Here is a 53,566-nt window from a genome sequence, read left to right on the forward strand (position 1 = left end):
AATTGGCAGCACCGACTAAAAGGCACAGCCGAATTAAAACGATTCAGAGACGTTCGAGACCCGTAACGAAAACATCAAGGCCTTAAAATTTCATAACCGGTTCTAAAGGATACTTCGGCAAACTGATCTAAGAAATTATAAGTATGTTGGGGAAAAACTTCGAGTCACACCAAACCCCCACGATGCATTAAACAAAATAATGTTAAATGCAAGGCTTGTTCGAACCTCCGAACATAACCTAACCATTTAGTGCTAAGGCATTTTAATCTTTGCAAACATAAACAATAAAGCAAAGGAAAAAATTCAGAAATTTCTGAAAAAAGCCTAAGTGGCCTAGTTTTCGCCAGGGGCCGCCTCGTCACCTTCGGGGTCTCCTCCGCCCTTGGACCTACTCAACCCCTTGGAGTCATTATCATCCTCGGGATAAGACAACTTTTGGCCTCGGCTTCGAGCTCCTTGGCACTTCCAATCTCGGCCGATAAGTCGAAACCCCGAGAACGAACATGGTCTCAGAGAACAAAGGGGACTCGGAGATGTCTATCACACCGAGTACATCCTTCGGGGCACTGTCCACTGCCCAGGAAGCCCCGACCAAGGCTCCCTCGTCGGCCTCCCTAACTTGAGGCAAAATATTTAAATGTAGTGCAACCCAAAAGCACTAATGTTGACTAACATATATATGCCGGTTAAATAGTTTTACCATGGTGATTGGACTTGATTTGGTCCGAGACCTCACTCCGAATCAAAACAGTGTGAGGATAGTAGTAGAATACCCCTGAGGGTAACAGTACGGCACAAGGCCCCAAACATGGCATTCAGCCCAAGTTAATAGAATCATTTCGAAAACACATAAGGATCATATAGAGTTTTTGATTAATTTGTATTAATCCGTTATATACATATAATATAAGTGAATATTATATAATCAATATAATTGTGATTACACATATGTTTTTATAGTTGAATAAAAAAATAGCCTTGGTACTAACTACATATTCACAATAACCTCGGGTTAATATACACATTATATTAATATAAGTATATAATGGTTAAGTTTTATCGGGTTGCAAGAATCTGGATACAAATTATCCAATACAGGTGAGGTCGGAGTGTTAATGATGAAACTGTCCCCTCTGTTGATCCCGGCCCGGCCGGTTGTTTTTGGAATTTACGCTCCGATCCCCTATTAACTGCTTTTCCCAAGTTTATTTCTGCTATTTCGATTTGTTGGGATGTTCGGTTTTGAGTTTCGGAGAGTTTGGGGACACTTAGTCCCTAAATGAGAGCTTAAGTGTTGGAAAGTTGACCGTAGTCGGAATAGTATAAAGACGGCCTCGGAATGGATATCTGATGGTTCCGTTAGCTCCGTTAGGTGATTTTGGGTTTAGGGGCATGGTCGGATTGTGTTTTGGAGGTCCGTAGCTAATTTAGGCTTGAAATGCCGAAAGGTCGAATTTTGAAGTTTCCGGTTCGATAGTGAGATTTTGATCCGAGGGTTGGAATGGAATTCCGAGAGTTGCAGTAGTTCCGTTATGTCATTTGGGACGTGTGTGCAAAATTTCAGGTCATTCGGACTAGGTTTAATAGTTTTTTTGATTGAAAGCGTATTTTGAGAAATTTGGAGTTCTTAGGCTTGAATCCATGGTTAATTTGAGCTTTCTGTTTTAGGTGTTTTAAGGATTGGTACAAGTTTGGAGAGTGGTATTAGACTTGTTGGTGCCTTTGGTTGAGGTCCCGAGGGCCTCGGGATGAATTCAAATGGTTGACGGGGAGTTTTGAGGTATATTGCAGCTGCTGAACCTTGCTGCTTCTGGTATTTCCGCACCTGTGGTTTGGGAACTGCAGGTGCGATGCCGCAGATGTGGGGAAAAGGAGCACAAAAGCGAAAGGGGCCTGGGAAGGCTAGAAACCGCAGAAGCGGCTTAGGGGCCGCATCTGCGATGCCGCAGATGCGGTAAAAGGGATCGCAGAAGCGGAAAAATTGGGACTTAAGTGAAAAAATCGCAGATGCATTCAAGGACCGCAAATGCGGTACCGCAGAAGCGAAGATTGGGCCGTAGATGCGAAAATGCCTGGGCCAGAACATATAAATAGTTGCCTTTACGAATTTGAGCTATTCTTTCACCATTTTCATCCGGGTTTGAAGCTTTTGAGAGAGATTTTTGCGGAAAACAAAGGGGAATCACTTGGAGGTAACGTCCTTGACTTCATAACTCGTTTTTATGTGATTAAAGACCTAATTAGTGATGAGAAATTTGAGAAAAATGGGTAATTAGGGCTTGAGTTTAAAGGGCCTTTAAATAAGAATTTGAGGGGTCGTTTGGACTCCGATTGCAGTGTTCTTGTTATGTATAGACTCGTGAGAGTACGAGGTTTCTGAAAACGTAAATTTTACCCGGTTCCGAGACGTGGCCTGAGGGGCATTTTGGTCATTTTACCTAATTTCGCGTATTAGTTTAGAATTTAATTATAGAATCAATTGCTTGAGGTGTTATTTACATTATGAAATTTTAATTGAATAGATTTGGGCCATTTGAGTCAGATACTCGTGGCAAAGGCGTGGTTTCGGGTAGACTTGCACTTGTTCGAGGTAAGTGGCTTGTCTATCCTTGTGTGGGGACCTCCCCCTTAGGATTATTATCGTGGTAATTGAAATGCCTCATATGTGAGGTGACGAGCGCATACTTGAGCTAATTGTCGAAAATCCAGTTTTTCATTAAGTATTTCAATTGAGTTCCCTCCCCTGTTTCATTTATTTGTGTATTTAGCCTGTTGTTGGTTAGAAAAGTATGTTTAGTATACTTAATTGCCTATTTGCTCAATTTGCCTTAATTGCAATACGTGAAGCATGTTAGGCTAGACTTATCCATTTACTTGGTACGAAATCTAGCTTTGCTGAATATTCTTGTGTTGTTGTACTGTGTTTTACTTTAGGACTACGGGACGGCATCCCGGGAGCTTCCCTGCATGTTTACTTTGGGACTACGAGACGGTATCCCGGGAGCTCTCCTGTATGTTTACTTTGGAATTACGGAATTGCATTCCGGGAGATCCCCCTGAACATTTATTAGTTAGACTACGGGACCGCACCCGAGAGATTCCACTGGATATGATATTTATATTTGGGGGCTACAAGACGGTATCCAGGGAGATCCCCGGTTATTATTTTGGAGCTGCGCTGTATTCTCTTACTGTGTTTTTACTTGCCCTTATAGTAGTTGTTGCTGCCTTCATATTTGTATTACTCATTACATTGTTTAATTCATTCTGTTAAACTGTATCTTATTTAATCTCAGTAGGGCCCTGACCTTCCTCGTCACTACCCAACCGAGGTTAGGCTTGGCACTTACTGAGTCCCTCCCGTTCCTGCTTTCTAGTATTTAGCCCTTCTGTATTTTCTGTTCTTATTAGACAAATTCTGGAGTTAGAGCTATGTAGTATTTCTCTTTCCTTAGCTTGTGATTCGCGGGTTTCAGGGTCTTGGATTTGGATTTTGGCTTTGAGTTATATATATGGTGTATGTCGAGCGGCACATTTGAACACTATTATTACTTTATTTCTGTTTTTAAATTATTTTATTTCCGTAAGTTGGTTATGTTTCCGCAAATTTAGGCTTACCTAGTCGTAGAGACTAGGTGCCGTCACGATAATTCACGGAGGGCGAACTGGGGTCGTGACAATTTAATAATCTACATCCAAACCTGATCTCTTAAAATCAAATTTTCCTAAGCAAATATAAGTTCCTAAGATGCAATGTCTATCATATCATTATATGAATTAGAATAAGCAATCATTTCTTACCATGATGATAGAAAAGAAACAAAAATACGATAGCTTGTGTATCTTTTTTTAGTTACTAGCTTAATGAAATTCTCTCTTAAGGATGGGAATTCTATACTACTACTCTAACTAAAACCTTAAATGTTCTGGTAAGTATAGGTTCATAATTATTTATAAATTACTGCAAGAATGCTATTTCTTTTAACTCAATAGTACACTAATTTATAGATTATTCATAACTGCTGCTCTAGCAAACCTCACACCCATGACATGGACCTTTAACACGGAAAAGAATAAGTCTTGGCAATAGATAGATTCTGCAATCAGAAAGATATCTCAGCGGTACTCTATATATTTATATTCTTTATCTAAGCACTTAACAACGTTCAATCTAATATATGAATAGCCGAGGGCCTGTTTTACACCATTTGAAGGTCATTCTTAAAGTAATAAAGGGCGTCCATGCTTATTAAAGGATCTGAAAATCTTTGTCCATGCTACATACATCGTTTCATACAGAACACGAATCCCATGTACAAGAACACTAACCTGGGCAACTATATGAGTTTCTTTCCCAAAAATTGGTTTATAACATAAGAGAAATTTAGATATAAGAGATAAGCGGCCGAAACAAACTTCCTAAATCAGGATTTTCTACATCCAAATAATAACATGACTTTTACCAGATTAATGTACATAGAATCTATTGTAAATCAATCGACAAGAATCAATCCAAAATCTACTGTAAATCGATTGCAAGCGACTGATTTAACCAGGAAAAAGAGAAGTTAACGGGGGAAGAAGATGGACGGGCACTACGACAGGATGTTGACGCAACAGCGAGTTGGGAACTGAGTTACTGTAAATCAATTGACCAACATCAATACAAAATCTACTATAAATCGATTGGAAGAAGATAAGTTAATTTACTATAAATCGATTCTACTGTAAATCGTTTGTAAATCGAAGAGAAGATAATTTACCTGGAAAAGATGGGCTGTCGTTGACGCACCCGTACTGCCTCGACACACTGCAAAATCACATTGCCGTTGACGCAACAGCGAGTTAGGTTTTTTCGGCAGTGAAGTCGATTCAAGATAGAAATTGATTCTACCATAAATCGATTCTACTGTAAATCGATTGTAAATCGAAGAGAAGAGAATTTACCTGGGAAAAAGATGGGCTGCCGTTGACGCACTCGCACTGCCGTTGACACACCGTTGACGCAGCAGCGAGTTAGGATTTTTCAGCAGCGATTTAGGATTCGATGTTCTATTGTTTTTCGTTCAACTGGGGAGTGAGCTAGGTTTTTCGTTCTATTATTTTCTAATTGGGGAGGGAAACGATAAAAGGTATCAATAAAATTGGAGGGAAAGATTTTCTCTTTTCATGGGGAGGAATTGTTAAAATAATAAAAGATTAATTTAAATTAGCAACTTTTAGTGGCTATTATTTTTTATTGCCGGTAAAAGGATATATTTTACTGGCTAATAGTCATATGCCGCTATTATTTAAGCTTAAAGAATTTATTAGCGACCATTGCCTTATTGCCACTAAATAATTGCCGCCAAAGGCCTTTTTTGTAGTAGTGGAAACAACACCTAGTAGGCATTTCAGCACATAGTTCACATTCTTCACACATCCTCAATTTACCAAGAATAGCATATTGAACACAATGAGACACACCTTTCACATATATATTTCCAACACCAATTCATTTGAAATAACAAGCAATACATCAATCAAATTATGGACTTACAACATTTGCATGGACACCAAAGGAGCTCAATGTCTAAGAAGATGGGGTTTTAGACTTTTAGCCATACATACCTCAATAGATCTTTCCTTAAATTCTTATAATAATTTCGGAACTCCTAGCAACTTCGATCTATTTTATGAGAATTACAAGTTGAACCAAAAATTAGAGGGATAATCAAGATTCTAGCTCATTTGGGCACATTATCAAGCACTAAGTGTGCATTGTGATTTTAGGACCTTTTTGTGAGAGATTCTATCATCCTACACCCCATTTGTTACATTTTTAGCTCACAATCTCCTCATACCCTTTTATCATACATGCATGCAAGATAATCAATCATTATACCCATGAATCCACTTGTTAATTACTCTTTTTTGTAGGAATTTCGAAATCAAAGGTTAGGGCACAAGTTCTTACCTCTTAGGATGGAGCTTAGTAACTTTACTTGATAATCTTCAAAGATTTGGGTAGTGACTTGGTGAGGATCACTTTCTCCCTCTAGAACTCTTTCTCTCACTCTAAATGTAGTAAAACCTATTTCTGTCCACCTGTTAAATTTGTGAACCTATTTCTTTTCACTTGCGTCAAATCTCAACCAGTAGGTGATGTAGTTAAATCCGCAATTGCCGATCATAATGACCGTTCTGGTTATATTGACACATCTGACTAAATTTAGTTGTGATACTCACTCATTAACTTTTAAACTAAGAAAGAGATATACACAAACTGGAACGTGGGTATATAAAGATCTCGATATTGGGTGTTATGGGTTTTGACATAGTACCATTAATCACGTACTAGACAATATTTGTTTAGTAATATCTTATGTGAGATCGATATTACTAATCAAATACAATCCTTTTTATATTATATAAAATAAACTTTTATATTCTATAACAATCTTCCTATAATTTTCAGTATACCCCGTCACTGTAACTTAATATCATATGAAGAGATTTATTTGAGATTGGTACATATGAGTGTTATGTAAAGGAATAAAAGGTCTATGATTTATTAAGTTCAGCTGTGATTCACCTAATTAATTTATCCTTGATTGGTTTAATAATTATTTGCTAAAATAATTTGGTGTCGTCTGTGGGGATCGAACCCACGACCACGTGTTTAATTATATCCGATTATATAATAGTACTGCTACTACTAGTATTTGCTAAAACAGTACTGCTACTACTAGTATCCAATTATATTTTTTTTAGCCGATGGTCTATCAGAAACAGTCTATTTATCTTCTCAAGGTATAAGTAAGATTTTCGTACATACTATCCTCCCCTAACCTCACTTGTAGAATTATATTAGGTATATTATTATTATTGTTATTATTGTATTCGGTATCCGGGTTGAGGTTTGACTAAATTCGAGTTCTCGCCGATTCCATGTTGGGGGTAACCTGGATTCGCGCCAAAAAGCCCCCACATTAGGGGTAAAGCAATTCCTAATAAAAAAGGTGATTCAATACTCAAGGCTTGATCTGAAATCTCTTATTAACGATAGATGGGCTACTTACTGTTCCGCTACAATCCTTATTGTAATAAGATATAATTGTTCTGAATTTACATTCTAATCGTTGTATGCAAAACATGGGGCAACCCGCCTACGGGTTAGAGTTTTAATACGGGAGCTACAATATAGTCCTACTGTAGCTAGGTAGTTTCCAACACTAATATATATTTAACCGAGTTGGAGTTTATTTAATGCAGATGCAGTAGTGGTATCAGATTACTATCACGTATAACCAAACTAGTGGGAATGGCCCGTGCTGAGCCCGGGCCCAAACTTGATTAAAGTAGCAACTTATATTTATTTATAAAGAAAATAAATTACTTTCTACAGAGAACAACTTGCATTTTGATCAGTTATGTATTGAGATATGTGAGTTGATTTGTTAAACATTATGGTCTTCGGGACGAAGCGCGTCGTAATCCCTTTGAATTATCCTTTGGATGGCAGTAAATTTCTTTCGATTCAGTCTTAGAAAGTTGGATACGTAGCAGAGTGAAGAAAACAAATTCAAGCCAAAAAGGAGGTCATATTTACTGCCAGTCTTTCAACGCACTATTTACATCAGCTACAACACCAATATGTTTTACCGGCTAACAAAAATATATATGTACATGCCAGTAAGTTACACAAAGTGAACTGTGTTGTCCATGTTTTCTATCCCTTTGAATTATCATTTGGATGGCAGTAAATTTCTTTCGATTCAGTCTTAGAAAGTTGGATACGTAGCAGAGTGAAGAAAACAAATTCAAGCCAAAAAGGAGGTCATACTTACTGCCAGTCTTTCAACCCACTATTTACATCAGCTACAACACCAATATGTTTTACCGGCTAACAAAAATATATATGTACATGCCAGTAAGTTATACAAAGTGAACTGTGTTGTCCATGTTTTCTGCGATATTGCAAACAAAACGACGTCAATAACGGCAAGTGGCAACATTTTCTGGTAGCTGAAAAAAGTAGGGGTTGTTCTTTGCATTACCTGTTAAGCAGAAGCTGGCGATCTTCAAACACGTATTTACATAGTAGGATAAGACGTATGTACAAGCATTTTACAGAGTTATAACACCCTGCGAACAAAATGCACTTGAGATTTCAAATTAATAGTTGCAGATCAATAAAAACGGGAGTTGCATCAACTTTAGAAGGTGTATTTAGTTTTCGAACTCACAAATTTGGTTATTTATAGCTAAGGTGATGGCACACAGAATACCTTTGTATATTAGCCTGCAATATAGTGACAATTATCACGTCTTTAGTGTTGTACACAATTTTTTTCTCTACTTTGTTCTGAAAGATCTTTTCTCAGATGCTGATACTGTCTACAATATTGTACTAAAAGACTTCAACTAACCTAAAAATCTACGCTAATCATGTTGGGCCTTTGCATCAGAAACTATTAATGAATCATGTCCATAAATATAAAATATGGGTAGCCAAATCTTCTTCTTCCAGTTCTAGTGAAAATACCAGGTGGCAGAAGGTCACAGCAGCTCTGCAATTTTCCCTTCATCTTCTGATCAACTATATGCTGCTCTTAATCTTATGGATATTCAATTTCTTGCTCCTTTCCTTTATGATATTTTAAAACAATACTATGTTAGAGTTTTTATCTGTATTGAACATTCACTCTTCCCTTCTATTTTAAGACAGAATTCTCTGCCTTTATAGTTGAATAAATCCTGCAGCACATTTGTTTAACTGGTTTTATCAGTAAACTACAAATTGAGAAATATGTTGCATAATCTTAGTCAGTTATAGCAATACAAGGGAAATAAAAGTGCAAGGTAGAAAGTATAAATCAATCCAAGCACAAAGGTCTTAGAGTACCTGTACAGATAAAGTAGTACTACTTTATAAGTATTTTTTTTATAAGGAATAAAAAGCGCAACAATACTGAATTGAACAAATAGGAACTTAGAGAATTCTTTCATAGGTAGGAGTACTGTAATATTACTAATATTTAATGAAAGATAATGCACTTGAAATTTAGCTAACAATGGATTGGCAACATTAGCAACACAGTAATGTTTACCAATCACAGGCAAATTAGGAGTTAGCATGAAACTACTTCTTTCTCTGTCTGTTCTTTTTGGATTGGTTGCTGGAGGGCATTCTTTGGAGAGGATGAATGTGAGCGAAATAGAGCTTATGTATGAATATAGAATGAAATGCAATATGCAATAGGCCTTTTTTTTTTGAAGTTTCTTTTGAGCTATTTGTGCTGCAATTATAATTTGCTACTCGAACAGCAGAAGTCGTAGAAGTTATACTTGAACATGAGTAACAAGCTCCTAAAAGTTTATCACAAGTATGGAACAAAGTAATGAAAAAGTCGAGATAAAGTTTATTAACCTTCATTTTTTCTTGGGGGGGGGGGTCTCCAGTTCAGTTTGTTGCCTCTTGCTAGAAGAGCCACCTTCTGTAGTTAACTCGTTCTTTACCTCTTCTATGGGTGTAACTTGTTCCACATTCGACTAATTGTTGTCTTCGTTTTCTATCTCTTTGTTCAGCTCAGCATTTTCCAATTTAGTGTTACTGCTCTCTCTAATTTCTTCAGAGGCTACCGGTACGGGAAATTGAAACAAATCTTGCTTGGCGGAGTAGGATACAATGAACAACCGTGGATCAGAAGTTCTAGAAAATATTTTTCGCAGTTGTATCTTGAAGAGTTTATGAGGAAGACGCTGTCGAACATGTTCAAGAGGTAATGGCCGTTCTGCAGGAGAGAAAAAGATGAATTTAAATTTTAACACATTAAAATATTACTCAAAAGTAATATACTTTGCATTAATTGGAAGTTTTAAGCCTATAAAGTACTTGGGATACAGAGGCTACAAGCTTCTATAGCTTTTAATTATCTTTTGATTAATGATGAATTTAAGAAGCCAATTGTAATATTTAAGCGACCTAAAGGAGATGTTTTAGTTTTCGACAGGCATGTGAAAATGGAGGTATAAGCAGACATAATTGGTACTTTACTAAGAAAATTGTTGACAACCTCTATGCATTGGCAGTAACTAACATTGCCTAGCAGTACAAGTCAGATGATGAACTAACAAAGCAACATTGAATATTCAGGTAACAACCTAGGGTTAATCAATTAACAAGTATACGTTGGTGGGGAAGAAAAAGTACGTAGTTGCGTAAGGTAACGTAAGTCAACATCATTTTGCTTAATACAAGCAAACAAAATCGCATTTTTTCCTTGTTTTGTTACTCTTCTTGTCTGTGATTCTTTATTTTTTCTCTCTTCTTAACTTTAAGTTCTAATTTTCAGTTATCACTGAGATTTAATCTAATAATTTTCAAGGGATTAATGTTAATGTCCTTTCAAGACACTTTGTTGAATTTTTAGAAGGAAGAATAAAGACATTTGAAAAGAATGGTTTGTTCTAATCACACTTGACTAAGTATTGGATGACTTGCAGTTCTTTTTTTTTGTGTGTTGGTGTCTGCTCCAATTAGCGTGCAGATGTGTGTGCACAGTTGCATGCCTCTTGGCGGTCCTTGTATGTTTTTATAGAGGCAGAGGCGGACTGAGGATTTTTATGCCAGTGCTCAACCAGTGCCCCTGAAGGATTTTAATGTTCAGGGTGCCAAGTACTTTAAAATTAACCATTTTCAAGGTACATACATATACATATACAGGATTTTTGCCGAAGCTTATGGGTCCGGTGACCCTCACTATAATACATAGGTCCGCCTCTATTTAGAGGACGTGGTTACTTGGTTTAGAAATATTGTAAGATTTACCTATATGATACATATTTTTCTTGTGATGCAGATCCAAAGCCAGGTCTCAAGAAACTAACCGTTCATAAAGAGTTTGAGCAGTACTTTTCCACGCTTATGCTGTAAAAGAAACCATTCAGTTTGACAGCTGGTCTTAGTGGTTAATAATTGGTTCTACTGGCTGGTTTATATGGTTAATATTGCTATGTTGTATGTAGCCCTTGTAGTAACAAAAACAAATAAGAGAATTTTGTATTCAACTAACTTGGTGTTTAGTTGAGCAGGTGGAGGAGATTATGATGCTGTTGGAGGGGTGCAATATCAAGGTGTCACACATCTTCAGAGAGGGGAATAAACTGGCAGACCACTTAGCAAACTATGCTCTAGATGTTGGCAATATAGAGTGTTTTGACTTCTGGAATCTAGACACAAAAGGCAGGAGGGTTGTGAATGAAGATAAGATGCAATGTCCATCCTTGAGGGTAAAGGTTGCCAAAAATTAAGGAGTAAGGAGTTAAGGAAGAACAGGGGACAGGAGAGTTCATTGGATCATCATATTTGAAGCCTTAGGGAGGAGGATATGTTGAGCTCATTTTTCACTAACTATGTTTTCTTTTTTGCAGGAAAAATTATTGTTCTCATGCCTTATCGTATTATACGATTTCTTTGGGTGGTATTAGCACCTAGTGTTCATTTCCTTAGAAGGAGTTAATATGGTAAGCACAAGCATGAAGTTGAAGACATCACACAGTTGGTTTATGGTCAGTAAAGGAAGCAATACTATCATGAAACAAAGGTCAGTAATCCAGACAGAAGGTACTGCTGCTAGAGAGAATCAAGGCAGAGTTCATCATGAGCTATACAACAGGAATGTACCAGGTTAGGAAAATAGGAATATGCTGCCCAGAAATATGCAGCGCTAGTCTTTGAATATGGGACCAAAGGGAGCATTATGGATCATCTTAATGCAGTCCATTTCATCAGCACTTGATACAGGGAGCCAGGTAAAACTACACAGGAGTTGTCAAAAATATAACATTGCAGAGGAAGTAGAATATGCTAGAGATCAAACATTCAATCACCATGATCAAACCTTTAGGGTGAAGAGCATGGTGATCAATTTTTTTCACTAACTTTGTGTTCTTTTTTGCAGGAGACATTACTGTAACTATGCCCTATCTTTTGAGGAATTTCCAGTTGTGTACTCATTCCAATGGAAAGGAATCAAAGCTACGCATAAGCATAGTGGCAAGGAGATTTTGGAGGACATTAGGTGCTATATTGGATGCCAAAACCTTAGGGTGAGGCTGTTTCTATTTGTCATTTGCACCTATGTTGTTGACCAGATATTGCAGCGTAGTAACCATCATTTGCAGCTACAAAAGAGAGACTCATATGAAGGCAATTACAAGCGAGGATTGCCCAGTTTTTTTAGCAGCAGCAGCAGGCTTAGCGAGCTTCCCAGCTAGCTTTGGACCTCACCTAGCCAGACCTGTAGCGCGGAAAAAACCAGGCGATGCAAGGGTTTTATCCAGGTCCATCATGCTATATACCTGGCGACGTGGGGATGCCAGCTCGATCTCGCCTGCAACCTGATGACGCCCTTGTAATGTTAAATTTAAGACTAAATGTTGTGTTGTTGTTTCTGTTGAGTTTTTTCTTTTGATATTATTTTTACCTCTATGTATGGTTCTGTTTGTCTTGAAAAACTTATCCAGTAGACCATTTAACGTGTACGTGAGACTGCTTTAGTTGTGATTCTGAAATTCAATTATAACTAAAATATCAAATCACTTTCTTTAAGATATTTTTTCCAACTTATTTAGTTAGTGGTTACATTTTATCTGCAAAGGCAAACATCAAGGAATACATAATTGGAAAAAGTAAGAGCAAACTTGTTTTCACGGTATCATAATTGTAAAAAAGTTTCTCCTGCTGCCATCAACAACGTACCTTAGCTGATATTTCACAGATATTTGTGGCGGTCATATCAAGAAATTTCTCTCCTAGTTCGCCTATTAATGTTGCAACAGTTGATCCACTGGCATCTGTCATTACAACCTCAAAGCGGGCCCTAATATGCAATTAATTTGCGTTATTTGATTTTCATAAAGCCAATGACTGAAGAAACTTTCTTTCTTTGAAGATGTAGAACAAATATATTTTATTAAGCTCAGACTCCAAGACGCAATACCTGGGTGTCAACATCGCACGTTGCTTGCAGCTCGCACGGTGAATAATTTTCGGCGAATGAGTTATGTACTGCTGCCCGCAATGGGAACACACTAATTCATAGAAATCTTGGTCGGCAGTCGAAAATGATAATTTACCTTCCACATAAAACAGGTGTATCTGTGAAAGAGGAGAATGCAAGTAGATTTATTTAGTTGTGGTAAAAATACTAAAGTTGTCTATATGTACACATATCAGCATGCGTGAAATGCACATACATGAGGTTGTGACTGGATAGCAGCAATTGGAACAATATCGTCTTGGTCTGCTGCAAGGACCAGAGACGAATCAACCCCCGTTTGCTGAGTGTATCTCATCAGTCTTGGTCGGTTGTCTTTGACCCTGTACGTGTATAGAGGCATTTCAATGGCAACAAAATGTGAGGTACATTTAAAATGACACAAAGAGGTTGTCACAGCTGACAAACTTAAAAAACATAGGAAATAACAGGAATTGGTTGCTCCAGTGACAAATTATTATGCAGATTACACCAACAATACTGAAAATTAACAGAAAGTATCGAAAAAATATTTCTTCTAGTTGACCACAGTTATAATGCATAGAACATAATTTTCAACTGGACAGAGCTCCAACATATAGTACAAATGTGGTGTGTGGACATATAGTGTAGACATGTTCTAAGAATACAAATAAGAAACTATTAGCCTCAGTGACTGCAGTAGTTCCTGTGAAGGTTGACAGATAGGTCATTTAAATGATGCATATTGTGTGTTTAAGCATACAAATGCAGCATGACCTACACAGTTTTTTCTAGTTTAGAACTAATGACTTCTGGAATATGTAATTGTCACTGTATTTTCTAAAGTCTACGCAGCGAATATATAGTAAAAATATACATTTTAGGGTTCGAAAAAGAGAACAGATAAATTACCTGATAGATTGCCGCGTATAAGGATTCAGAAGGGAACTTTTCTATCTGTATAGGAACTTAAGAACTTATCTAAATAGTTTTTCATATGTTAATATATTGCACTTTATCATTCGTTGTTAAGGTTTTTTTGTCAACCAAAAATATTTTTATAGAAAGTTGTAATTGATGTAGAAGCGTAAATAAGGGAGCATTTGGATGGATGCTTTCAGCCAATGTGACACATTGGAAAATCAGCTTATTGGCTTTTGAAAAATCATCAGCAGTTTATTTCCTAGTTGATCAAATTCATCAAGATCTGTTATGTTTAAGGGTCTCATTGTGTGTCTATTTGTTAAAATTGCATTTGTAATTAGTGGCTTATTGTCTTTATTTGTTTTCTATAAGTTTGCATACATCTAGTATGTGTCTTTCTTTATTATTCCTCTTGTATTTTCTTGGATTTTTGGGATTGTCTTAAACTCTACTTGAATCTTAAGGAGGTTNAAAACCAATGCGGTGCAGTGCTATTTCATAGCTAATCAAAGGGGAAATAGTACATATTGGAAGCTCATAGAAGAACTGGTTATTCTTACCAATGTTATATATACCATACCAAAGTACTCACTGAATATAAGAGCAAAGTAACACTTCCCCAAGAGTAGTTCAGTTTTGGTGAGAAAAATTGCATATAAGCTCTAAGATTTTAAACTCATAAAATTATATTGTAAAATGAGATGCAATGTAGTTCAAAATCATATCAATTAAGATACACAGATGCCAAGTTGCTATAAACTTGTAATTAACTGAAAGAAAAATATTGAATTTATAGCATGCTAAGTATGTCTCTTTTTTTTGGGAAGAAGCGAAACACGGTAGTGCGGCAGGAAATTCCATATGCTGGACCATCTAGTTTAACCCACACATGTTTAGTTTGCATGAATTAATTAACCAAATATATAATTCAAGTATATCAATATTTGTTCCATACCAGTTCAGAAGTCTTCCAACTTGAGGATATGGTGGATTTATCAGTATAACCGAGTTGTACCTTGTCGACAATGATAATCCTATATGACATATTATGTTAGTAAAGAACGCACAACAGACCTCTTGCAGTTTCCCAAAAAAAAAGCGTAATGTTTTCCATACCGCCATAGCTAGCTCGCATAATTCGTTTTGCTACAATTATTGGGTATTCAGCAATCTGTGCAGTGAGGATGCTCCCATCAGTGTCGGCGAAGTCTTCCCACATCGTAAGGATAGTAGGCCTCATACTGCAGTAAAATGAATGGGCAATAAGTGACACTACCTAATGAAAAAAATATAAGTCTAACAATGTCAGCAAGAGTAATAAATAAGAGGATGTAAATATAAAAATAGCAGACACAATTCGGTAGGACTGGAATTCAAACAATGCTGTAAGTAAGTAACATGTTCACGCAGGAGAGTGAAGGTTCACAGAAAGGTCATTTAAATGATGCATATTGTGTGTTTAAGCATACAAATGCAGCATGACCTACACAGTTTTTTCCAATTTAGAACTAATGACTTCTGGAATATGTAATTGTCATTGTATTTTCTAAAGTCTACGCAGCGAATATATAGTAAAATATACATTTTAGGGTTTGAAAAAGAGAACAGATAAATTACCTGATAGATTGCCGCGTATAAGGATTCGGAAGGGAACTTTTCTATCTGTATAGGAACTTAAGAACTTATCTAAATAGTTTTTCATATGTTAATATATTGCACTTTATCATTCGTTGTTAAGGTTTTTTTGTCAACCAAAAATATTTCTATAGAAAGTTGTAATTGATGTAGAAGAGTAATAAGGGAGCATTTGGATGGATGCTTTCAGCCAATGTGACACATTGGAAAATCAGGTTATTGGCTTTTGAAAAATCATCAGCGGTTTATTTCCTAGTTGATCAAATTCATCAAGATATGTTCTGTTTAAGGGTCTCAGTGTGTGTCTATTTGTTAAAATTGCATTTGTAATTAGTGGCTTATTGTCTTTATTTGTTTTCTATAAACTTGCATACATCTTGTATGTGCTTTCTTATTATTCATCTTATATTTCTTGGATTTTGGGATGTCTTAAATCTACTGAATCTTAAGGAGGTTCAGGGTTGGTTATCTAAAATAACGAAGGTTTCCGTGTTCTCCATAGTGTAGTACAAACTATTTAACCAATTCTGTGGTTATGATGTCCAGATATCGGGTTTAATGCACTCAGCATCTACTCAAAGCTGGCTTAATACACAAAGTAACTCATATTATATATGAATCATGTTTTAGCTACAAAAATGACGCGGGCTGTAGAAGATGAGAAATATTGATCTCCCGCTTACTAATGAAGTCTTCTTGACTAAGATGTGTCAGATGATAGCAGTCAATGTATACATTAAAAAAAGGCAGTAATGGACATATTAAAAAAACAGTGCTAAACACATTTCAGACTTCGTTGCACTTCTTTTCTCGTGAGTAGTATTGGATTTTACCAAGGCCAATATACAAAAAAAATTGTACTAAACCATGGTAATCGCTGAAATGTTGTAGCTCACAATGTCAGGACGAAGAGAAAGCTGTATTATGACTGAAAGCTTATACAATTTGTTTTTGGAGATCTTATGCCTTGTTCTATTCGCAGAAAGATTAAATTTGTTGAATAAAACGGTAAGGCAAGTGTCATAGATCAAACTGAAGATGCAATAAATGAGTCTGGAGAAATTTCTTCTTGCTAGCTTTAGTCGAAGAAGGTGACATTGATGAGGAGATGGTTGAGATTATAATCTCATGACACTATAACTTCTTAATTGAAGGTATCTGACCGAAGTAATCAAGTGAATAAGACGACATTGTAGCCAATTTTTTTTACAAGTAGTTGCGACAACAATAAAGTAAATAGAGTGCTAGCAGACTTACTTGGTATCCATTACGATGACTTCACGACATTTGCTACTGTTAGCGCCAACATACTTTATGGAGCCACAATTCACCACAACGGCAACTATATCTGTTTAGTGGACGTTGCAAATGAGTTATAATTTAGACCAATGTACACAGTGTCAGAGTGTAAGGATACAAATAAATTTTAATTGTTAGAGTATACTACGCGTTAAATAATGGTTACCAAATTCCGTATTTCGTTACTGCTCGTGCAAATATGCAAAGGGTGTATTCAACCTCGTCGGCGGCGGGAGCGGTGGGTCTTGTATGTTGTCATCTTTCACCTCTTCGACAACAGTGAATTTGTCAATAACCTATTCAAAACGGCTGATAGGCACTCCGTAGGGTAGAAACCCTCACTTTTGCAGTAGATATCAAGTAAGTGGAAAACGGGGTGAGCTTGTCTGTATACTTTTCTATGTCTTCCCCGTACAGAACAACGGCTACTTGCTCTTCCTGCAGTTTAATAGAATGATAAGTTACTCAATTACCTTTGCAGAAGTGTATCCATATAGACACATGGAGACATACAGATGCGAAATACTGAAATATTAAAATAGTAAACAAGTACAGTATGAGCAGCCGCAAACTCATGAAATACAATTGATAACTAATCTATATAGGAACTGGAATTTGTAGAGCGCTACCAAAAAAAAAGGGGGTGGGAGGAAAAATATTAGTCAGTCATAAAGCGTAACTAAAATTATTTTATATCATTGACATAAAGTCAGCATCTCTCTTTGAACTAAAGAATGTGTAGTTGAACTCCCCTTTCTCAGATGTACATCTCATGCAGCAAAAGTAAAGAGAATCCACTGTATTGCACCGCAAAATATGTAAAGTAATTATATACATCTAAAACGTTTAAATGAGAGAAGAAACTGAGTCGGGATACTTTTTGTGACCACCCCAGAAATTCTAAAAGTTTTAGATACTTCTGTTATGAGGCCAAGGTGAAGCTGCCACCACTTTTAGCTACCTTTCTTATGACGCCACCATCTCTTTGTTTTCTTTTTTCTTCTACTTGTCAATTGGAATTTAGGGGGCAAGGGATAACTAAATGCATAGGTTCTTGAGAACATGAAAATTTGGACAAAACGATGGAAGAATAATAGTATAACCAAAGTGGTTTGTGAAATCTTGATACTGCTCGAAACAACTTTGAATGCGATTGACGATATTTTGTTCTTAGTCTCACTAATAGTTCAGTAGTAATAGTAGAGAAAGCAAGTTAATAGTTCCCTATGGACGACATCAAATAGACATGTTACGAAGTGTCGTTCGTATTCCATGCGGGTAGAGAGTTAAAAAATCTCTTGGTAAACAGAAAAATTAAAATGATGTATACATTAGTTAACCGAGAATTGGTATTACATGGAAAATGCGCGGTGTAGCAGTCAAAAGGTTTGCAACAGGGTAGTAAATAAAATGAACTTCAAAGGATTGCAAATTAGCAGGTTGAATAATAACTTGGATACAATGTATGATTACCAAAGGACATTGACATATTAGTTACTCGTATTATTATTAGCCAATTACGTAAAACGTTTCAAGGACAATACCATGATTTCAATAATCTGTCAGTTGTAAAAGTCTAAGTTTACTACGTTAGAGAAAACGTCTACATTTAATCCTTCAGTTTACTAAGTAAAAGCATATCTGATCAGTTAACACAAGAAAAACAATATGGTTTTAATAATCTGTCAATCGTGGAAGGATAAGTACGAAATGACACTCCTTCAGTTCAAGGAAAGGTCTAAAGTGCTAACTTAACGAATGAAAATCAATCGAGAATGAGTCTTTCACGTAAGAGAGCACTTTAAATTAAAAGGAAGCGTATTCCTATGTCTATGCCCAGGTATGTGTGAAACCTAATATTTAATTGGCATTATGCAAGTAAGTTGTGAGCTGAGGTGCTTCAATGAGCTGTTTCTGGTATTATTAGCATTGTGGGTGTGTGTTCAACAAATACATGATCTATTAGACGTCTAGCAATTAAGAATGCTTTCATTTACTCTATTGTTTGAAATAGTATATGTAATCTGAGTTTAACGTGAGGTTATGTTGTTTATTGTAATGCATAATTTGGATTTTCAAAAGGCTTCCTAAGACACAAGTAGCATCTTCCTAGAATTTATGAAGATTTATATTACTTTTTGTAACGTAACAGATCTCATAATGATATCTCAGTAGATAAATTTGAAGCTAAAAATAATTAGAGGTACGTAATGACAAGCTTATCATCGTGACTAATTTATGGACATCTGTTTTATCAGAGTGTGGCCTTTGAGAAAAAACATTTAATGAATGAAATAATTACCATCAAATTGATCATGCCTTCTGAATTCTTGCCCTTTAATTTCTTAAGATGTAAGAAGTTTAAGCAAATTTCAAATGCGACGACTGCAAAGTGTATTGCAAATATATCCTTCTGGACAAATAAAGTACTCTAAAGGCACAAATATGTAATCCAAAGAAGAAATTCCAGAGTTTGATACCACAACTTTTATCTAAAAAACTAATATCAGACAAACATGAATGGTAAATGTGGAATATCTACTTTCATAGAGCACCGCAAACATTTAGTTCCTCACATAGCGAGTGTGACAGAAACGATTAAACTTGTGGATACCTAAGTAGATGGATCTGTTTGTTTTCTTTCAATTAAAGAGTACTGGCGTTGCAATTATATTTCAAGCAGTAAAGAAGTGACACGGTAGTTAGAAGATTACTCTTTCATCTTGGACAACAGCAATCTGGAATCGCGTCTTTCCATCTTTACTTTGCCTTGGCCGCGGTTTCTCAATGAGTTGTACCTTTGATGTCCACTCTTTTGTTTGTGGAGTAATCCTATCAATGGTTAATCTGTGCTCCATGTATTATGTAGACTCTACATTGGGGAAAAAAAAGACATCAGTCATGGCTAATTAGGTTGCCCCTGTATACCTAATGAATTTGTAGAATCTAACGAATTTTTTTTCTGGTACTACATTTTCATGCAAAAATACCTCTCTACGATCATCTAAGCGAATGCTACAGCCTCCTATTAATTCATCTTTGTTGGAGCAGTCATGTGCGCAAAGAGCATCAGCTGTAGTTTTCAACGCTTCAGTGAATATCGACCGAATTGCACATCATAAGTATCCTTCGTCTGCTATTTCATTTTTTTAGTTAGGATACTATCTGATCTTGGCGGAATATCCCTATAAAGTAGCTTTTTTGATGATTTCATTGTAAAGAAAGTTATCTGTGTAGTGATCGTCCGCGCTACCTGGTATAGTCGGTCGGATTAGCACTTTCACGCAGTTCGAACTCTTTGCTCTGGAAAAAGCCACATAAAGTTGACCGTGCGGAAATACAGGTTCTCGCAGATAAACTCCAACAAAATCTAATGTTTGACCTTGCGCTTTATTTATAGTCATTGCAAAGCAAAGTCTTACAAGAAAATGTATCCTTTTAAACGGAATAGGCATTTTTTCATCTTGGGATGATAATAGTGGTATTCTGGGGATAAACACATGTGTATTCTTAAAGTGACCAACTGAAATATTGGCGCTACTAACATGCGATTTAAAATCACAGCAAGTCAAACGTGTTCCATTGCATAAACCATCACACGGATTTAAGTTGCGTAATAATATAATTGGACAATTTCGTTTCAATGTCAATTAGTAAGGAGGCAGACCAGGTGGATTTAAACTGTGCAACAGATCCTCAAATTGTGATTGGTCATGATGTTCAGTAGTTTCATCAATACCAATAAAAGTTTTTGATTCTTCTGGAAAACGAGCAACAAGCATGTCGTTGATATCGTCGACGAAATCATTCTTAGTTGTTAAGATAACGTGGGAACTTGTGTAGCATGAGGAGGAAAAAAATATATGCACATTTGGATAAGTTATCGCGAATAATTTATCCAAAGATTCCTGTTCGGTTGTATAAGGAATGATCAAAGAAGTTGGAATTTCAATCTTGTTTGTTGAGTTTACTTTTTCTTCTCCGTTTCCTATTCGCAACAAATAATTACAGAATGAAGGATCATCTTTCGCTCTCATATTTTCGAATAGTCGCAGCCTTTCAAGTTCTTCCCAAAGATGAGAATACAGTAAACTTTCATTAATAAAATCTTCCTTTTTTTCGTTCCGAACTACCGGCAATGTCTGCCTGAAGTCACCTCCAAGAACTACAACTTTTCCACCAAATAGTATCGTTGAATCCATTAAGTCCTTCAAAATTAAATCAAGTCGTTCAATCATTCTTTTTTTCGCCATAGATACTTCATCCCATATAATTAATTTTGACAACTGAGCTTTGTTTGCTGATGTTGCAGCTCACATTGTCGTCAGTATTTATTGGTATTTTAAAACGTGAATGTGCAATTCGTCCACCAGGGAGTATAGATGCAGATACACCAGAAGTGGCAGTTGCCAATGCTATATACCCTTTAGATCGTACAGTTGCCAACAATGCACGATATAAAAAGGTTTTCCCTGTTCCTCTAGGTCCGTCAATGAAGAATGCCCCAGCTTTGTTTGAAAAAATTCTCTCCATAATTATATTGTATGCTTTAAGATGATCTTTATTCAACCTTTTGTGTAATAGTATATCCTCATTAGTAACCGTGATGGTCCTTTCAAAGTGCACCTCCTTTGCCTCTTTTGCCGCTACTGAAGACCTTATTGTTTCAGGAATGAGTTGGTATTCATTTATGTCACCACCCATAGAGTGTAATATGTCGTTAATATGGTTCAAAACTTGGTATCGAATATTTTTTTTGTTAATATTGGATACCAACGTATAATCCTAGGACATATGCTCTTCAAATTCTTCTCAGAGTTGTCTTGGATTCGTAGGATTACAGTAAATCAGTAATGTAGCAAATAAACGTCTCAAACTGTATGGCATCTGGTAACTTGCTGCTTCTGACATGCATTCAAGCAAACTATTGTCACTTTGTAGCAATCCCCGTTTTTCCACTGATTCTGTAAAGGTGCTACAACGTTCTCCATTAACAGCTAGTAAATCCTTATATGATTTGGTCCTCTAATATTCATCAATAGCATTCTAAGATAATATCGCTCACCTTCCGTTGGATGACATGTTACAACATGACCAATAGCATGTCGTTGTTTCCGAGGTGTCCACATCTTCTCTGTTGAAGACCAAACAAAATGTTCAGGGAATTCCTGGTATAATAGATTGAGTTCCATAGCCTCAGCATTTGTTCTATTCATTTCGAAAAATTGTGTTAACATCGTCTGCTTAATCAGCGGATTATTTACAAGTGTATCTACATTTGCGCAGCTTCTGAATGAAACAAAATGTTGTCCCTTAAGATGAAGTTGAAGAGGGCATACGGTCGGTAACATTTCACTAATCGAGAAACCATACAAGCGCCACATAGCCTCGGGAGGCGACACCCATCTAGCAGACTGATATTCCTTTATTTCATCTACTTCTGCGTTTGTGTCGTTATTATGTACCGAAAATGCAATCTTGTCATGGCCTTTACATATATACTTATAAAGATACTTAACAACTTTAATATCAGAGCATATTTCAACATTCAGATGGCAGTCAAATTTGCCTAGCAAAAAAGGATTATATGGAACAACCCATGAGTTATCCAAGTATTGTTCTCTTATTTTTACTACCAACCCTGTGTTGCGTCTTCTATAAATTGGNTAGCGCATAACCGTGCAATCAGCTAATTACAGCAGCCTCCCAACTTGGCTCGAAGCCATATATCAGGACACACTCAACAACTCATAACACTTTTACTCTAATGATGCCACAATGCCATAGCGAGATTAAACTCAATCATGCACAAGCTTGTGAAAACACAGATCATCTAGTACTGTAATCCTCTACAAATCTCACATTCATCCCCACATCAGTTGAGTCCACCCTCTAGAGCGACCCGAATTTATCAAATTTCAACACGTACTCTTCAATTACACATGAGATCTTCTAACAATACACATAAGAATCATACCACTCAAGAACACTCCGCAGGAGATAACCCACCTGCTTCGCCTCAATTTTGGTATTTCAGCACACCTCCCACCGTCATACACATAACACAGTCATTTAGTCTTCCTGAGCCTGAACTCATACCGCCACACGTAATGCACTTCACTCCCCAACTAGGAGACACGAAAATGTTCTTCACGCGCCCATAATTCGGACTACACATCAAATCACAATAGGAATCGAACACTTAATAGCTCATCTATTATTCAGCAGACTCCTTCGTCACTACCAAGATCACATAGATGCATCTCGCAGTACTAACATACTCATCACATGGATATCCAACCGCCATTCCGGCTAATAAGGACAATACTGAACGTATAAGTTCAAAACACTTGCTCACACAATCAGCACCTCAGTGCTCAAGCCATAGGCAAAGATCCGGCCTCAAGTCCTCCAGACTGGCCCAACATACTCACAAAGATTACCTCTCGCCCCTCGATCGGGGAATCATAAACTATCAAGGAACATATAATACGGAGCGCTCAGGTGCGCATACAGACGTGAGGAAGGAATTTCAAGAGTTATATCTCAAGCTGAATCAAGTACACACGATAAGAATTCCAAGAATGGGAAGTTTTCCTAAAGGTTCTGCAGCCTCTCGAGGATAAATACAGACGTCTCCGTACCGATCCGCGAGACTCTACTAAACCTGCTCATGACTCGTGAGACGTAGTAACCTAGGCTCTAATACCAACTTGTCACGACCCAAATTCCAACCCGGTCGTGATGGCGCCTCTCGTGAAGACAAGGCCAGCCAACTAACCCAAATCGTCTCTTTAACAATTATTAAACATAAATGAATAGATAAATATAGCTTAACGACAATACTAACCAGTATTTACAACCCAACACAACCCGACCGGGGTGTCACAAGTCACGAGCATCTAGAGAAGTCTAAATACAGCTACAGGGCCAACAATACACAGATTAAAATTTTAGAATCAAAGGAAGAAATCCGGTGCCGCGAACGCTAGCGGTCACCTTGCTCAGCTATGATAGCCAAAATCTTCAACCAGCTCAAAACCCACTACCGGGTGAACAATACTTGCATCTGCACGCGAGGTGCAGGGAGTAAAGTGAGTACTCCAACTCAGTGAGTAATAAAAGTAAATAATAACTGAGTAGCAAGGAATCACGTAAAGCAACCAACATGCTGTATAGAAGCCGGGTATAGTTTTCTGAGAAGACAGTGAAATCTGTGAGATCTTTAGAAATATCTTGGCTCAGTTCAAATCTCCTTTGAAAATGATCTTTTCAATAATTACGGAAACGATTTCAAAACAGTTGGTACTGATAAGCACAGAAAAATCCGCCTTCGGGCATAAATACCACAGTATAACAGGTAAAAAGGGCAAATAAATATGTAAGATGAGCACTTGATAGTACGCCCCTCGGGCACCTCTCAAAACAGTACCAGCCCCTTGGGCTCAATATCAATCACACAGTACAACTTCAGATAAACAGTAGAAACCAGTGAAATATAGTAAGAAAATCTTTTGAAACAGTTAAAAATCAATCATACTCAACCAGTAAGTCAGCCATTGTTACCTGACTGGTCAGCCATTGTTACCTGACCAAACGCGTATTACAGTGCCATTGTTACCACTGGTCAGTCATTGTTACCTGACTGGTCAGTCATTGTTACCTGACCAAACGCGTATAACAGTGTCATTGTTATCACTGTTCAATATTTAATCACTCTATATGGGTACCCGCGCTCATTGTGGGGGTGCAGACTTCGGAGGGGCTCCTACAGCCCAAGCGCTATATCATCATAAGGCCTGAAAGCCTGTACATATCAACATGAGGCCTGAAAGCCTTCTCACAATACACTCGAGGCCTGAAAGCCTCCTCACATATCACCCGAGGCCTGAAAGCCTCCTCACATCACTCAGCATATCCTCACATATGGCCCTCGGCCTCAATCAGTCCAAAAATAATCATAAGCCCCTCGGGCATCAGTAAAGAAACAATAATGCTCAGCTCAAACAATAGTTCAATTATCAGTTAAAACTCGAGGTTGAGTAAAAATATAGCCTAGTTCATGAAACAGTGTAATGACAATGGACTGAGTTCAAATAATATTTCAAACAGTGAGGAAAAACGGTGATGATAGCTCATAGGGAGTTCAAATAGTCGGCAATAAGCCCCAAATATGGCAATAAGCCCAAGTCATAGTGAAAAACAACGTCATAGCGAAATACGCGGTAAAATCAACAACCGGGACGGACCAAGTCACAATCCCCAACGGTGCTCTACCCCACGCTCTCTATCCGGCGTGCAAGTCACCTCAATATAGCACTATGGGTGCAAATCCGGGGTTTCAAACCCTCAGGATATCATTTACAATCATTACTCACCTCGAACCGGTGGAATCTCTAGCTCGCGACGCCTTTGCCCGTCGAATCGGCCTCCACGCGCGTCGAATCTAACCAAAATCAGAGCGAATACATCACAATATGCCAAGGGGACGATGCCCAATCGAAAACAATCGAAATATAGCATAAACCTCGAAACTAGCAAAACCCGAGCCCCGGGCCCACTTCTCGAAAAATTACAAAACTCACATTACCGGATTCCTCGTCTCGCCACGAGTTCATACATACTAAGAACTCCCAAATCCGAGCTCAAATGACCTATCAAATCCCAATTTGAAATATAAAAAACTCAAGCCCTAGTTCATCAATTTTAGGCTTAATTTCCATGAATTTCTAGACCAATTTCACAATATAATCGTGTTTTAAGTTCAAAAATCTTACCTCCAATCGATTCCCCTTGAAACCTCTTTAATTTCCTTCAAAAACCTTTAAAACCGAGAAGCCATGGTTGAAAATAGACCCACCTTCGCGAACAAGCTGGTTTAAAAACATGCTGCCCAGCACTATATTTCCCTTTCACTGCGATCGCGGATGAATCCACGCGATCGCGATGCACAAAATGGCGACTCCCTCAATTACCTTATGCAATCGCAACAATATCCACGCGATCGCGAAGCCTTAGCTCCCAGGCCTATGCGATCGCAGCTTGAACTCACGCGATCGCGAAAGCACCTCACACTGACCCATGCGATCGTAACCCACTCTATGCGATCGCGTAGAGCAACTCTGCCTCAGCCCTCAATTAAGTCTACACGATCGCAAATCATTATACGCGATCGCATAGAACAAATGGTCTGCAACAGACCTGAAGCAAAACCTGCAACATTTCCATATGCAATTTCATTCGTTTAACCATCCAAAACTCACCCGAGGCCCCCGGGACCTCAACCAAAAACACAAACATATCCTAAAACATCGTCCAAACTTGCTCCAATCATCAAAACACCTCAAACAACATCAAATTACCCAAAACTCATCGAATTCAAACCCAAGTTTTCTCAAAACTTCCGAAATGCACTTTCGATCAAAAACCCGACCATACGACGTCCGAATGACCTGAAATTTTGCACACACATCAAAAATCACATAACGAAGCTACAGCAACTCTCGGAATTCCATTCCGACCCTCGGATCAAAATCTCACCCATCAACCGGAATTCGCCAAAATACTAACTTCGCCAATTCAAGCCTAATTCTACACCGGACCTCCAAAATCAATTCCGATCGCACTCCTAAGTCACAAATTATCCCCCGAAGCTAACCGAATCACCGAAAATCACATTCGAGCCCTATAACTCATAAGTCAACGTCCGGTTGACTTTTCCAACTTAAGCCTTCCTTAAAGAGACTAAGTGTCTCATTTCTTATCAAAACCAATCCAAATCAACTCTCATACACCACCTACCGATAGCGAAACATGAAGAAGCAATAAACGGGGAAAACGGAGCAGTAACACATGAGACGACGGGTCGGGTCGTCACAGCGGCATACTCACCTTTTTCATAGATAGAAAGTGGCTGCACTACATCTATTTCATTACCCGAAGCAGAAGACGGAAGATGATCCTCAGATGTAGTAAATGTAACACCCCGTACATTCGGACTAGGTATGGATGTGTTAAATGGGTATTAATTTGATATTTTAGACATATGATGTCCTAGCGGGATGATTGTGGGTGAAAATATTTGTTTCAAAATCAAGATGGAAAGTGAGGTGCATAAGATTTGACAAAATTGACTAAGTTTGCAGAAGGTCTTTATTCCATCAGTGTTTAGTGAAAATTTTTAAGGACTTTGAGAAAACTTGAAGCATGAAAGTTGTAGGCCTTTGAAATAGCTTTTCAACGATATATTATGGAGCCTGAACGGATCTCTGTGCAATAAGTTATGAGCGTTTTTCGGAACAGTACGCGTATGCGCGAACACTCGCGCAAACAAGCATTCAGGTGCGCGAACTCGTGCGTGGGAGGTAGTGTTACTGCCGTTGAGCGTGAACTCTAGCGCGAACAGGCCTCCAGGTGCACGAACTCGCACGTGGGGGGTCGTTTTAAAGCTATATTTCGTCCCCCACAGCTCCAAAACACAAGAACTTGCTCTAGAAAGGGGAACTATCAAAAACCTAACTCCTTAAGGGTCCTTCCACCACCTAAGGTAAGTTCTAATGGTGACTTTAAGTTAATTTCAATTTCACAACATCTTATTAACATGGGTAAACCCTCCATATCATTAGATATTCGATTGGGACACCATTGTTGAGAGAAGAAACCCTAGAACTCGAATTCAAGAAGATTGAACGTCAAAAAGGTGATATCTTCACCCTCTAATTAATTCTAACATTCGTTTAATGATTATAAACCCTAGTTCATGAGATATGAGTTGATGGGTTTGATAGAAAAGCATGAAAAATTATAGGATTGGGTTGTTGATTGTTGATTATTGATTAAAGATATCGTTTATCTTATGGGTGATAAAGAAGGGTATTGAACATAGCAATTTGATGCTTTAGAATTTATCTAGGAACAAGAGAATGGGTCATTGGGTGTAGAGACACCATTAATAAGGACTATGAAGCTTTATTTTCACCAAGTGTTTGATAAGATGCTTAAGTGACCAAAACATGAGAATCATTGCTAATATGGAATCCCTTTGACTTGTATTGATTTAGATTAAAGTTGAAAGGGGTTGACAAACGTTGTATTATGCTCAAGAGCAGGAAGTTAAGGTATGTGAGGCTAACTCTCTATGTTTGAGAATTTTAATGATTCTCCCTACACTACGTTTCTTTTACAACGTATCAATTGCCTCAGAAATACAGTTAAGCCTAGTTCCTTGAATAGTTGTAGAACTTCTATTCCCTAGCTTCATAACTCGTTCATGACTTTCATTCTGAACGTTGTGAGCTCAGTTCGTATTCAATATAGACTTGGGTTTGATTCCCCGAAGTCTCAGTATAGCTTACTCAGCATGTCATAAACAGTTGCAGTTTCAGTGTTCATAACCAGTTCAAGAATACATGTCTCATTCCAGTCCTATTCAGTATTCCAGTATTATGTAACTCAGTATGATTCAGTATTCCAGTATTATGTAACTCAGTATGATTCAGTATTCCAGTATAATGTAACTCAGTGTGATCCAGTATTCCAGTATCATATAACTCAGCGTGATTCAGTATTTCACTATTATGTATTGCAGTATGATTCTCAGTTCCTGATTTTAAATCCCTGAATGTTGAACACCTATATTTGGGCCTGAGGCTGCAGCTAATGCTTTATGCATCTTTGGGCCTGAGGCCGCAGTTTATGCTTTATGCATTTTGGACCTGAGGTCGCAGTTATGTATACGTATACTTGGGCCCGAGGCCGCAGCTTGTGCACATATATATATATTGGGCCTGAGGCCGCAGTTTAATATTCAGATAAACAGGTTGTTCATCATTCAGAAGAGGGAGTATTCATATCCTTACTTCCTATATTCAGTTCAGTTATCAGTTATCTGTTATCAGTTTAGTTATCAGTTATGAGTTATCTTTTCAGTTATCTGTTCAGTTACCAGTTCTCACTTCAGTTTCAGTTTCAATAGTTATCATTTCAGTTATCAGCTTAGTTTTAGTTTCAGCATTTATAATTCTTTCTTTCAGTTGCTTTACATACCAGTACAATTCAAATGTACTGACGTTCCTTTTTGCCCGGGGCCTGCATCTCACAATGCAGGTAATGATTAACAGGTTGATGATTCAGAGCGCTAGGATTCTCGTACCAGCTAATTTGGTGATCCCCAGTTCTTTCGGGGCATTATCATTACCTTACAGTTTTCAGTACTTAAAGGCAGTCAGTATTTTCAGTATATTATTAGAGGCTTCATAGACTAGAGTAACAGTTAGACAGAGTCACAGACTTTTCATATTAAGCCATGTTGGCTACAAATATGTTTCAGAATCATATTAGTATTTCCGCACTTTGATTTATATCATCCATAATTTTTAGTATATCAGCTTGTGTTAGTTTATCTTCTGCATTCAGTATGTTATGATACCATATGTTGATTCAGCCAGCCAGTTGGTTCGCTCGGTCACATGTAGTCGGGCGCCGAGTGCCGTGTTACGTCCAGGCCTAGGTTCGGGGCGTGACAAAGCTTGGTATCAGAGCACTAGGTTCAAGAGTCCTAGGGAGTCTATGAAGCCGTGTCCAGTGGAGTTTCCTTTATATGTGTGTGCCGGCCACTCATATAAATGGTTAACTACCAAGACATTCAGGATTGTCTCACCTCTTTCTACTCTAGATCGTGCCATGAAACTTAGAGCAATAGGTAATCTTCTTTTCCTATCGAATTCCAAACGTATTGGATGCCCAAGCGACGCGCATGAGAAACCTAAGGTCCTAGAGAGGATAATTGCCCATTGGGGTATAATTATGGAGTACAGCTTGGTAAATGTGAGACTTGAGAGGATGTCAAAAGTGGGATGCAATGGATACTAGCACACATTAGAGCATAACCTTATCAGAAAGTACAAAAGCAGTTATGATGTCTTATGGTTATTAGTTTACCTCAGTTACCAGTTATACAATCTTTCAGTTAGCAAGTTTATGGTTACGCCAGTACTCGGTTATATGTTTACCAAATCTCCAATTTTCAGTGTATCAAAATTTCTATAGACTTGTGAGTATACAGTGAGGCATATGGATGCTCAGAGAGTATGTAAGTAACAGTGATTATAGCAAAATCTTCGCATGTTTTAGGGATTAAGACCCAAGACTCATTAGATGGTGCATAAAGTAATTTATCAGATATGTATGGCAGTGTATCCGTATGTCAGACCCCACGGTATATCAGGTTAAGAATTCAACCGCAGCGGGCATAGGATTGATCACTATAGTTTTGGACAGAAAAGAGCCTAAGGGAAATGTAGCTAAGAATAATATGATGTACGAAATGAGAATAAAGAGCAGGCAAGATTGAATTTTAGGGAATGATTTTATGTCGTCTAGATTTATGCAAATCAGAACTAGAAAGTACCATGTTAGTGAATTTATATACGAAGTGGATATTATTGTGAGATAAAAGATATGATAGTTCCCCTTGATATGACTATGTTTTTAGGTTGGAGGTTTATAGTCTGAAGTGATTTTGAAGTGTATAGAAAGCTTGGGGTTAGATATTCCAATTTTGTTAAGACAAATGAACTTTCCCTAAGTGGGATTCATGTGCATGGTTCAAAAAGAATGATAGCGTGTGGCAAAAGAATATGATCGGACGGTGAGGGAAGTTAGGAGTAACCTTATGCTCCACTTTAGTTATTCAAAGCACAGCAAGAAAACATGATGCTAGCAGGGGGTTAGTAAAAGAATAGTAAATAAGTTTCAGTAAATACAGTGAATTAGCAATTTCAGCAGAGCTAGTAGAGGTAAGATTTGATTCACTTAGTCGAGTTAACTCTAGTGAGTGGATGATAGTTTGAAATACCGAACATGTGTTAGAACCCAAAGAGTTTAAGTTAAACCTGAAGTACAGTAATAGTGGAAAAAAATAATAAATATAGCTAGTAGTAAAAGAGCAAGCAGTAGAAGAATAACTTTTAGGAATTATCGAAATGTGGTTTCTCCAAGATTGACAGTGTGAGCAGAGCTAGATTATTAAGATTGCGTATGATAGTTGTGAATACATTAGCTTTCCGTCATGTGAATAATTTAGTTTTTCCTAGCTCAGAAGTAAGTTGGAAGATGAGTCGTTATTGGGGTAGAATGGAAGGAATTGCAGAAAATAAGGAAAGTTATTCGGATCCCAACAAAAAGAGAAGGATCCGCAAGTATAAGACCTTTGGTCTAAGGGGGTGATGTGAAAACCATCAGTAAGTGCAGTTAGAGATCTGAAATTCGAATAGTAGCATGGGATATGAAAAAGAAAATTAGTTCGGTAATGAGAGAAAATTGTATAATTACCACAAGGATTATGTTTAGCATGTGTAAGAAAAAAAAGTGAGTAGAATGATCACCGAGTTTAGTCATTGATAATAAAGTGATCACAGAAAGCTATAAAATCATGCCCAGTTATGTATCACGAGGGTAGTGCCATTGCACGAGACTCTAGTCATCGGAGTACTGGTTAAAGACTTAGCTCGCAACAATTCTATAAGTGTTTTTAGGAAATTCTTACAAAGATAAAGTGTGGGAAGTATAACTCATGATTGAGGTAGATAAGAGAACTCTGGTAAAAGAAGTTCGCCAGCCAAGATAGGAGTTCGACTTCGGGCTCTAAAGATGACGGAGTTGTTGTCTAGAACAGGACTTGTTCCCCTTTAGTAGCCGTTGAGAAGGAGAAACAACTTGATGATCCCTACGTGTTGCAGTTGAAGAGGAGATTCACAAGTATAAGGTGATGGCTTTGGAATAAGGGGGAGATGATAGGACTTTGAGGTACTAGGACTGATTGTGTATCCCAGTAGATGGTCTTAAAGAGGGAAGATCATGTTAGAAGCCCATAATTCTAGGTATTCTTTCCATCCAGGTTCCCAAATATGCATCATGACAAGGAGATTTATCGGTTGAACGACACGAAAAAGAACGTCGTAAACTTTATGGCCAGGCAGAGCATTTTATTTAAGCAGTTGAGGATATGTCCTTGATGTTAAGAGTAATTGGGATGATCACATACCTCTCATTGACCTTGCTAATAATAACCTACCATTCTAGTATCAAGATGGCACCATACAAAGCTATGTATGGGTGAAGGTGTAGATCACCAATTGGTTGGTTTGATGTTGGAGAAGTGGAGTTGTTAGGACCGGATTTGGTCTATCAGACTATAGAGAAAGTTAAGTTGATTCAAGAGCGTTTGAAGAAAACTCAGAGCCGCCAAAATGTCCTATTCGAGCATGCGGCATAGAGACCTAGAGTTTCAAGTTGATGATTATGTGTTTCTGAAAGTTTCGCTTATGAAAAGCGTTATGAGATTTGGGAAGAAGGGAAAGCATAGTCCCTACTATATTGGGCCATATAGAATCTGGCAAAGGATCGGTCAATTAGCTTATGAGTTGGAGTTGCCACCAGAATGAGTGGTGGTACAACCAGTATTTCACGTATCATGTTATAACATTCAAGTTTCCAGTACTCAAATACTCATGTCAGTTCAGTACTCAGATAATCATGTCAGTTCAGTACTCAGATACTCATGTCAGTTCAGTACTCAGATACTCATGTCAGTTCATTACTCAGATACTCATGTCAGTTCAGTACTCAGATACTCATGTCAGTTCAGTACTCAGATAATCATGTCAGTTCAGTACTCAGATACTCATGCCAGTTCAGTACTCAGATACTCATGTCAGTTCAGTACTCAGATACTAATATCAGTTCAGTACTCATATACTCATGCCAGTTCAGTACTCAGATACTCATGTCAGTTCAATACTCAGCTATTCAAGTCCGTTCAATACTCAGCTACTCATGTCAGTACAATACTTAGATATTCATGCCAGCTTTATTCGTGCCAGTTCAATATTCAGATATCCATGTTAGTTCAGTATTCACGTATTCTTGGCAGATCAATATTCAGTCAATGCAGTTCAGTTCAGTATCTCAGCAGTTCAGTAATCATGTATTCATTATGTTTAGTATGCAAGTGTTAATGAAAGTTCATGGTTCCACCAGACCCGTTTAAGGTCCGGAGTTAGCAGAAGTTACAGTCAGGACAATCATTCGAGGACGAATGATCCCAGGGGGGAGATAATGTAAGACCCCGTACATTCGGACTAGGTATGGATGTGTTAAATGGGTATTAATTTTATAGTTTAGACATATGAAGTCCTAGCGGAATGATTGTGGGTGAAAATAGTTTTTTCAAAATCAAGATGGAAAGTGAGGTGCATAAGATTTGACAAAATCGACTAAGTTTGCAGAAGGTCTGTATTCCATCAGTGTCTAGTGAAAATGTGTAAGGAATTTGAGAAAACATAAAGCATGAAAGTTTTAGGCCTTTGAAATAGCTTTCCAACGATATATTATGGAACCCGAACGGATCTCTGTGCAAAATGCTATGTGCGTTTTTCGTAACAGTACGCGTATGCACGAACACTCGCGCGAACAAGCCTTCAGGTGCGCGAACTCGCGCGTGGGAGGCAGTGTTACTGCCGTTGAGCGCAAACTCTCACGCGAACAGGACTCCAGGTGCACGAACTCACGCGTGGGGGGTTGTTTTAAAGCTATATTTCGTCCCCCACAGCCCCAAAACATAAAAACTTGCTCTAGAAAGGGGAACTCTCAAAAACCTAACTCCTTAAGGGTCCTTCCACCACCCAAGGTAAGTTCTAATGGTGATTTTAAGTTAGTTTCAATTTTCCAACATCTTATTAACATGGGTAAACCCTCCATATCATTAGATATTCGATTGGGACACCATTGTTGAGAGAAGAGACCCTAGAACTCGAATTCAAGAAGATTGAACGTCAACAAGGTAATATCTTCACCCTCTAATTAATTCTAACATTGGTTTAATGATTATAAACCCTAGTTCATGAGATATGAGTTGATGGGTTTGATAGAAAAGCATGAAAAATTATAGGATTGGGTTGTTGATTGTTGATTATTGATTAAAGATATCGTTTATCTTATGGGTGATAAAGAAGGGTATTGAACATAGCAATTTGATGCTTTAGAATTTATCTAGGAACAAGAGAATGGGTCATTGGGTGTAGAAACACCATTAATAAGAACTATGAAGCTTTATTTTCACCAAGTGTTTGATAAGATGCTTAAGTGACCAAAACATGAGAATCATTGCTAATATGGAATCCCTTTGACTTGTATTGATTTAGATTAAAGTTGAAAGGGGTTGAAAAACGTTGTATTATGCTCAAGAGCAGGAATTTAAGGTATGTGAGGCTAATTCTCTATGTTTGGGAATTTTAATGATTCTCCCTACACTACGTTTCTTTTACAACGTATCAATTGCCTCAGAAATACAGTTAAGCCTAGTTCCTTAAATAGTTGTAGAGCTTCTATTCCCTAGCTTCATAACTCGTTCATGACTTTCATTCTGAACGTTTTGAGCTCAGTTCAATATAGACTTGGGTTTGATTCCCCGAAGTCTCAGTATAGCTTACTCAGCATGTCATAAACAGTTGCAGTTTCAGTGTTCATAACCAGTTCAAGAATACATGTTTCATTCCAGTCCTATTCAGTATTCCAGTATTATGTAACTCAGTATGATTCAGTATTTCAGTATAATGTAACTCACTGTGATCCAGTATTCCAGTATCATATAACTCAGCGCGATTCAGTATTTCACTATTATGTATTGCAGTATGATTCTCAGTTCCTGATTTTAAATCCCTGAATTTTGAACACCTATCTTTGGGCCTGAGACCGCAGCTAATGCTTTATGCATCTTTGGGCCTGAGACCGCAGTTTATGCTTTATGCATTTTGGACCTGAGGTCGCAGTTATGTATACGTATACTTGGGCCCGAGGCCGCAGCTTGTGCACATATATATATATATATATATATATATTGGGCCTGAGGCCGCAGTTTAATATTCAGATAAGCAGGTTGTTCATCATTCAGAAGAGGGAGTATTCATATCCTTACTTCCTTTATTCAGTTCACTTATCAGTTATCAGTTATCTTTTCAGTTATCAGTTCAGTTATCAGTTATCAGTTATCAGTTATCAGTTCAGTTATCAGTTATGAGTTATCTTTTCAGTTATTCGTTCAGTTACCAGTTCTCACTTCAGTTTCAGTTTCAATAGTTATCATTTCAGTTATCAGCTTAGTTTCAGTTTCAGCATTTATAATTCTTTCTTTCAGTTGCTTTACATTCCAGTACAATTCAAATGTACTGCCGTCCCTTTTTGCCCGGGGCCTGCATCTCACAATGCAGGTAATGATTAATAGGTTGATGATTCAGAGCGCTAGGATTCTCGTACCAGCTAATTTGGTGATCCCCAGTTCTTTCGGGGCATTATCATTACCTTACAGTTTTCAGTACATAAAGGCAGTCAGTATTTTCAGTATATTATTAGAGGCTTCATAGACTAGAGTACAATTAGATAGAGTCACAGACTTTTCATATTAAGCCATGTTGGCTACAAATATGTTTCAGAATTGTATTAATATTTCCGCACTTTGATTTATATCATCCACAATTTTCAGTATATCAGCATGTGTTAGTTTATCTTCTGCATTCAGTATGTTATGATACCACATGTTGATTCAGCCAGCCAGTTGGTTCGCTCGGTCACATATAGTCGGGCGCCGAGTGCCGTGTTACGTCCAGGCCCAGGTTCGGGGCGTGACAAAAGCTACATCGAAGAGAAAGCGTAGACGAAGTTGACTATTTAAAGTGCGAGATAAGGTGAAAGTGATGGGAGAATCGTATCTTCTAACCTGGATGCAGAGTGTAAGAAGTGTTCGTAGAGCATTCAGGTGGATCCATTATTCCAGTCAGGCAATCCACACAATCCACAGTTATATTCTCAGCAGGTGCACGTGTCTTTGACTCTTCGTATTTAAGTCGACGTTGTAGTAGCAACTTCTCCTTTTTCTCTGCGGACATCGCTTTGTATTTTTCGTGCCTGTTGACATTCCTATCCGTTTCCGATGGAGGTCGCTTGTTTTTTTTTTGTATGATCCATCAGAATCGTAGTATCTACTTTTAAATGATACTGCGCAAATTGTCATAGCCTTTTAGAATTGTATTAATTTTTATCACCGAGATGCATATCACAGGGCACGAAGTGACAAAATCGAGACTATCTTTGAACAGATATAGTTACCCCAAGGAAGACAATATGGGAAGCGATTCATAATGTTATGGTATATTTTCGAAAAAGAAGTACGTGTTGGCTATTAGTTTTCACACAACATTGGAGTCAAGTGAAATACCTCTGGACATCAACTTTTCGTACCTATAGGGGAACAATTATAATTATTTGTAAAAAAAAATTCTTCGTAGTGTAACATCCGCGCAAAGGGACTTTTCCAAAGGTATAGCTTCGCTAACTAAGCGGAAAAAATCTAACTAAAACATGACCCGAAGTAAAATAAAAGAAAGTGAACACCGTGATACGACATCAAAAACTAAAGACCGAATACCTCAAGCCAAAGTTTTTATTACGCACATAAATCAATTTACAAACAAGGAATAAACAAAGTAATTGTACAGAAGAAAATAGTGGACATTAGTAACCATTGGCAGTACAGTGGAAATGAGCAACAGTGAACGCGTTAATATGACCCAACGTGAAAAAATGTACGAAAATAAGATAGTTGGTTACCTTTATAGTGCTGAACTTCTTCTGCAAGTATGTTAATTGTACTGAACGTAGGAGAAACGTCAGCAATTCTACAAAGCCAAAAGAATAATTTCAGTCATAATTCACAGATCAGGAATTTTATTCATAGGGAATATGAAGGCAGTCAGAAAAGTTGAACGTAGAAGTATTACTGCAAAACATCGACATCGTAGAGCTTTTAGGAGCGCAGTATTAGGCTTTATAAGATTATCAAGCCAAGATATCTTGAAATAAAGGCAAAATTATTGAAAAGGAAAGGATGGGTCAATTTGTCTATGAAATTTCAACAAATATTTATTAACAGTCCTATAAGAACGTTCAGATAAAGTCAATCCAATTTCAGAATCATTATTGCATAAAACTTGGACATTGACAGTAAATTGTCCATTCAAATTGTTTATATTCCTTTAACAATAGCTTCTACTTTTCTCATAGAGGAGCATAAGAATCATTTAGTTTTTCCAAGCATATCATCCGACAGTTAATTGCACCAAAGACAACAAAGTGGAAAATTTACATTCAAAAACTACTGCAGAACTTTTGGCTCCACAAGTAAGAGCAGCTCCAAATAACTATGAAAGAATATTTGAAAGTGCAAAGCTCCGTACAAGGTAAAGTATTTTCTTCGGTTAGCTTCTAGAGAGGCTTTCCTTACGCAAAGAAATATTCAGAGAAGGGGTTTACAATTAAGTTTTTATTTGTTGCAAGGTTTTTATCTTCAACTTACTGGGCATGAAATGGTTCTTCCCAGAGAATATGTTGCCCTTCTTCAAGAGAGGCACAAATTAGAGTTGATCAACATAGAGCAACACCACTTTGGTCAGTTGGGTTGTTCATACCAACCAACGCTTGCTTCTTTACCTTGAACTGAAATATCTCATGCAGGACTCTCTATCTCAAATTTACAGCCATCCAACATTAGTATTTAATTTTACATTCAGCAGCTGTATATATTTTTCTCTTATATCTACCACAAGCCTAAACACATAAATTATATCAAGTTTTTAGTAGTTTGGGGAAAAAAAGTAATTTGCACTGAATCTTTACTTGTACTGATGCTTCTGAACAACCACAAGTACAAATAAATTTCTGGGATGTCTACTATTGTCATAAGAATCGTTGGGAAGAGTACCCCCTAAAATCCATAAATCTATTCGCATATCACCAAGTTCATTAGTTGTTTACCTTTTTTGGGCTGTAATTATCCATCATCCTATGAACATAAAAAAAATGATCCCATTATCCAATCTCCTTTTTACTAAAGAATATGGAAGTAATACCAGTGTCAACCAGATGGCAAAAATGTCCAAAAGTAAGATATGTAAGAGCAGATACGACAACACTACTGCAAGTGGTGCACAGAAAAACTACAAAGAAAATACAAAAGCATTTGACACAATGAAGCATCAGCTCACGACATATCAAACGTGCATATATATGAGTCGGGACTCACATAATAAATTAACTGTTATGCCTTTTATCTTTTAGTCATGAATGAAATTGAGTGAATAGTCACAGCTTTATAGCAACCTAAAATGTCACTGCATGATAACTCTTATCAACTGCCTTCAAAAATAGGGATTATAGTATATAACTCTGTTTGGTTGAGCTTACTCCATGTTAACTTTGTCCGGGGCGTGGGAAGCAACTACAAGTCCATAATTCTTCTATAAAATGTGCTTGAAAGACCAAATTTGTGGAAACTTACTCTTTATAACAGAATGTGGCCTGGACAAACTTTTCAAATATGGTATGTAATTTTCACCTAATAAGGTTAAGAGCTTTCACACCTTTTACTTTAATGTAAACTCTTTCACCTAATCCTCGGCATAAGCTCTTTTCAAGAAAACAAATAGGTTTGATAACGCCATGAATACACAGAAGTTATAATAAAGAACCTAGTAGAATCTTGTTAAAATTATTCATTTAAGTGTGCTTATAAACACAATAACTGAGAGTTTCAGCAAATGAGCAACTTTTTTTCTATAGAACTTATTATCTACTTAAAGTCAGCTTTTGTTTATTGGTTATGACGGAAAGAATGTCCGAGTAGCACTTCAAAGCTTACAAATTTTCATATGACAATTAGCAGAAAAGAATGTTTTAATCAGCTTCAACCTAGCAATATCTGTGATTAGAGTAGCTAGTAAGATAACTATGGAAAGGTAATAAAGTCGCAGTGATTTTACTACTACTACACAACAGTAAAAGTTAAAACACAATAAAAGGTAAACAGTTGCACATAATTACATTAGAAATACCTAGAGCAATCGAACAAGTTAAGCGAATTTCTTGCGGCATTCTAATTATTTATGCCAGTTGTGTGTGAATTTCTTTTCCTTTTTCCATCCAAGTTTTCTTAAGATTTTATATTTACTTCTGATAACCTCTGCCTCTATTCTTCATCTTTGTTTGTGGGTATGATTTAATTAAAATTCTTGTCCAGTAGACTCCTTGATATATGCTGTTGGTTTCAAGGTTTAATCTCTCAGTGAAGGAAACAAAGTTGATTGGCTTTTGGTATCGTTTAAGGGAAAAAGCACCTGATTACTTTGTCACAAGAGATTTGTGAGATTTTTTTGGTCAACATACAAAGAGAATGTTTTTTCAGTTACTAAAAAGGTAAGATCTGCAGAAACTCTGAATTTTTCAATCGAAAATCAGTTGTCTTACTGTTACGGGGTTGTGAGATAAAATTAACTCACTGATTACTAACCTAAGAAGAGCATTAGAAACCTGCGACATGCTACCATCACATCTTCTTCTTATGGCCTAAGATAATAAGTTATAAAAACTCATTCATCAACATCCAACTTGTCATAGACATAGTAACCGTAACTTTCACTGGTATGGAGTTAAACGATTGTGCAAATAGAACATGAGGTTGAGTAATATAGAACATAATGAAGAAGAGCTCTTTCTTCGTAATTTGGATAACACTAAATTTTTCGACGAAGGCGCATACAGTAGGAAAGCTCGAGAGTGAACATATAAAATTTGATCGGAGGGGGTAGAAAACAAAGCCAGAAGTACTCACCTATTCCAGCCAGCAAGCAGAGACACTAAAAGGAACAGAGCCGTAAGCCAGAAAACCCAAAGCAGAACAGAAGCTGTTGCAGATATTATTAGCGTCACCCCTAATCCGATATCCATCCAAATACAGGTGTTACACATCTGGAGAAACAGCTGACAGCAGCAGAAGCAAGAACTGGTTTGTCTTCCACGTCGATGGAAAAGGCGCGTATCGGAGAGCGGGCAAACTGAAAAGACTGCTACAGAAAATACAAACTGAGCAGAGTGACAAAAATACCCCGACTTTTGATCCAAAAAAAGGGACCTAACTGTAAATCGGAAGCAGGAAGACGAAGAGTCCAACCTGAAGTTGAAGATGATTCTTCTACTGGATAAAATCCCGAAATTACCCTTTTGGACAGCAAGCAGGACGACGAACAAGCCCTTAACTCCCGCTTCTAAATAGTAGTAATATTGTTTGCCTTGTATGGGTCTATGCCATATAGTTTAAGTCATATCTATTACTACTCAATAAAAATGTAATGTTATATTTAAATGTTTCCATATACGACTTTCAAATACCATTTGGAATAAATAAGGTACACTTTATCAAATAAAATAAAGAATTTGAGATGTTTCAAATCTAAGGTTCGACGCAGTGTATTTCGAATTATTATCAAGGTATATTCTTTATTTTTTTCAATTTTTTTTTTTTTTTGTTTCACTTTGTTTAGTGTATACGTTGTATTTGCATGTCTAGTTTGATGGTTGATTTTCCTTTTTTTTTTTTCCCTGTCGTCCTCCTTTTGTCGGTTGATGTCCAAATGCCTCTATAAGTAATTTATCTTTCTTTTGATTTGGTATAGCGGTGGTGTTTGAGTAATAATAGATATGACATAAACGGAAGTGGCCACCAAAGTTGAAAATGCTTGCGTCCTTGTTTACTACTAAGATTACTTAGGACATGCTAGAAATTGGAAAATAAACATAGACGGTTATACTCACTTACCTGAAAATTTGTATGAATTATTTGAATATAAATGAGCAATGTGTGCTTACTTAATAATAAATTGCTATTTGTGGATCGGGTCGATCGCCTCGGTAGAAAATAGATGCATCTATGGTTTGCGTCATTCGACCCTCTGGCAGTGCACAGTTTATTATTATATCGGACCGGGTCGTACGACCTTGGCACAATGTGCGCATGTCATTTATGTGGAACTTTCCGTGATTTACACTGCTTGAATGCTTCGGAATGTAACTTATTACATGATATGACTGGAATTGATATGTTGTTAAGAAAGAATATTTGTTTCTTCTCGTCCTTGAACTGTCATTATATTCTTGCTATTCATGCTTAACGTAGAACTTGAACTGTATTATTGCTGACCCTAGTAGGTTTCAAGTCGACCCCTCGTCACTACTTCTTCGAGGTTAGACTGGATACTTGCTGGGTACATGTTGTTTATGTACTCATACTACGCTTCAGTACTTAACTGTACAGGATCTGAGGCAGGTACATCTAGCTACCTGTCCGGCGCACGCTCCTGATACCTGATCGAGATCTCACGGTGAGCTGTCTCTTCTGAGCCGTTCAACAGCATGTCGGAGTCTCTCCTTTTGTTATTTACTGTCTATTCTATTTCAGGCAGTAGGAATAGTTGTATTTTGTACATTGTACTAGTTGCCCTAGCACTTGTGACACTAGTTCCTGGCACACACAATTGTAGACTATTATTTTGGGTTGTAATTTTATTATTATGAATTTGTTAATTATCGACTGTCTAAAAGATTAAGATTTAGTAAATGTTGGGATTGTTTGGTAAAATAAATGAGCACCCACCAGTTGATTAGGGTTGACTTGCTTAACAACGGTGTTGGGCATCATCACGACCTATAATGAAATTTGTGTCGTGACATCCATGTTGTCCTAATTAAAATTATATTTAGGTTTCACATATGTGATTACTCGAAATTCCATTTGCACAAAGGAACACATATGGAATTTTTTATGTGCTTTATCAGGTTTGCCATGATCTATGATATATAATTGTTAAATAGTATGCCAAAATGGCCACACAATATGATTACACTTAATCTGATAATCATTACGCCCAGCTCATCAACAACCAATATGATTTATTCGAATTTTCATCTCACAAATTAAACTTAAACATCAAAATTACGAAAAGGAATCATAAAAACCACTAGAAATTAATGTGAATGCATCAGATTCCTTTACATAAAGGGATTCATTATCCTATTTATAGAAGGGAAATGGCAATATGGTGGTTGTCCAATTAACAACCACCATATTCTCCCAATGTCGTAATCAGCCTTCATAATATTACTTTCAAATGTGAATGCTCTGATTACAGATACAAAGAGAACTGGATATATAAACTCCACTATATCTTTTTCTTTTCTTTTCTTTTTCTTTTTTTGTACCCTCATAAAAGGGAGAAAACAAAGAAAGGGAAAACAAACATTTGACCACTTTATACAGCAAAATACGACATCTTCCATTCGCTTAAAGGCATTCTCGTCACACTTTTTGTGTATTTTTGGCACTACAATTCATGACCTAATTGTTGCATTAACGAAACGTCTACTTGTGGACTTCAACATTTGTGTGGGTCTTAAATAGGGGTGGTAAAATGGTTCAAAGAAAACAGTAAACCACCCATATTATCCACTAAAAAATGGGTTGGATAATGAACTTTTTAAAAACGGGTCAAATATGGATAAGAACCATATTATCCATTTAGAAAATGGATAACCAATGAGTAACCAATGGATAACCAATGGGTCTAACTTTTACATTTGTAAAGCCTCAAATTGGTGGTTCCTCAAGTTAGAGAGACTACGAATTCTCCCAAAAGTGATCATATACAAGAAGTCATGGATAATATGGGTAACCCATATTATCCGCCGGTTAACCCGTTTTTTATACGTATTAAATATGGGTCTGGTCGGATGATTGATCCGTTTTTGACCCGTACCATATCCGACCGGCCCTGCCCGTTTGCCACTCCTAGTCTTAAACAAAGCCTTTTTGACGGAGATCATTCATGAGGCCGAAACTATTTATATTCAATAATCACAAGATTATGTAAAATTTGTATATTTTTGGTACATAACATACAGAAATATATACACACAAAGGCAATATACAAAAATATGTATTTTTGATTATTATTTTAAGAACTGCTATACAGTGTCATTTTCTCCGTCCTTTTCTACTTTCAAATATGACAATTCAACTCAAAAGCCTGAAGAAAATCCATGTGTATATTGTGTATCACATATGTACCATATTTGTATCAATTTGTGTATCACATGTATATCCATGTATACCTGTAGGTGAGATACATGCGTGATACATGTTTGATACATGTGTCGCACAAGAAAATTAAACATATAGGGAAGCCAAAGAGATTTAGTATCTCATATTTATATATAAAAATATGAATACGGTAGGAGAAATAAATGTGGTAACATATCATTTAAACCCAAAACGGTACATTTCTATAATTCGATCACAGATCACCGCACCTAATTAACTCTATTCATCGAAAAGGATTGCTTAATACATTTCTAGTGCAACCCAAAAGCACAGTACTCCCTAGAAAATACTGGCAAAAGACTTGGCAACTAATTTTCATTAGAAGTTTCCATCCATCTTGTTCCAAACGTCCAATCTTTTGATGATCATGCTCCCCCCAAACAAACCAATACAACCTTTCAAAGATGCCAAACGATACAAATGATTTTCACGTATAAAATCTGGTCTTGATATCTCCTTCAGTTCATCTGATTTCACGTCAAAGTATATAATCATAGAACTTCTATCTACGAAGTCGTTTATTCGCCAATTGAGAGATCAAAATACACAACCGTCAACACTAATTCCCTACTGCACTCATATGACCTTGCAAAAAGTGCTTGTACTTTACGGATGGAGTACTCGTTTTTCTTCGTCCAATGATTCCTATTTCACAGAGTCATACATCATAAAACGATTTGTAGATCAATATAACCTTGTAGTCATCGACATTAGAGTCATAGGAAAATCCACAAGCATGTGGAGCTTTGCAACTATAAGCTTCCATATATGGACATTAAAAAATTCCATATTCATTGGTATAGGGATTCCACAAAGCATATGCTTTATAAGCTAAATGGCCCACAGTTTTTATTACTCATTTCAAATCATTTTTTCAAATCCAATAAAATATACTTCAACTAATATGGGTATCGTGGTAAAATATATACTTCATTGTTTGAGACAACGCAAGATCAAATCTTAAAGGGCGGAGGGATATAAAACAACACAAACGATAACCTTAACCATTAGCTCCTATGAAAATCTACTAGCTCACTTACTAGCTAGACTAGTGGAGTTTCTATGAATAGACATACTGAAAACCATGCCTTTCGAATTAAACGCAATATCGTCTTCCAAATAAAAAATGGCTTATTGGCTTTGGGTTGGCTGCTATAGTGCTGCATAAAATAGGATGGTCCTGCCTTGATTTACATTTTTTCCATGTAGGAGTTGTATTTGCCAAGACTTTGAGCTGCTCAACGTAACATTTGTATTTGTACTTCTTTAAAGAAAAGATGGAAATTTGACTTGTCAAAAAGCTTTCTTATTGTTAGTCTCTATTATCTTTAATGTAAGATAAACTATGTGTGTTGAGAATCTCTGTCATTTCGCAACAAATATACAGAATAATACATGTGCCAATGAAAAAACTAACAAGTTTAACACTTACCACAATTCTTTTGGGCAAACAATTTTGAAAATTGAGAGAGAGAATGGAGATGAACCAGTTGATAATGGAGGTCGTATTCGTGGGGAAGATACTAGGTTGGGAGAGAGATAGTGGAGAGAGAACTGGTTTAACAAAATTATATACAATATCGGTGTTATTGGGAGAGAGAATAGAAAGTATGAGAGAGAGAAATATTTCACAACGTATTTAATGGCTTAACAGTAGGAAGTGACCGTAAATAGATAATTTGCTATAAAACCTAAAAGGTAGCTATAGGATATAATTTTATAAAACGGTATTTATTTATAATAAATACTATAGCATATAGTGTGTAATAGATGAAGCTAATGAAAGACTCTGTATGGCTATTACTAATATATGCATAATAAAAATTTAAATAATACTATGTGAATGGGGTTTTTAACTGTAATATATGTAATTGTATGTATCTCGGTTGTAGCAATTCATGTTAAACTTTGACATTTTAAACCGACTCGGCAGGTAGATCGCTTCCTCCCTCTAGAACTCTTTCTCTCACTCTAAAAGTGAGGTTTGACCAGAGCACCTTGAACATATACTTAGGGCTGGAGGATGTTGAGCCGGTGCAATACATGGAATAGCTGGCTATGGGCGATGCAGCTCGCCCATGGCTAGTTGAGATTCTGGCAGCTTCGGAACCACCACGACTGTGGATCACATCAAGGGTTCCTATTCAGTGGAAAACCCTAATCTTTGAGGCAAAAGGATGGCAGACATTCATGTGTAGTAGACAAGATTCGTGCCAAAATGAAACAGATATTAAAATTTAGCGGACAGTGCTAGTCGCATCTATTATGGCCGGGTACCCAATCAGTATGGGTGTTGTTATGTCAGCCAACATGTTTGTATTCGCCAGGCAAGGTGACACCTCCTATCCGTATCCCAACACTATCACTCAGTACCTTACGGATGCGGGTGTGGAGCCGAGGAATTTTTATACCAAAGTGCGGGCGAAAAAGCCCTTCTCATGGTATTCTTTGATAGGTGGTGGAAACCCAAATAAAAAGGGTCAACCCTCTACTACTGCAGGCCAGTCTGATGAGCTCGCCAGGGTAGAGGCTGAGACAGTTGACCTGCCATCTACTTCCGCAGATCATTCTGATGCTGCACCAGCTATGCCACCACCTCCTTCTTCAGGTCTTTCAGCATCAGTGCCTTCCGCATCGGCTTTGAAGCCGGTGCCCAGGCCTACTCAGCCATTATCTATGTTGCGTGTCTCCTAGACACTAGCGAGCCTCAATAACTCGTTGCAGATAGCAATAGCAAAACGGACTGACATATTCAGTGCTGTTGAAGCATAGTCATCCACCCTTGCACCAAATATTTCTCCAACAGTGGATAATATAGTGAAGAAGATTTTGGAGAACCAGTAGACATTCATGTACACTTTTCTAGCACATGGAGCAGTGATTGAGGAGCTTAGAAAGCAGGTAAAGAAGATGAAGAAATCCCAAACATCCAAGAAATCAGTAGACAGACTGAGTATAGAGGTGACCAAGATAGCAACCACTGGGGACTTTCCATTTGATATACTGATAGGGACAAATCCAGCAGCACCAGCAAATCTAGCAGCACCAGCTGGCCAGTCTGATTTCATTATAGTGCATGGTTTATATAAAAATAACTGCAACATCAAGACAAAAGAAACAATGTTGGTTCTATCAGCGCTAACCAAAATGAGTGGAAAAGAAAAGGGCAGAATTAGAGGTAGTCAGTAATTTCTTTAACTAATTAAAGTATCACCGAACACACAACAACCGTCGAGTAAATCTACAGAAGCAAAAACTACAAACTGTAATTGTGTAATATCATACCATACCAATAACTATATCAAATATCCACCAATCATTCCGACACATCTCAGATCAAAGTCCTTATATCATGGATTTGTAGAATGGCTAAACCCAGCATCATTGAATGAGGTCGGGCTAGGATCGGACATTGAGGAAGATATACCAAGCTCAAAATATTATTTACATATTTAAAAACTATGTAAAAAGTAGTATAAGTCACATTAATTAAAATTTTAAAATATCTAAAAGGTATATGAAAAAACTATGGTAAAATTGTAATTCATTTGACTCTCGAAATTCGAATACTGTCCCATAAATTAGGACAAACGGAGTATAACAATAAACCTACAAATATTTTGTGTCACGTTAAAGTCATTAAACTTAATTCGTTATAACAGTAAAGTTGCGAAATAATCTTTTACTCATTAAAATAACCGAACTTCCCCACAGTAATAGTAACGTCGTTAAACTTTATTCATTATAATGATAAATTTACTTATCAAGGTAACTTACTATTATAGCGGATAAAATTTACTGTTAGATATCGTTTGGTACGCGGACTAAATTACACCAGAATATAGTCCCGGGATTATAATCCCTAGGCTAATTTATCCCAATGAAGTGTGGGATAAAATAATACCAAAATTTGATGAAATAAGGTGGTACAAAATGGGATATCCAAGATTAAATTTAGGATTATATTTATATTATGTTTGGTTGACGTAATGTCTATTAAACATAGTATAAACTTAGTATTACACTTTATTCCACCTTATTCCGAGTACCAAACTACCCCTTATAGTATATAAAACACTGATACTTTAATATGACAAAAATAATTTTATGTTAAAATTAGTATCTCCATTTGTGAACACCAAGGGACAATCATCCCTTTTCCATTCAAGCCATAATTTTCATTCTTGATCTTGTCATCTTCATTGCTTGATCTAATTACCCATAAAAATGGCCTTTCACTTTCCAATAACACAGCTAAACCCCCAAATGATATATAAACAACTGAACCCTCAGCTTTTGAATCCAACCACTGCGAATAATTTTCAGTTTTATCAAACAGTTCGCACCCGAAAGACTTGTCGTTTACATCATTTCCATAACAAAAAGCTGAAGGAATCAAAGGACCAATTGAACTTACCCAATTTTCTACAATATCTTCAGTAATTTCTCTTCTAACTCGCCGAACGCGTTGATTAAAACACGAGGATTTGGATTATTTTCGAGAATTTTTATGTGTTCTCTCATTACAGGGATCATAAAAGAAAGGGCTGAATCACCTTGTAACAGGAACGTAGGAATATCATCACGAGAAAATAGTGGCAATTCCTGTAATTCTATTGGAAATGAGGCCTCAATTTCAGTTATAGAGCTGTAAATTCCGTTATTGGTGGTGAACAAATTTTAAATTCCAGTTTATAGAATTGTTCATTTTGCGGAAGCCGTGGACGGTTTTGACGAAGGTGCAACGAGCACCGGCGCGTGCGAGGTTTTTGGCAAGCTGGAGAGTGGGATTTATGTGGCCTTGTGCTGGTAAAGAGATGATAAGGAAATGGTGTTTCTTCATTATTTTGACTAATGTTGGAGAAAACAATCATGGGCACTTGACATGTAATCGGTACCGTTTGATCATAAAATAGCTGTATAGTGCAGTTGAGGTTCAACATTTAATAGTGCCTATTTAGGGTTTCTACTTTATGGTTTATATGTCATGTTGGACTTAGTGTTAATAAATTTCATTGTGTTTAGGATTAAAGACTCACACTACAACATTTTAGCCCTTTGACTACCCCAAAAAGGTGTGGCCTAAACTAGCAAAAGGTGTGGCCTTTGGTCAAAGGCCACACTTTTCGACTTTAGGCAACACTTTTCTGGGGGTGGCCAAAAGAAGCGTAACCTTTGACCTAAGGGCACGCTTTTTAAATGTTGCCTTACCAGCCACGCTTAAAAGCGTGGCCTATTAGTTAATTAAGACAACGCTTGTTACACCCCATATGGCAACGCTTTTATACCCTACAGCTACACACAAAAGGTGTGGCCTTTGTTACCTTTTAGGCCACACTTGTTAACCGTGGCTTCTAAAGAAACCCCTAGAAAACGTGGTCTTTGCTTATATACATGGTAGACGTACAGATATATAGCCACACTTTTAGAGCGTGACAATTTTGGCTAGGCTATACAATTTATTTTTATTTTTTTTTAAAAATTTACATTTTACATATAGCATGTAATTACAATTATTTCAAGCATATGCATTATTATCATATATTTTGATGATATAAAGAACTAAATTAGCTAATAAATACCAAAAATAATAATTCAAATGAGTATACATACTAATAAAATAGTGTGTCAAAATGCCCATTAACAATAAACTTTTCAAAAGTGAGTGTATTCATATAGTATCATGAATATTAGACATCTTAATATCCCAAAAATTATTTGCATTCACACTAAAGATCAAATTGACTTTCTGATACCATTTCCAATTGCATCACCCGCTTTCTCCTACATATATAAAAAAATTAATAATTAGAGAGAAACTAAACTGTAATCGTTCGTCTAGAAGAACAAAGGCTATGATAGCATATAGTAGCACCATGTTTTGCATATTTTCAGTCACATATAAATAAAAATTGACTAATGAGTACAATAAACAAAATATAGTAGTCCCATTTCACTCTCCTAAACAAAATATAGTAGTCCCTTAAAAGAGGGTTAACAATGAAATCATTAGTTGTGAAGCTAAAGATCTACCTGTATAATGGTGGACATATTGCACCCAAGCTTTGTGACTGTGAAGGAAAATAACGTAGGTCACCAGGAAAGCCTGTTTTTATGTTTCGCATTGCAATTTCACTTTCAATGCTTCAATTACTGCAGAGAAGTCCTGGTCACTGAGACCATGAGATTTTGCAACCTTGTAAAGTTCATTAGTTGCAGCAGCAATTGGAGTGGGTTGTGAAACAGATTCAGCCAAACCCAGAGCTAGACGAAGGCCCTGAGACAAGCATATTTTTTTTGGTTAGAAGATAACTTTAGGTTTGCATACAGGAGGTAGTCTTGGAATGTTAGAAAACCTTTTACTAATGCTTCAAAGGAAACATTGTCGGATACAAAGATTTAACCATTGAAGGTCCTTTCGTAGCATACATTGGAGCACTAATAGCACCCTGCGAGATCACATATGCATGGTGCAAAATTAGTAACAGATATTAGACATATTTCTAAGTTCAATGCACCTTCTGAGCATCTTATACTAGGAAATCCCTTGAATAAGTCATTATTGAGAGGATGAAGTTCTCCTTGCATCAAAGAGGCAAAAAGAAAGTCGGAAACTTTTTACCCCTGCATTCTGTACGTACTTGAAATTCAAACGACGATGAGCAGATTTCATATCAGAAAGTCAATTAAGAGTTCACGTATATGTTCTCAAATATTACTTTTACTTGTGGACAATTATCGATTTTAAGTAATTTTCACATCATGCATTGTCCCGAAACTCATGGAGCTATTTTTAAGCCAGTTCAGTCATTTCACTAAGTAACCATCTCTATAACTTTTCCATACTCAACAGCCTCACAGATGCTGCTCAACATCCTTTAAGTATATGTTTCAGCAAATAGCATGGTCAAGGACATAACCTCTCTTTTTCTTTTTCTTTTTCTTTTTCTTTTTCTTTTTTATATTTATGGTTGGCCTAATCGTATCCTAATAAAGGTAAAGTCGCAGCAACTTCAATCGACATGGAATACCAATCTTCCTCGAAAATCTAAAAAGATAATACTTTGGGAAATTATCAACATTGTCAATCCTACCAAAATCCAGTTCAGAAACCCTAAAGAGCACAAAACATGTTTCTAGTTATATTGTTCTCATCGTTAGACGAGTTATTTGTGACTAGGCAATGAACAGGAGATTGCGCAAAGTAATTTATTGACCATCAAGAAGATAAAGTGATGCAAGAAACATATTCACAAGGGGCCAGCCTCAAAAGTAAGCTATTTGTTTTATCAGGAAGTACCTCCACTAATACACTTGGATCAAGTCCAACTTTCTCGCTAAGTACTGATCCTTCAGAAAAGGAAGCCATCATACTGCAAATTTTTTTGTGAAAGAAAGGTTGACATTTGCTTTAGTTAGAAAGAACAAAACTATGAAGAGATGAGAAAGAATTCAACAATAGAACCTTCCCGTAACCATATTGACCACAAGCTTCATTGCAGCTCGATATCCAACTTCACCAAGGTAAAATCTTGACTGAGATAAAGGAAGAAAATATTAGGTGGTGGAAAGAGTCGCAACACTCAGTGAAGGGCAGAATGAGACCTTCCCCATGATATCCAACAGTGGAGCAACTATTTCATACAGCACGTTGTCATCTGAAAGGTTTGCGGCCATGGTTTGGACTTAATGCTTATTTTTTTGATAGTCTTAATACCTGGACTACATGCATTGCCTGTGGCTATAATTCATTGTATACTTATATAGATAAGGTATTATGTGAAAAATTTAAAAATCAGTAGTTTGTCAAATAATAGGTTGTCCTATTTATGAATAAAGTTCAAGTAATCCAAATTAATTACGCCTTCGTGCGTAGTTTAACTGGCATAACTGCATTTACATATACCAGAGTGCAAAGCCATAAATGAAATTCAGATAGCAGTATGAAAGCCATAGAAAAGCAACCAAAGAAACTTGCGTCCAGCAAATGCAATATCTATTTTAACAAATATATGAAATCACTAGGATAATTTTATTACCAACTTTGCATATGAATAAAAGATTGACTTAGAGCATGTCACGATGGTGTAACTTGTAATTAGTTCCTTTAAAGTACAAGCAACTTCGCATTTCTTCTCGTTCCAATTTCTTGCATCATTAACTATCATAACCTCACGCTTCGAGATATAACTAAGCTAGACATCTAACACCAGGAAAAAAAGAATCACTTCCAAACCCTGTTATGCTTACAAAAAATTTCCCTCAACCACTTATCAGAATTCTATACGTGTCATTCAGTGCTAAAGAGGCAACAGTGATGTCCAAACCTTATAGTTTCCAGAGCAGAGACAAAGCAAATCGTACCCTTTTCCTGGACCCATTCCTTTTGCAGCTCCATATTTTCCACAAGCAACATCCATCTGGAAAAACAACGCACTACTATCAAGATGCTGACTAGACTGGTCAAGTATATAGAAAGATGCACATATTAACACATGCTTCTGAAAGATCTCCAGTTTAGGATAATCATAATTCTGCTGGTTAAGGAAGAACAACGATGATGAGTATGAAGATAAAAATAAACGTTTTCCAGTGATTCATGAAGTTCACAAAATGAAAGCACATTGAAATCCATTAAATTAGTCTATCAAGGAATAATTGGAACATACTCTGCTTTTATGCTATGTTGCTCAGACTCTTCAAAAATATTGTTGGGTGTGTGTCAGATCCTCCGTATTTAGTGCATTTTTGGAGGATCCGACACGGGTGTGGCAACACTTTTGGAGAGTCCGAGCAACATAGCTTTTATGAGATTTTGCGCCATAGCGGAGCCCATAATTCCAAGACCTAGAAATCCAATGCTTGCTGGAGTATCATCAGCTGCACACAAACTAAAACACCAATCACACAAGATGCAACACCTAAACTTTCTGCCAGTTGAAAAATAGCATATGAAATAGATAACTCAATGCAAAACGACAGCTTATAAGAGGAAATTCAGGTTGTTGACAATGACAAAATCCTGATATAAGCAATAAGTTCATCCTATTTCAGTTTTAACATGGTGTCATGCTGCCAGAATACTTTCTTCTTGCCTAGAGGTGCTAGGCTCAAGATATATGCCCCGATATTTTAATGCTTTTGTAAAATAGACTCAATTCTAAGCAACCCTGTCAAATCAACTTAAAAAGCCCATCCTGTTAAACACCAAGTACTTCAACATCTTCCCGTTCAACTTTTACTTATCAGAGCTTTATATATCCAAAAGTCCAAAAGAATTTCAATTTTTCTAACGACAACAAGATGGCGGGAATGTATTGTATGCTTAATAAAATAGACCAAAAACTAAAATTGATTTGTCCCCACTCCAGAACCACCAAACGCATACAAAAGAAGAAAAAAGCTTCCTCAATCCGTTTCTACATCTACTAGATTGCTACATAATCACAGTACAGCCAGAAGTAGCCACCCATCGTGTAATTTGAGTATCGGTGATTAATATACAACTTAAATTCCAGTGCAATAAGAGAGCAATCCAGAGCCATGTAGTGGCTTAGTTAAATTCCAGTTGTGTCTTAGATAATCTACTTTTCTGGACACTTAGTGAAGGAGATAAACAAAAGGGTATAATGTCTTATTCCAAAAAAGCAAATAGGAATTTTATAATAAATTTCTTAAACTCCAACGCTACTTATGGATTAATCTTCAGAGAATGGTAAACAATTTCAAACTAGAAAAACAGAAGCTCGATACATGTTATAAAAATTGGACAAAAAACAAAAGAAAGAAGAATGTACTTCTGGGAGTAGAAGCAGAAGTTTGAGAAGAAAAAGCCTTAAACGAAACAAAGAAGCGAGAGGGTTTACTAGCTGGGGAAAAGGAGAAAGGTTTACAATTTATGTGAGTGGATACCCGGGGACAAAAAGAGGAGCACATTGCGATGGTTGCTGATGGCGCAGAAATTGGAGGTGAGTTGAAGAGTGCAGTAAATAGGATTTCTAAACTACAATTGGGTTTAAGCAAAATAAAGAATTTATAATAAAACCTGCACTCTAGAATCTATAATAACTACTACGGTCTAGTCCCCTCACGAAATTTGCTACAGAAACTAAGCAACAAAATAGGACAATTATGATATATTCAACAGTTTCTTTCAAACAGATAGCAAAAATTGTAAAGTTATTAAACGGAAAGCAAAATTTCATAGAAAACTTACAAGTTTTTAGCAGTTGTAACCCTAAGCAAACGAACTTCCCAATTGAAATTGAAGGCCACCAAACCCAAATAAGGAAGGTTTTGACTTTTGAGAAGAGCAATTAGAAGAAACCTGCTTATTAAAGCTTGGTTTAATTGACCTAAGGCGGGTAATTTTAGTTAGGAAGATGGGGTAGTTTGGGGAATAAAAAAGAGAAATAAATCCAGACTAGGGGAGGTTACATGTGATGGTAATTTAGGTCTTATTTGGGGAAGGGTAGGTCATAAAAGCTTCTAGTATGTTGTTCACCTATAAATAGGCATTCATTTGCCTTGCATAGGAAGTTTTTGGAGCCTCTTTACAAATTCCCTCCCATTGTTCACAAGTTTCAGACCTGAAATTTGAAATTCAAACTCCAGATCTTCAAAAAATCAAAAACAAACAAACAAAACAAAATCAGAAAACAGAAAA

General features: G+C 36.9%; 1 protein-coding gene and 1 pseudogene across 1 annotated transcript; both read right to left on the minus strand.

Moving 5' to 3' along the window:
* Positions 1–20,512: 20,512 nt before the first annotated feature.
* On the minus strand, positions 20,513–21,115 carry LOC109219258. Its single transcript, XM_019383704.1, has one exon. It carries the CDS (start codon positions 21,113–21,115, stop codon positions 20,513–20,515), a length of 603 nt encoding a protein of 200 aa, XP_019239249.1.
* A 27,507-nt stretch (positions 21,116–48,622) lies between these two features.
* On the minus strand, positions 48,623–50,577 carry LOC109219259 (annotated as a pseudogene).
* Positions 50,578–53,566: the final 2,989 nt, after the last annotated feature.

Source organism: Nicotiana attenuata, unplaced genomic scaffold (assembly GCF_001879085.1).
Source record: "Nicotiana attenuata strain UT unplaced genomic scaffold, NIATTr2, whole genome shotgun sequence".
In the NCBI taxonomy this organism is placed as follows: Eukaryota; Viridiplantae; Streptophyta; class Magnoliopsida; order Solanales; family Solanaceae; genus Nicotiana; species Nicotiana attenuata.

Bases quoted from the DNA above. Each gene is read 5' to 3' on its own strand.
- LOC109219258 (XM_019383704.1), bottom strand. From the start codon at position 21,115: ATGGCGAAAAAAAGAATGATTGAACGACTTGATTTAATTTTGAAGGAC.